The sequence below is a fragment of the Schistocerca piceifrons genome, chromosome 5, assembly GCF_021461385.2.
Source record: "Schistocerca piceifrons isolate TAMUIC-IGC-003096 chromosome 5, iqSchPice1.1, whole genome shotgun sequence".
Taxonomy (NCBI): domain Eukaryota; kingdom Metazoa; phylum Arthropoda; class Insecta; order Orthoptera; family Acrididae; genus Schistocerca; species Schistocerca piceifrons.
The window spans coordinates 388,251,100-388,323,188 of NC_060142.1; the positions used below are offsets into that span (position 1 = coordinate 388,251,100).

Here is a 72,089-nt window from a genome sequence, read left to right on the forward strand (position 1 = left end):
GTTTCTGATTTTGGTTGTTTGTTTCAAATGCAGTGAAGTACACCTCTGCTGAGAAAAGGTCTGATGTTACCCTAATTGTTATATATATTATACTTTCGAGCACTGCTACTTTGTTAATTATTTTACATGTATATATTATTTCTTTAATGTTTCTGACACATCTGATACTGTTGTGCGAAATAGTTTTTGGACCAATGAATACGTAAATAAGTATCTGAAGGTACGTATTTTCGTTCCGTCATTACAACTACTGGTACAAGAAAATGTGTGTTTTTCTCACCAGACGTGTTTCTCTTTATTCAAGAATCAAGAATTTTGTTCACCATAGATCATCATGATATTTGCCTCATCATACAGGATGTACTAGTACATACAGAGTAATAAAATAAACAAGTGTCGGTACATTATAGAATACATTTCAAGCATGGCAGTGTATCAAATTACACCAGGATAGCTTCTAAAAGTTAATGCAATAAGCTATTCTATAATCTAATATAATATAATATACTATTGTATTGTTATTGAGGTAAAGCATCAACACTGGGCTGTAATGAAAAATATTTATGTATAACTTCATTTTCTTTTAAGGTCGAAAAACAGCTCTTTAACAATTTGTTGGTTTTTCGATCTTAAAAACAAATCAAACTGTACATATCCTTGACTACATACCACTGATGACGTTTTGCCACAATGAAGCGAAACGTCCCTGGTGAAAAAAAAAAAAAAAAAAAAAAACGCATTTTCCTGTAGATGTAACGAGAGAATTAAAATATCTTCACGAACTATAAAGCACTTACGGACAATTTGGCCACACAAATAAAGAAAATAAATACGTATATATATCGTAAGCAAAATATTGGACATAAAATGTTTTTACCTGTTCGTTTTACAACATGCAAGTACAGGGTGAGTCAGGAGGAAAGGTACATCCTTTGGGGGATGATGGTATTAGTGATTCTGAACAAAAAACTTCGTACTGATATGCCCTATTTCTGATGTTTTCTGAGACAGAACAATTTAATGTCATTGTTGTAACTTTTTCTTGAATAACTGGAAAACCCCACCTTCCAGCGAAAACGTATCGCAGTACAAAATTAAACTACATCAAATTACGTAAAAAAAAGTTTTCTCTAGGACTAATATTTTGCTCGAAGAGAGCGTGATAATTTTGAAAATCTCACGCGACATGCAAGGGCTGCAGCTTAGGTAGTTTTTGTAGGCCAATTTGAGATAGTTCCACTACTTGTAATAGACCTCAAGTCTCGACTTATCTGTTCTATTGTGGTACGATGTAAGCAATGACAATGTTTGAATTACATTGGAAATAAATAATAATGTACATTAAATATATTCTATCTCGGAAACCATTCGGTATAAGACATACGTCTTTTTGTACAGAATCACTATCACCCCTCAAAGCACGTCCCTTTCCTCCTGACTCATCCTGTCTATGTTATTTAAATTTTTTATAATAAATTGGATACATATCTGCATCTGATAACGTCCTTCCTAATTTGTTTGACTTTATTGTTAGGGCTCTTACACACAATGTTCACTACGATATTTTGCGAAGCGCTTCCTTAATGTTCGTTGTGGTAGGTTCATGTAGCGGTAGTAGTAATCGATATTGTTCAAAAATTATCTTTGAAAATGAGTAAGTCCTGTATTACGAGATCTTTGATGCAATCATTGACGAAAGTGGAGAGTGGGAGAACAGGGCGAAGGTTACGTTTGGCAGTAGACGTCGATCAGTCTGAGCGGGTGTTTGTGTGTGTGCAGTGAAGGTGAGAAGGTTAAGTTAATAATTGCGAGTGTAACATCAGAAATCAACAGTCGTCAGCTATGAAGATCTGGACATCGGAACACACATTCAAGTAAGTTAAAATGTTGGTGTGGAGTGGAAACAGGTGGTAAGAGTTATGTGTACTGAGTCTTGTATTTTTAATTCCAGTCATCCGTGGGAAACTGTAGCCCAGGCAGCATGGAGGAAATATCCAAATCCAATGAACCCAGCCGTTATTGGTACAGATGTGATTGAAAGGAAAGTGGTTGATGGGATACTGCACACACATCGGCTGGTTAGCTCCAAGTGGGGGTTTCCTAAGTGGGCTCAATCGGTAAGCAATGTTCTTAAGCAGACTTTCCGTGCCTATCTGTTGCCTTTGAATAGCAGCTCGGTTACTGAATAGCGTTCGTAACTTATTACAAATGTCATTCAAAGTTACACAAACATAGTATATTTGATGGCAAACGCTGACTCTTTGGTTATACGGAGTTGCAATAAAGCGAAATTCTGGGAGAAATACTGTACATGCAGCCCAAAACATGCTGTTTGTAAACAGTAATAGCTACCATATGGTGATACGTAGAAACTAACATCCCCATAATCTTGCAGTGATTTGTGGCTCGGTGTAATTGATTCACATGATCGGTTTTTTGAAATACTGATTTTTAAAATAAAGTCGTAATATGTGTTAAACACGGTGCTGCATGTGTTAAGATTCTCACAGAAAAACAGCATCTAAATTATACTTTTGGTGTGATGCATCTGCAATCATAATTGGATCGTAGTTGTGATTAGATTAGATGTGTATTTCATAAAAAGAATTAAATGGGAGAAGTTGTCCACTGGGAAGTAAACTCTCCCATCCATTTCATGGCAGGCTGTAGCATTATGTACAGCATTGAGCAGCAAGAAGTAAATTTATTGCTTGTGATGGACTTCATTGATAACTGGTGCAGAATGTGAGTTGAGCCTCAAGAGAGAGTGAGCCACCAAAATTATCAAAAGCTTAAGTGATTGTTCAAAGTTGTAACCCAAGACATTTTATAAGAAATAGTTAGGACTCTGTGTTTCAGTTGAGAATTACTGAGGCTTTATTTCCCAAGGTCAGTCATGATCATAAATGAGCAAAGAGTGTACTTCTATTTTTTAGTAGTTTAAAGTATGACTGTTCTCTTTGGTAAAAATTCGTGCTATGGTTCATGTATTGTCGTTTTTGAGGTGGTTGCTTTTTCGCTGCTATATAGGTTCGACATGGAAATAAACATGATTTTCATCTGTATTATAATATTCATCTAATACTGCAAACAGGAGCTAACCTATTGTTTTGTACTACACATGAAGGCTTCTTCCTGATTCATCCACTGATGGAAAAATTCAAGAAAGATTTGTTTCTAATAAACTAATTGTTAGTGTAACTTCATATTCAGTTGCTGTGGAAGCAGCATGTAATGAGCTACAACTATTCAGAAATGTTATGTGTAAATAATGATACTGCAGGATGTTTAGTCTTGAGATTACTAGCTCAGCTTTTCCTCATTTGTGCAACACTTCCACCTGTCAAATACAATTGGCATTTAATGATGTTGCCTTTTGTATATTCTAGATATCCCAGCTTTAGGAATAGTATAGACTGTAAACAGAAATGTATTCTTTCAAATACTTGGATTAAAATTCCTTCATGATGGATGATGAGTGGGAAAGTTCTTTGGCAAGTGCTGCATGCTGGTTGTGTTGGTTGTTTTGTTATTGTACATGCAGTGCCTTGTGTTGTTTCTGGCTACATGCTGGCAAGACTGCCCTTTGCCACTGCATTCTGTCAGTCACAAAGTAATTTTAATCAGACTGTAAGCATACTGCTGCTTATCCATAGCTGCTCCATTTCATATTTTGAAGAAATTGTGTGGTACTTTTCATTTTTCAGTGTTCAGTACAAGTTATCAGTATGTAGATGTGATTCAAGATTTATGAAAGTCTGAATGTTAGCCCAATTTTGGGTGGATATGTCATTCCACGTTTCTAAGATTGACCAACTTGAATTCAAATGATTCATTCATGCCCTAGCATAACTGTCATAATGCTTCTCTGGCGAGTACATAAAATACAAGCATACTGTGGTTGATCGTAAAAGAAAATTTAGGTAGGTTCGTGGTCCAGTAGTTCTCCATTCTAACAAGTAATTTATTTCTAATGGCTTAGGTGCTAAATATTTATTACAATGTTTTCATTATTATCCCATGAAACCATGTGGTTTTATTGTAAGTATTATCACTACTTTTGGGGAAAGTCATTGTGCTTCATCAGTACATTAAAGATGTTGAAAATTTAAAGTGTAAACGTATTTCTATATTGCAACAAAATTGACAGAAGTCTGTGAAACACCATCAGGTGTGGATAACAATTTGTCATTATTGTAAATATCCCATACTAATTGAAAAATTGAAAACTATCTGGAATTGCAGGCATGAACTTGTTGTTGAAAGATTTGGTCGTGGGTAAGCCAGTTGTAGAGAGCTACTGCTAATTGCTTGTTGTATAAGTAGAAAAATCTCTTGCCATTTGACAGGGTTTGTTATTAGTATGCTTTTGCTCTGCCAGTATAGTTGTAACATGTTGACACTGAAAGCTGGATATAATGTGTGTTGTGAATAAGTGATTTTTAGCTTTGTACTAGCTTTGCCATATATGATTATTTTATCTGAACAAGTAGGCCTAGTAGTGTGGCTACACACTTCAAAAAATCAATTAACTAGTTGCCTCATAGACTTGACTTGAAATGGTTAACAAAACTTGAATTCAAGCTCGCTCTCTCTGTCTGTGTGTGTGTGTGTGTGTGTGTGTGTGTGTGTGTGTGTGTGTTTTTGTACCTGTGGAATTTTGGACAAAACAAGTTGTATGCATCGTAATAGTGTAGTATGTAGTTCTTCCTGCTTTTCCACTGGTGGTTCAGTAACAAAGGTTATGCAGATTGGCATCTCATTTATATAGTCATGAAATTACCGAGTAGTCCCTGTGGCATTTCTCATAGTTTATATGTGATGTATGTACATAATTTGCACCAAAATATGTACTGAGAGATTGGTCTGTTATGCATCATAGTTTCTCTGAATTTACCATGTCATTTATTTTAATGAAGAAGGTTCAAATACGGACACCACTGAGCAAAACTAGAGATTAATCTCTTGCAATCTTTACTTAATATTCGCGTTTGTTTTCTTTGCCAGATCACTCCCAAATGTCATCCTTCGCTTAACCTAGATCTTGGTCTGTTGCTGATCAGTGTGTTACCACAATCAAGATTTCAAGGGAGGGGAAGCACTGTCCCAGTCTTGCCATGCAGAAAGCTTTTGATAATTTAAAATTGGCCAGGCATTGTATGATTATTAGTGTTTACAGCATTACATTGTAATTGTTTGCATTTACAGTACCATTAAGTGAAAACTCCATGTAATCAGTCTTCAAGGTGATTAACAAGTTGTCATTAGTTCCTGTATACCACCAGCCAACAAATCTTCAAGTAACAAATAGCTCTGGCATTTTATGAAATCTGCATTGTGTGGCATGCAATTTGTATGTAATTACTTGGTATTACCATAACAAACTCTTCCTGGCCAGTATAATTTTATCCATCTCTTCTGTGATACTTGATCAAATCTTCTAATGCTCTGTGAAACTCTTAATACTGGAGCCCATATGCCTTCCATGTCAAAACCTATATCTTGTATTAAATCACCAGACAAGTTTTAGCACTCAAACTTTCAGCACTCTTTGCTATGTTTTATAGCAGAATGTTCAGTTATTTTTAATTTCATTGAAGGTCGTTTTGACTTTTCTATATGCTAAATCAATGCTTCAGAGGAATGTTTGTTTTGATTCCTGTGCATTTTTCTGCAGCCTTTTCTGTGTTTTTCTTTATTTCATTCCTAAGTGACAAATTGCTGTGTTACTTTCTTTTCCTGGACCTTTTTGTAATTCATTGCAGGTAATTTCTTTTGTTACCTAAGATTTCTTTGCATTTATCCTTCTCGAACCTATATTTTTCCTGCTTCTGTGATTGTTTTTTGTAGATGGTCATTCCTCGACTGAATTGCCTATTGTGGTACTCATTATTGCAATATTGTAAGCTCTACAGACTTTAAACACCCCCCCCCCCCACCACCACCACACACACACACACACACACACACACACACACACACACACACACACACACACACACACACACACACTTAAGTTCTGTTTGGGGATATGACTTATCTAGATCTGCCAGGAGTGCAGGGACTCAAATTGAACCAATTGACTCATTTGTGTCTTATGCAGCATGGGCTCTGTAATGTCTAGGAAGAAGATATAATGATGAAAACTAATATTTTTCTACCTTGTAGGCAAATACTGACCCAATAGTGTAACGTTTCAGTTTTTATATTTGAATATTATTTAAAACTTTCGTAATCCTTAGTGTCACCAATCTTCCTACCAGCTAAGCATCCTTGCTTGTTTTGCAGTTAGCAATAAAGAGGAGGCAGGAATGAATTCGTTCATGGGTAAAATTGGATAACAACACTTCTTTGCTGTGGTGTAAAGTATTGTTGTACTTGCCATAACAATGTTAGGCTTTTGCTGACCAATGCCATAATCTGCGCCCGTAAATCAACATTATACCTGTGGTATTATTGAACGTTAGCATTCGTTGAGAATGCTGACGAATCAGTACACTTTTCACCAGGAATGGTGCTGGCTTTAGAATTTATTATTCCTGAATTTTCGAAATTCAAAACGTATTAACGGATAAATGACAAATACAGTCGCCGAAGACACGTTCGCACGGCTGTATTGCATTGTGTGGTCGACATGAACTCGGTAAATGCTCAAGCGGGTGCGCTGATAGAGTTCTTACACAGCTTACACTGGTGCAAAGTCCATGCACTGGTCACGTGCAGCTATTCCGTAACAGGAGTACAGCGTGAGACTCCCGTGGGTCTTACGCAACATTGGCTCCGAAAAGCATCAGCTGTTTGGCTTTCTTCCAAGGCTTAATGAAGGAATGCTTACAGCACGTGTTGGACGTTGTCAAACTGCTGAAGACTTTACCCTTTCACCTTACGGTATTCTTTGCGTATGTGCTGTTTAAAATAAACTTCGATCCTCTTTTGGCAAGTTGGAATATTTTTCCTGTGTAAGTGCAAAGACACAAGGGGTGTAGGTCATTGCCCTCAGAGGACAGAAAACAAAAACTGCTCCGCCGATAGAGGTTAACACAGTTCAAATGCGCTATGTACTGAAGTATATTATTCTAAGGCCTCCCCTTTATCGCGTCGACATTTTTTACACAATCGTAATGTGACCTTCGTATCCACAATGAACTTTGAGTGTGAAGAGACATACGTTTATCAGATGGCGAAATTGAACATGCCTCTGCCTCAACCACATGAGCTGCTCAAACGAAGAGGGTGGGCTGACTCTAAGGCTTGTTCGTTGAAACCTTGTGCTTAAACCAGCCTCTAAGTCGTGAGTTCTTTTGTTAGCCATTATGCTGGAAAAAAGTTAAATCAGATTGATGATCACTAGGGAAAAGATTGAAAGAATACCCGGCAGGTGTGTGCTTTACCTGGGTGTAGCAAGTTGTGTAGATGCGTTATTGAATAATCGCATACATGAGCACCCGCAGAATATTTCAAGGAAAGTGTCTAAAATTGCTATTGTTGATAGGAATTGACCAGATTCGAGAAGTTTGATGCCAAAAGAACTAAATTTGAGGTGATAAAAAAAACTCAAAACATCCCAGTGGACTGGTTATCCATTCAATATATGAATGAAAACGCCTGTAATGTTGCAGGGGTGGGGGGTGGGGAGATGGTGCAGATCTGTCTATCGACCCCTCCAATGAGGCGGGTGGCAAATTTCGGTCCGTTTACAGTTTATTAGGGAAATGAAAATTATAGTACGAAGACATACATACAAAATTTCAAGAACCTGTGTTAAGTAATCTGGATGTACTTTCTATTTATCACCCTCACAGACACTTAAGCAGTCGTTTCATAAAGGGAAATAAAAATATCAGAAATTCTTTTCTTGTGGTGATTAAATATGCAACACCCATTTGACTCGAATTTGTTCTGAATTTCTGGCGACAGAATTTTTGAGACTGTTACTGATAGCTGTTGATGGAGCTTCCCAAAATCGAGTGACTGATTACACTACTAAAACTTGACGTCACCAGTTCTGCAAGCCAGTCGGAGGAAAAAATCAGAATGATTTCAACGATAGCAAGTGAGTAGCAACACTAAACATGAACTTCAATGTCCAAATGGAGAAACTTGAGATAAAGGAAAGAACAATTTTAAGGAAAGTCATAGGACCAAAACTCAAAGATAAGACTGTCTACATAAAAAATGAAACTCTACAAGAAAATCGAAAAACTTTCAGATGCAATTTCTCAGAATGAACTCTTAACAGATTAACCAAACAATCCTTTGACTTTTTCCGCAACCGCAAAACAAAACCCAACGGGTTGAAAAATACTAGATATCAGAAAATTACCAATTCATCGAACAGCAAAACTAATTACCAAAGATCAAAATATAAGGTTCCAAGACAAATGTGCACAAAAACCCAAATACATGATCTCGGAGGAAGAGAGGAAAAGATTAGGAAGAATGAAGAAATTATGTCCAACGTACCCCAAAGAGGGTGACACGAAGAAGATAGCACGTTAATCGACCGAAATATAAGTAAAATTATCAGCTCTGAATGAGTAGCGGTTATTTCAATTTCTGGACCTATTCATGTATAACATTAATTTAGAAATTCATAAATTACTTCCCGAGTTGTTGAATTTTATATTCTCTACACACTCCAGCTGCTTGCGCATGAAGTATCTGGGAATAGATTATGCATCCTTTCAATAGTCAGTTAATCAAAATCACGACTCAAGATGGAGCGAGACCTTTCTGTTTAAAGCTACTAAGCTATACTATTTATAGCCCTGCCTCATGACTTTTTCGTAATAGGTAGAGCCTAAATGGCAATCTTCTTCATTGGTGCTAGTTAGATACTAGAATATGCCGTGTCAAAGATGTCACGTTTTTGAAAAAGATCTCAATCTTTTTGTAGTCGTCCCCCCTTCCCGCTCTCCTCCGTCCGAAGCTGCCCAGTGAATGTTACTGACAGTCTGAAAAATATTACCTTACCGTTAGACATAATTCACTTGCGGCCTGTCTGTGTTTTTATTTACAGCTCCAGTGGCGAAAGGGAAAGTTCTTGTGAAACGAACGTGGATGCAGATATAACATTCACGTTAAAGCAAGAAACTATCTAGAAAGCCCTGGTATTGGTGGCTATGTTATAACTGAATAAAACATGCCGTAACCTCAAAACACATTTCAGTAGTTGCAGAGTACCAGTACTATACTAGTACAGCAGTTACTGGTACCATGTAGATAGAGAATTTGGTCGCCTTTATTTGGCAAGTGTCACTGCACTCAAGACGTGAGACGATTTATCATAACGTACGTCGGCAAACCTCATAAAGGGGCAGTTACAATATTGTCAGGTAGTTGTATTCGTGAAAATGTTTTTAGAACAGCGCGTACTGTTCTTTCTAGATCGCGTAACTCGACTATCATGACCTTCATTTTTGGCACGGAACTACGTCTTGTAGCCTTGGTATGCGGGTTCTCAGCTTCAGGGTCGAAACCGTGCATTTTCTCAACAGGTAACTACCCGCACAGATAGCGGCACTTTGAAGAACAGTTAATTTACACATACGTAAATTAGAGAAGAAAAATTTTTAAATGTTGTTTGACAAATTGCAGTTTGATTCCGTTTATTTCAAGGGAGTAATAACCGAATAAATAAATGATCATCCGTTAACAAATTGATGACAGACAGTGGCCTTGTGACTGCTACATGCTCTCTACAGTGGTCTCGGTTGAATCGTAATGCTCCGCCTGACTTGAGCTCAGTCATCACTAACTCTTGCGATCGGTGACACGAGAACGCATTCAGCTAAGGAGAATGGAATAAATTAACTACCTGATGGAATGATGAATGGGTGTGTCATTGCGAAGCTGATTTAAATTATATGGATTTTCCGGTAATGAAGGTACATAGATATAAGTCGTAGAAGGCAGGGCTTTGTATAATATAGCTTGGTAGCGTTACCTAAAAGTCGTTAAAAATTGTATTAGTGCGTAAGGTCGTAGCGTTTTCCATAAGATCAATAAACACAACAGATACACATAAGAGCGCAGTCAATAATTCGGGGTTTTAACGCTTTATAATAATTACTACATTAAACTTAGTTATAAATGTCAAATGAAAGAGCAACTCAGTTTTACCAAGAACCTTATAAATGTTCAGTGTGAGCACCACTTGTCATACGGCAAAAAAGTCTATAGCAGAGTTCTTCCCAAATGTTAAGTGTGTCTTCAGTGATTGTAGCAACAGCTGCTTCAATCCAGTTTCTTAATTCAGGGAGGTCTGCTGGTAGCGGAGGCTGTATTGACTCAATCACCACCCAGCCCAAACCACCTAAGGAGGGAGCCTTGAAATTCGAGGGTGTGGATCTTATGTGGTAGACCTCGTTTAGGGAGGGATTTATCGAAATTCCAAACCTAAGGGTGTGAAATAGGGATGAAGTTTTATGAAAAATGTCGGTGTTAATGGAATTTTGATGCCACACCTACGAAAATTGGTATTTGGTTTCTCAGTCAGAAATAAGTGTTTGAGAGTTCTTGGGAAATTAACCCTATTGGGGGGGGGGGGGGTGCTGAAATAGTGGGTGGGTGAAAGCTCTTTAAAAAAAATTTGGGAACTACTAAAGTATTTTTAAAGCTACATCTATTAACAATGGTATTTAACTTCTCGGTTGCAAATAAAAAAATACTTGTTTCAGACTTTTTGGAAATTCGACCGCTATGGGGAGGAACGGGGGGGATGAAAGTGTCTAATGGAAATAGTTCATTCTGCAAGCATTTTTGGAGCTGAATCTGCAAAAATTTCATATTTGGCTTCTTTGTTAGAAATAAAACGTGCGCATTTCTTTGTTGTTGGAAAATCAACCCATAAGGGGTGAAGTATGGTCAGACTGATTCACTGACTCATCATTGCCCATACAAAACGACTAAGGATAGGAACTTGACGTTTGGAGAGAGTGTGGATCTTATACTGTAGACATAGTTTATGAAGGGATTGCCCGAAATTACACTCCTGGAAGGGGAGGGTAAATATGGGATGAAAGGCTTTCTGAAAGTATGTCGCTACTAAGGGAACTTTGAAGCTAGAACTACGAAAACTGGTATTTGTTTTCTCAGTCAGAAAGTAAAAAGTTTAGCATTTTTTAAAATTCAACCTCTAAGGGGGTAAAATAGTGGGTGAAAGATTTTTGAAAATAATTACTGAATAACTATTTAGCCTGTAATCTTACGTGGCCCAGATAGGTGACCTTGTAATTGTCACATACACAGAGAATCGCGGAAGGTAGAAGTAGCGGTAAGTGAAAGATCGAACCTCGAACCCTGGGACTCAATTTGTCACTGAATCACGAAGTAACAATTACCAGAAAGCTCAAAAGGCACTGCCTCTTTCGAATGAGCGATAGGTGGCATCTACTTGGCCTGTGGTTGTTAGGCTAATGACTTAATTCTTACTGCAGTCTGACGTATAAATTTGCCGTCAACACCATTTGCCTGTAAACGACGATCTGCGTACATACGCTGTCCCGTAGCGCTAGAGTTCTTGACGCGTGTGTTGCCACGTTACCCGTACATTGGCAGATGCAAGTGGCAGTGGCTGCATTGCACTTCGGCCCCGGCGGAGTGGGACGTAACCGGGGGCGCTCGGCCGTTCATTTCATTGTCACACCGAAGGTGACGCCATACTTGAGCCATGGGCGGCGGCTGGTAGCTTTCCGCGCGGTAGGCCAGCTGCTCTCGTCATCGGTTCGCTAGTCGACGCTGACCTTCGGTCAGAATGTCTTGCGCGAAAACGGTACTGGGGGGGCCAGTTTCGCCATGGAAACAGAGGATCAGTTCATTGCACAACTCGCCGTTGAACTGTTTTCCGCCAGCTCCTTCACCTCAAGACCTGTGATATGGCGAAAGCAAGTACAGCACGTTGATTGTATGTGATCAAAAAATAACCCAGAAATGAAACTTCCTGGCAGATTAAAACTGTGTGCCCGACCGAGACTCGAACTCTGGACGTTTGCCTTTGCGGGCAAGTGCTCTACCACTTGCCCGCGAAAGGCAAAGGTCCCGAGTTCAAGTCTCGGTCGGGCACACAGTTTTAATCTGCCAGGAAGTTTCATATCAGTGCACACTCCGCTGCAGAGTGAAAATCTCATTCTGGAAACGCAGAAAGGATTTAAAGTTGGTGCTGCCTCAAACTGTGCTCTGTGGATTCCAGGATTAATGAAATAGGCACACATAGCAGACATTTGGAGAAAACATATTTCTCAGAATTAATACTGAAAGTTTAGTCCTCTCATTATACTGGAGAGCTGCTTTAGTTTCTACTTAAATTGTGTTATTTAGAGTACCTATGTACTTCAGTGCACATGGATATGTGTCGAAGTAAAATCATTACTTGCCATGTCAGTGGGCCTACATCATATTTTAAGTCATTACAGCCTTATTTCACTAACAGTGCCATGTTGCAGTGACAATTTATGTGAGTGGAAGGAACATAATATGATCATACATATTTATGTAATCATTGAGTATATAAAATTTTGTGGACACTACTGTTGTAAGCTGGAAATTGTCCTGTAACACTTAACTGCTACAGCAGATATTGAAGCAAAAGTGTAATTTACTTAAGAATGAATTTCTATTATTTACGGCAGTGACCAAAGAACCTCCTGGTCCTTACACTGCCAGTTGTCAGTGATCTTCACATATGCTGCAGATCATGGAAAAACCAAACAGGACAGTCTAGATCATAAAATAACAAAATATCCCTAATGAAAAATGACTGTCATCCACATGGAAAACATGAGATTAAAATATCACAAGGCATGCCCATTTTAAAACATGACTTAATATAAGAGCCCATAGTGGCATCATAAAAAAATACACAGGAAATTAGCTTAGGATTGTCGCACACATTTGAAACATAGTGTAAACTAAGCCATAGTGCAGTTAGAGCCATTCTGTGAACAGCACTAATCTTCATGAAAAGCTAAGGTACAGTAGTACAAAATATTTTTCTCTTGTAAGCTTATTAGATGTCACTACTGTAAGCCTACTTGTGTTCATCAATTACATGGTTGTACAAAATGCAATAAAATGAAAAAGACAGTGGGTAAAATCCACAGTGGGGCATGTAAGGTAACATACACTAAAATGAGCTTACAGCACTAAAAATAACATAAGAATGACAAATTTACTATGGAAACCAAATAGGTGAAACAAAAGACAGAAATAAGTAATCAGCACCCTCTGTTGGAGTAGCCACCAGACTGCAGCATAGGTGAGAAGTGGTTGGAGGAGCTTAACTACTAGAAGTCTTTTTGTATCCCATGACACATCATACCAAGAAAAGGGTAATACAACATTGTAATAGTATATAAGATTATATAGTCAATGAAATACATTGTATAAAGAGAGAAGGGACAATAAAAAATGAGTAATACAACCAATGTATGAAAATGAAGCAGATATGCAGTGTGCTTCATATTAGTTAATGACAAGGCAAGAAATACATATGTGAGGTGGCCAGTGATTAACATATTATTGCCAAACAAAGCAGAGTAGGTGTGGGTACAAAATTGCTTTGTCCATTGAGCACTCGTGCTTGCTCCTGTTTTTTTGCTATACAGATTTAAAGTTCTTCTAACAAATAGAGAACATGGCCCTTTTCTATCCTATGGAGAATACACATTCTGTTCTCAGTGCTCCCTATAGTATAGCAGGTTTCTGCTAATGCAATTCCAAGGCAATTTTATTACTTGGCTGTAAATGCTCCTTAAGCCATACATCAAGAGTGGCAGATTTGGCTGATAGAATACTTGTTACAATCAATTACCAATACCCCAGAGCAATAAAATTTGTTATGTGCATTTCTCAACTTCATTATAATAGAAGTTGTTGGATTATTAACTTGAAAATAATGTCTGACCTTAGATGGTCTGGAACATTTTTCGATTTGCTGGAAATTTTCCTGTGAAATTTCTTCGGAATGTTTTCATTCTTCGGAATGTTTTCATTCTTCGGAATGTTTTCATTCTTCGGAATGTTTTCATTCTTCGGAATGTTTTCATTCTTCGGAATGTTTTCATTCTTCGGAATGTTTTCATTCTTCGGAATGTTTTCATTCTTCGGAATGTTTTCATTCTTCGGAATGTTTTCATTCTTCGGAATGTTTTCATTCTTCGGAATGTTTTCATTCTTCGGAATGTTTTCATTCTTCGGAATGTTTTCATTCTTCGGAATGTTTTCATTCTTCGGAATGTTTTCATTCTTCGGAATGTTTTCATTCTTCGGAATGTTTTCATTCTTCGGAATGTTTTCATTCTTCGGAATGTTTTCATTCTTCGGAATGTTTTCATTCTTCGGAATGTTTTCATTCTTCGGAATGTTTTCATTCTTCGGAATGTTTTCATTCTTCGGAATGTTTTCATTCTTCGGAATGTTTTCATTCTTCGGAATGTTTTCATTCTTCGGAATGTTTTCATTCTTCGGAATGTTTTGATTCTTCGGAATGTTTTGATTCTTCGGAATGTTTTGATTCTTCGGAATGTTTTGATTCTTCGGAATGTTTTGATTCTTCGGAATGTTTTGATTCTTCGGAATGTTTTGATTCTTCGGAATGTTTTGATTCTTCGGAATGTTTTCATTCTTCGGAATGTTTTCATTCTTCGGAATGTTTTCATTCTTCGGAATGTTTTCATTCTTCGGAATGTTTTCATTCTTCGGAATGTTTTCATTCTTCGGAATGTTTTCATTCTTCGGAATGTTTTCATTCTTCGGAATGTTTTCATTCTTCGGAATGTTTTCATTCTTCGGAATGTTTTGATTCTTCGGAATGTTTTGATTCTTCGGAATGTTTTGATTCTTCGGAATGTTTTGATTCTTCGGAATGTTTTGATTCTTCGGAATGTTTTGATTCTTCGGAATGTTTTGATTCTTCGGAATGTTTTGATTCTTCGGAATGTTTTGATTCTTCGGAATGTTTTGATTCTTCGGAATGTTTTGATTCTTCGGAATGTTTTGATTCTTCGGAATGTTTTGATTCTTCGGAATGTTTTGATTCTTCGGAATGTTTTGATTCTTCGGAATGTTTTGATTCTTCGGAATGTTTTGATTCTTCGGAATGTTTTGATTCTTCGGAATGTTTTCATTCTTCGGAATGTTTTCATTCTTCGGAATGTTTTCATTCTTCGGAATGTTTTCATTCTTCGGAATGTTTTCATTCTTCGGAATGTTTTCATTCTTCGGAATGTTTTCATTCTTCGGAATGTTTTCATTCTTCGGAATGTTTTCATTCTTCGGAATGTTTTCATTCTTCGGAATGTTTTCATTCTTCGGAATGTTTTCATTCTTCGGAATGTTTTCATTCTTCGGAATGTTTTCATTCTTCGGAATGTTTTCATTCTTCGGAATGTTTTCATTCTTCGGAATGTTTTCATTCTTCGGAATGTTTTCATTCTTCGGAATGTTTTCATTCTTCGGAATGTTTTCATTCTTCGGAATGTTTTCATTCTTCGGAATGTTTTCATTCTTCGGAATGTTTTCATTCTTCGGAATGTTTTGATTCTTCGGAATGTTTTCATTCTTCGTTTAGTGCTGTTTTTCTGTAGGAGTGTGCATTCACCTGCTATTTATTTTCTATAATCTATAGTACAGGTATGTAAAATAATTATCAGAAAAACCATTGGCTGTTCAATTTACGTTGAAATACAGTTCTATATGTATTTCACTGTTGGTCAAAGGTAAACAAGAGCCTGAATGATTGAGGTGAATGAAAATGCTCTTTTATATCATGGTAGATGGTGTGAGCTTGCATCAGTGATACCAGTTCATGTAGGTTTTTTAAAAATCGAAAATTTGCTGTCAACTTGCTTAATAGTAAGATCTAAACAGTCCCTTCTGCATATGAAAAATGCAAGAAAGCTAGCTTTGCTGTTGATGAACTAATTGTTAGTGTAACTTCATATTTAGTTACTGTGGAAGCAGCATGTAATGGGCTGAAAATTGAGTCTCTAATTTCCAAAACGTCCTTCATCCAGTTTTTGTGGAAATTGAGTTATTGTTACTACAGCATTCATCAAATTTTTTACATCATATTAAACTATGGTTTTTGTTCAAAACATTCCTTAAAACATTACAATTTAATAATAAAACCCTGGAATATCCCTTTTTAGTTTCATTGGACATCCGTTATCCAATCCAACATGGCCAACTCATCTACTGTTACATTTTCTGACAAAATGACCTATATCCTTTGCCTATTTCTAAGCGGTGTCATTTTTTTCAAAAGTGACTCTTACACACAGTGCCATCCCAAGGCCATATTTTTTTTGTTCTAACAATTTCGATAGTGTCATTTATCATGAACTTACTGTAAAGGTTTCTGACATACAGGGACCTTTGTGTCTGTGTATTTGGTATATGTATGTCCTTGATTGCAAGCTCAAAACTGCTTTTAATCCTCTAGTAGGTAACATACTGATAAATTCTTATCTGTTGTATGCATGTAAGTGTTAGTAAGGCTGTGCTTACTACTGAGCTTCCTATAGTTGTTGCAGTTGCATTAATAAACTTTTTTTAGAAGAGATGGCACTGGTTGTTGGCACTTCATAATATGTTAAAGCCTTACTTGGAATGTGTTGACATGATTGTTACTTACATTGTCTTTGGATTGTCTGGAGTTATGCTTGAACATAGTTTAAATGAGGAATTGTGCAGCAGTTAAATGTGATACTGATGTGTAACCTTAGCACTTGAAAAAAGGTGTAAATCTTTTTTTTACACATTTTTAAATAGTCCACATTGGACAAATTTATTAGTGCCCATGGAACTGTTCCAACCCAGGTCACTTAAACAGATCCAAATAACATTTTTGTTAAACTACCAGCTTCAGTTTCCTAGTTAAATTTACCATGTTGAGGTTGAAGTGTCAAAGCAATTTGAAAGTGGGTGTGTCCTGTTTTTGACATCAGCAAATTTAAGTATACAACATAATTAGCTTCTTTTTGTCTAAAATCTGTGAGATTGTCGACGCCATGTTTGTATCGGTAAGTGTTCGTAATAAGTGCCTTATCTCTATGCTCACGAGTTGTTTAAAATTATAAAGAAAACTACTTCTGCCCTTGGTGATCTCAGACTTTCTTGGTATGATATGCTTCTGGATGTTCTACAAAGCTGTTTTTTCCATGTGCAAAACAAACAGCTTGGCAGAACTGAAAGCATACCATTATTGGTGCCCTTACATCATCGCATAAAGTGTGTTCCACTTTAAAATGTAAAGATGCTGTTAAGGAAATCAGAGTGCAAGTCATTGTTTTAAACAAGTCTGAGCACAGCTCTAGTGATTAGTGCCTCAACCAGCCAGAACTAATGCTTCTATTCTCGATTTTTGAGTGTTTAAGCGCATATGTTGTGATAGGTGTTAACACAACAAAATTCTGCAGGAAAGCAAAACACTTCCATATTTTTCAAGATGGAAGATTTGAGAACTTCTCTCATTCTCATATCTGCACCACAAATTGCTGTCACTTCATTGTTTCAATTTATTATGCACTGCCATATCACCATTCTCTGGATGAACTCAATAAAGAACTTTCTGTATGTTACCAAAGTTTGTTTTTATTACAGATATTTGGGAATCCAAATGTGTGTTATGCCAGTGAATATTCTCAAGTTAATCCAAGTGCAAGACATATGACACTGAAATCAAGAAATGTAAGTATATTTGCATTCAGTTTTTAAGAGGGAAACAGTCAAATATTTTTCAATATGTTTAAGCAACAATGTTGTTTGAGTGGTTGTGTGTTTAAGAGCAGTAGAAGGATGTACACAGAAGTGCTTATCCACTGCTACTTCACAACAGAAAGAAAGAGTGATGTAGCTAGAAAATAGGAACTGCTAATTTGTCAAGCAAAACATCTCTTGTAAGACCTATGGACAACTATTTAGTGTATATTTCATATGTTGGTTGGATGAAAAATTATACAAATTGCCAACACACTTAAACTCTACACAGTAACTTTAAAGCAACAACTTTTCCTCTTCACTTACAGAAAGTGTTCGTCTCTAGTCTGAACACTCACTCATTGTGATGTTGTAGAGGTTTCAAAATTAGTCTGTGAAGTTTAATGCAAACTTAGTTTAAAAATACTAATGCATTAAATTCCTCTCTAGTGTCAATAAATGTGGCCCAAGAGTATCCATAACTATCTATATGCTCATTAGGTAAAAGTGTGTTAGTTATATGATTAAAAGAGACAAGTTGTATGTACTCTTTCTAACCATTGATCTTCTGTAAAGGATCATTTGGGTCAACACAGATATTGTCAACATGGATATTGGATTTTTGTATATATGTGAAATACTAATAATTGGAATATACTTGCTTTGTATCTTCGGTGAATGTTTTGTACATTACACTTCACATTTATATATACAAAACAAAACATTATGGCCTTACTGTGACAAATTTGTGTTATAGATAATAAAAGATTACAGAAAATATGTACATAAGGTGAAGCTCTGAAGTCTTGTTGGTGGGCAGTTTTCTGTATGTAGCTGATATATATGGCACTGGTTGAATACAAAATGTGAACAGGGTATTCATTATTTCTGGCTATCAGCCTTCACTGCATTTTGATTTACTGCTTTTGGCTCTCTCTATTCCCTTCAGAAAGATGTTGTCTAACATGCACATTTATCATGAAATTAAGTGATGCCATTAAACACAATGTATTGGAAACATTTGTAACACTCTGTGTGTTGTCCCAGTATATGGTGTTGGAAAATGTCTATTGGATTTATTTATTTATTTATTTTTTTTTGGATCTGCCTTTTGAATGTCATGATCACACCTGTTGCCCTTTACTGTCAGGGTGCTGATTAGTTGCAACTGTTTTCTCGTGTAGCTTACAGAATTTGCCACTAGATGGTGTTGGTGTGCAGATTAATGCTCACTGCTTCAGTCTTTGTATAGGTTGATGGCTGTTGAGATATGAGCGTCGTATCGTGAAATATTGGTGATAGATTATTCTGCTACTGCTTTGTTTGTTGGCATGCTTTGCGATACCCTTGTTTACATTCTGTATTTGCATTCTGTGTTCTAGTTTTTGTACAGTACTGTTACTTAATGTTCTTTGTATTATTTCAAATTAATGTTTACAGTTTATTTTTTTCACATCCTTATTTTTTTTGTCAAGAAGACATCCTATACTGGCCCAAAGTAGGTCACTTAATGGCAATAAAATTTGTGAACTTTTGGAATGTGCTAGTGATCCATTGTTTTAACAAAGGAAGCAGTGTTTCAGAAAGTGGTAGTGATGCTCTTTGTGATATTGTTAATGAAAGTGAAGACAAAGTGGAAGATACGCAGTATACTAAAGTAATATGCTAAAGTAATTGCATCTAGAACTATACAGCCATTACCACATTTATTTCATGAGCTGCTTGAACCAAAGTATATAATGCCAGTAGGATCTTCAGTGATTATTTCAATTTATTTTTCAATGCAACATTCTGCAGCTTACTCTAACTGAAACAAATGGCTCAGCTAGGCAGTTTACGGACATATCTAAATATGCTGCTACTTTTTCCAGCCCTTATAAAAATCGAAGAATGAGTCAATAAGAGCTAAGAAGTTTTTATAGCTTGTGTATTAAATATGGGACTCAAACAGAAGGCTTACAATGCTCCCATAATGGAGCGCAAAATAATCTTCGGCATTTCCGTGGTTTGGTAAAATGCTTTCCGCTTGCCATTTTAAGCATATAATGAAGTTCTTTCATCTTGTTGGTAGTGAGAAGTCTAGCAACTCGCCATCCTAATTGACCTGTGTATCAGATACCAGTCATTCATTGATCATGACAATAATATATTTATTCATCATTGCACACGTCAAGAACAGCTTATGGTTGATGAAATTCTATTGGGTACTAAATATCATACTGCCGTATTAAGAGTATTTGCCAAACATCACCACTGATGAAAAATTAAATGAAGGATGATTTGTGACTCCCTAACTTACTATTGTCTTTGGTTTCGTACTTAGAGGTGCCAAAAGTGAAGAAGATAAGAATGAGATTGCAAGATGTGGCTTAGGTTACTGTGTTGTTCAGAAGTTGTTGTGTTGAGGCAATTATTTGAAAAAGGGTTATTGTAACTGTGTGGACAACTTCTTTTTCAGCACCACTTGTAGAAATCCTTTACAATAGATACATACATTACTAGCACTGTAAGAAAAACAGAAAATATTGATCAGACCAATTTAAAAAGAAATACGGAAAATCTGGGAAAACATGTCAGTTCTGATACTAGCATGTGCATACCGAGAGAGGAAGAAATCACAGTGGACCCTGTTCTTTCTGTTAAGTAAAGTTAGTGCTGGTGACATTGAATTCAGAAATGAAATTTGGTAAAAAGCAAGAAACACCAGTACAGCCAGTACATCATGTATAGAATACACACATCTGACATTGTGGTTTTTTTAAGAGGTGGAGCCCCTCCATGCCCACACCGGCATGATGGCCAACTCAAACGGTCTACTGCCATCTCTGCATAAGGGTTAGTTATCACTAAAGTGAGGTGTCGCAGGATGTGGGTACTGCGATGTTTGTGTACTTCTGGTTAAGGTTAAACATTAATACGCGCTCATCTGGAGATAGATTGGGTTGAAAGTCCAATGAAGGGTGGTGGTTTGAATGGCAGAGGAAAAAAAAGTGCCAAAGCCCTGTCAGCTGAATGGTTACAGAAGAAATTGAAAATTATGGTCTGAATACTTCTCCAGTTGTGAGGACTTCAGAGAAGAAAGTAAAGATGCTGTGTGTGTACTAGTGAAAGAAGAAAAAGCTAACGAACTGTATGCACTAGATGTAACATAGGGTTGCATGGTAAATGTTTTCGTAAACACTAATTTTAAGTGACACGGTATACATTGGAATACTGTAATGTTCTCTTCAAATAAATACACATCATCTTTATAAATAAAATAAATTTCATTTTCCTTATGTCTTTTTACTCAAAAAGTGTGTGTGTGTGTGTGTGTGTGTGTGTGTGTGTGTGTGTGTGTGTGTGTGAAGCACTTTTCATTCGGTCTCATAATCAAATTAATGTGAAAAAGGGTGATTTATGTAAGCCATAATACAGTACATACATTTGTGGGTGGTACACAGTGTGTTTGGTAGGAAGGACAGGGCAATAGAAGATTTAAACATTGTTTTGTGAATGTTCTCCCTATTTTAACAGAATTCAGTTAAATTAAATTTATTAAACATCTATTGAAGAAAAAAAACACCTCCAGTTGCACTGACTGCTAAGAAGCAGAATAACTTTAACTGTAAAGCTGTATCACATTGACCAATAGCAAATGAAGTAAAGGTAATAATAAAAGCTGTAGCAATACAATAAAAGCAAGTATGCTCCGTGAAAACGGCACAATATGGAAAAAAATATTTACTGCTGGATACCAGAGGTGTGCAAGACATGCAGAAGAAATAACTAGACAAAATTGGTGTCAAATATTCTGTCCTGAATGGCAAAAATACTCAGAAACTTCATGAATGAAGAGATCTTAAATCCTTTAGTCGTTGGCCACTTCAAAACCGACAGTGAATACGAGGAGTAAGATTAATAACCATGCAGTTGGGTGAGCCACACTTGTATAAATGCATTTAAGTAAATAAATCTAGTACTTACTCAGTTGGGCAATTGGCCAGTTAACACTTAAACAATTTTGATGAGCTAGAAGTAAAAAAAAAACTAGTAGGCACGCAGTGATTAAGGCACAAATAAATACATCAACATTGTACAACCACGTGTTGGCAAGGGGTAGTGGGCTTCGAAAGGTTAAGTGGTGTAGGCTGTTTTGTTGGGTGTGGATTTGGCTCTGCTTTCGGACACTGTGCTGGCTCTAGCAACTGGCAGATTTCACCCAAGTCCCACCAAAAGAAAAATGGCAGCCTCGCTGCAAGGTTCCAGCTTGGCTGCTTCGCCCTGAGTGAACTGTTTCACCTTACCGGTCTCGCTGTCACTGCCCTTGTGGTTCTGATCTGTGTGAACCATGTCTTCCTACGGCAAAGATGTTCTGTTAGAGACCATGGTGCGACCTATCGATTGCGCAGTGATTCAGTGGCTAAGTAGTATTGTCTCACATTTTTAAAGTGAATATAGCATGATATATGGCAATTTAAATACAGAGGGGCCCAAAAAAATCTATGGACTGTTTAAAAGTCCATAACAGGCAAACTAATTGACAGAGTTGTCTCTTCTTTGGTGAAAGTGTAGCTTAAAGTGCAGCTTAAAGATATCACTGTAGGTGTTCGAAATGGTCACCATTAACATCCACACACAAACGATACTGCTGAACTGCAGCACGAACTACTGACTGCAACGTATTCACTTGAATATTTGTACATGAATGTGCAATGTATTCTCGAAGTTCATCCATTGTGTGTGGCTTTTTTCGATAAACAACGTCCTTTAGTGTTCCCCATAGGTAAAAGTCCAGAGGAGTTAGGTCTGTGGAACGTGGTGGATACTCCACAGCACCTCTATGGCCTATCCATCTTCTTGGTAGTTTTTTGTAGAGATACGCCCTAACACGATTTTGGTAGTGGGCTGGGGCACCATCTTGTTGAAAGTAAACTCTTCCGTCTCCATACAAGTCTTGGATGGCAGGTAAAATGGATGTCTGAAGCTTTCGAAGGTTCACCTCACCGGTAACTGTGCCTTCAAAGAAGAATGGCCCAATCAAGCCCCGGTAAGACAACCCACACCACACATTTACTCCTGGCAAATTCACGGCTTTGTCTACGTGGACGTTCGAATTTTCAGCGGCCCAGTAGATGCAATTATGGTGATTTACTGTACCATTGACTTTGAACTGTGGCTCATCAGAGCATACAATCATCTCTGTAAACTCTTCATCGTTGCGCACCATATTAGTAAACCACTCGCAGTACTCCATTCTATGATCTGGGTTGTCCTCATTCATTATATGTAGCAATCGTGGGATGTAGCACTTCCACTTCGCTGTCTTCAAAATTCGCCGAACACTTGAGCGACTCGCTCCAGTTTCACGGGCACAATGTCTCGCAGGCTTCTGTGGTGAGCAAGTGAATTGTTGTAACACATGACGAGAATTAGCTGGACTTGTTACTGTTACAGGTCGTGCAGATAATTGTTTGTGTACATCTTTAACACAGCCTTCTGCTTCAAATTTGTCTCGAATGCGACGAATTGTTAAATGTGTTGGTGGCTCTGTTTGATACTCATTTTGCCATTGCCGTTGAACCTCATTAATGTCTTCATACTTAAAATACCACTTCAAAACTGACTTCATTTCATCGAATGTAAGCCTTGCGCCAGCCGTGTTTATTCGAGTAACTAGGTGCAACTAAGAACAAAACACTGGCGACTGTCATCTGACAAAACAAAACAACGCAATACAATGCCTGTGTGGCGATTGCCGGAACTACAAACTATTACACTACCAAAGGTTGAGACAACTCTGTCAATTAGTTTGCCAGTTATGGACTTTTAAACAGTGGATACATTTTTTGGACCCCTCTGTAGAACACTGCCTAACAGCATGAATACACACATTTTTAACAGACCTCCCCATAATGGTGAATTAAACAATTTTCTGCCATTAATCTGTCTGCCAGGCCCCCACCTGGTTCTTGGCTGATCACGCCCTCCCTGCTGTCCTGGATTTTCTTGTGATACCTTTTTGGGTACTTTGGCATCACTTATCTGTACTACATGTACAACCCACCTTAGTCTGGATGATTTCATTAGTGTTCTGATAGGTCAGTCTTACAACACAATTGTCTTTTTCCTCCATATTCCATTTTGACAAATTAGGCCAATGATTCCTCAAAGCTGCTTTCTTTCAAATGTATCCATTTCAGGGTCTGTTGCTGTTAGAATCTGTTTTGGAACCATGTGTCAGCACTGCTGTAATAAGTGTTTTGTATGTGAGTAACTTGGTGGTGCCAGTGAGGAGCCTCGATAAGTCTCATTAGAGCAAAATAGACTTTGGCTACCATTAATCTGTTGGATTTCATAGGAATTGTCTAGTAGGTGACTGTTGAATCCACATACTTAAACTCCTAAACTCCCTCAAAGGTATATTTTCCCGCTGTTACTGAGGCTGGCATGTTCTCCTTGGGTGCCTTTCCTGCAGCCATGTATTTTTTCTACCAGTTGGCATTTAATCCTACATTCATGCTAGTCTCTTCAAGGGTGTTAAATGTCTCCCTTGCCTTTAAAGTTCATGACACTCATTATGGAAGATCATCCCCCACTACCTTCTCCAGGGCAGCATTATAAATGAGGCAGATGAGTGCGTCTCTTTGCCATACCCCATTTTCAGTGTTTAATGTGTCGGACTCATTCTCCCCATTCTTATACTACTTTGTGACTCACCTTACCTGTTTTTTATGGATTCCCAGTACAGTCAGCTCATGACATAATTATTCTACCTCAGCTATCACATGCCGCTTTTGTCGACAAAAAGGTGATGCATGTGAATCTCAAATTGTCATCTTATCTGGGATTCACCTTGGAGCATAGATCTGATTGTGGGAATGAACTTCATTATGTGTTCAAAATACAGCTTGATGATACCAAATGAATTGCAATTAATATGCTTAAGAATATTGAATGACTGAATTTGTAGTCAGGTGAATGTTTGTCAGCTTTATTGCTTGTCTCTTCTTTACTGTGAGTTTGATCTAAAGTTAAGAATTTACAGTGTTTATGTTGAAATTCCCCTTCACAATCATTTTTCATAAAAGTTAAAATGAATTCCAATTTGGATATTTTTGCAGCTCACATTCTGCCGTCATATAGCTGTGGATGAGACTGTGATGTATGTACCACATCCACAAGATCCAAATAAAACATTACTGAAACATGAAGCTGTTGTCACTGTGCAAGGAGTTCCACTTAATTCCTATGTGGAAGATGTTTTAACGAGCAGAATCTCCCTTAATGCTGGGAAGGTAAGTGTCTTTTACAATAATGTTATGACAAAAGTGTCAAGGTGTAGTATCTTCGAATAGTAAGCAAAATGTCCTGACTGCTGTGTTTGAATTTTGCCACGTGTGTGTGTGTGTGTGTGTGTGTGTGTGTGTGTGTGTGTGTGTGTGTGTGATATTCAGGCATGTGTTTGTACAATATATGTGGCATACACATATGTGGGTAAAGATTTTGGGACAAGGATAATTGAAAACAAAAATCATCAGTGATGGCAGCTGAAGACTTCAGGTACAGTCTCAATCAACCAGTGGCTTTGTCAGAGATGGCAGAAGAGCAGACAGTTCCAAAGCAACTGTTTTATTATAGTCAGTCCAACTGATTTCCATTAGGTTTCTAGCCTTCTCACTTTTGCTATTATTGATTTCCTGGCTAGAAGGCATTCTTTACTCTGTAACTGTCATTGTCTGTAAATGGCAAACATGGGTCTCACGTCAGTGGGGTTTCTCTCACCACAGGTGAGCCCTGGGAGGCCCCTTTTGTGCTCTGAGTATAACACGGCCTGACTCATGTACTTTTACATCTATTTAAGGTATCTCACAGCTCTGACAACAGTATTGCTTTCAATGCCTTGATTCGTCACACCTTCCGTAACATGATCAAGTTTCTGGCAGGTGCTATTAACTGCCGATGAACAACTGTCTTCACAAAGAAACTGATAACCTTGTTGTTCAATCCCTTATCGCCCAAGTAACCAACCATCCATATTACCCTTTGTGTGGAAAATCACCCCTAAGAGTTGAAGAATCAGCAGAGATCAATAGCATGAGGATGCAAAAGGCAAAGGAAACTGCCGTGTTTTAAGATATGTGCTATTTACCCATAGAATAATTGACCTGTAACTGGAAAAGATCTTGATGATATCTCCATTGCCAAAAGATTCTAGATTAGTCCCCCATTCAGAGCCCTGTGATCGTGCAACCAAGGAGGTGGTAACCATGAGAAAAAGGTAGAGTAACCAACAAAATGTAACATTCCAAGAGTTAAAATATGGAATGTCAGAAAACTGAATGTGGCAAGGAAGCTAGGAAATCAGAAAAGGGAAATGCAAAGGCTGTTTTGGCCTTGTGGAGATCAGTGAAGCAAAATGAGAAAAGTTTCTAGCCACACAAATATAGGGTAATATCAATAGCACCAGAAAATCGTATAACAGGAGTAGAATTTACGGACAGCAAGGCAGGATGGGTAGTGTTTCTGTGAACAGTTCACTGATGGGGTGTCTTCATCAGAATTGACCGGAAACTTAACACTCACAACAATAGTTCAAATATACATGCCAATGTCACAAGCAGAAGATGAAGGGTTAGAGAAAGTATACAAGGATGTTGAAGGGATAATTCAGATCTGAAGGATAATGATGATCTAATAAGCACAGGTAATAGGAATGCAGTTATATGGGACAGAATAGAATAGACTTATAGGAGAATATGGGCCCAGTAGTAGGAATGAGATAAGGACAAAGTGTGAATACAGTATTCAAAAATCATCAGTGGTGATGGTATAATTGGTAAAATCCTAGAGAAACAGGAAGTGAAAGCTGGATTACATTGTGTTCTGACTGATTCTCAAATCAGCTGTGCAATTGTAAGGTGTACTCTGGGCAGATATAGGCATGTGGATCACAGCTAAATAACAATGAACAGTAGACTGGAGTTTAAGAAGACTCACTGTGGAAAGAAGTGTTTGATGTCCTCAATGACTGTATATGCAATAATGAATAGCACAGTAGTCATATCAGTTGAAGAGGAATGGACATTCTAAAAGTGGTAATCAGAAGTTGGACAGATAGAAATTAGTACAAAAGTCTTCAGTAAAAGACAGGAATATAGCAGTATGTCACCTAGAATGAAATAAGTAGGAAGTAGAGGAAAGTAAAGGTGAAATAGATGCAGGATAAATGTGAGAAACCGAAAAATAGTTGTCAGAAAGACTAATTCTATATGTGGGAAAGTCAGAACGACCTTTGGTGAAATTTAAAGCAAGGACTTAACATTTAAGAGTGCAATGTCAATAGCAGTTTTGTGGGAAGAGTACACTGGAGGTCTCTGTGGGAGTGGACTTGCCTGATGATGTGATAGTAGAAGTAGAAGAAGAAATGGGAGTTGATGGGGAAAATGTAGGGGGTTCCAGTATTAGTCAGTGAAAGACCGTTTTTGAATCCTTAAAATTGGATAGGGCAGAGGGGATAGGTAATATTCAGTTGGAATCCATAAAACCATTGAGGAAGTGACTACCAAACAACTGTTCATGTTGGTGTGTAGAATCAGACTGGAGACGTAGTGTCCGACTTTCGGAAAAATGTCATCCACACAATTTTGAAGATAGCACAGGCAGATAAGTGTGAGAACTTTCCTATAATCAGCTTAAGGTCTCATACATCAAAGTTGCTGACAGGAATAATATACGGAATTATGGAAAAGTGGAGATGCTATATAACAGTTTGGTTTCTGAAAAGGTAGAGGCTGTTCTGATGTTATGGTTGATATGAAAGCAAGATTTATGAAAAACAGAGACCTGCATTGGATTTGCCAACCTAGATAGTGTTAAAGTGGTTAAAGTTTTTAGGAATTCTGAAAGAAATAAGATTAAATTATGTAGAAAACCCAAGATGGGAAAGTAAGAAAGAAATAAAAACTAAGAATTAAATTCAGATTAAAAAGGGTGTCAGACAAGGATGCAGTCATTTGCCCAAACTGTCCATTCTAAACACTGAAGAAGCAATGGTGGAAATAAAGTTACAGGAATGGGATTAAAATTCAGGGTGGAAGGATATCAGTGGTATGATTGATAACATTGCTATCCTCAGTGAAAGTGAGGAATTTGGATATGTTCAATGGAATGAAGTCTGAGTATAGAATATTGATTGAGAGTAAACCGAAGGAGGACCAAAATAATGAGTGGCAAAATGAGATTAATAATAAAGTTAACATCTACATTGGTGGCCACAAAATGAATGATGCGAAGGAATTCTGTAACTTCGAAGTAAAATAACATGATGGCTAAATCGAAGAGGATCTGAAAAGCAGACTAATATACATTCAACACTCCTGGCCAAAAGAGGTGTACTAGTATCTAATAAAGGCCATAATGTGAAGATCAAATTTATGAAAAAGTTTGTGTGCAGCACAGCATTGTATGGTAGATTCATGAGCTGTGGAAGCACTGGAAAAGAAAATTGCAACATTTGAAATGTCATTGAAGATTGTTGACAATTAAATGGACTGATCAGGTATGAAATGGTTATCCTGGAGCCTGAGTGTAATTAAACTCATTAAGGATGATGTTGGCTCTTAAGGAAGCCATTTTTCAAAATAGTGTGTAACAATACCAGTAAATTCAGGATGTGGATTGCAAATAAGAATAAAAATCTTGAAGATTATCTTCAGGGGATGTCAGGTCAGCAGCCATGCAAATGGGGTTATTAACAAAATAGTTGGGATCTAGGTGACTTGGTCACTGTTAAGATGGCACCAGTACAGTGAAGATAGTATAATGAATATAGAAAGTAGACAGTACTCCTCTGGCAGTTTCATTAACAGTAGTCGAAACAAGGCCCCCGGAGTAGACAACATTCCATTGGAACTACTGACGGCCTTGGGAGAGCCAGTCCTGACAAAACTCTGCCATCTGGTGAGCAAGATGTATGAAACAGGTGAAATACCCTCAGACTTCAAGAAGAATATAATAATTCCAATCCCAAAGAAAGCAGGTGTTGACAGATATTAAATTGATAGTTCGGTAATTTTCATAAGTCACGCCTGCAAAATACTAACACGGACTCTTTACAGACGAATGGAAAAACTGGTAAAGCCGACCTCAGGGAAGATCAGTTCGGATTCCGTAGAAATGTTGGAACACGTGAGGCAATACTGACCCTACAACGTTTCTTAGAAGCTAGATTAAGAAAAGGCAAACCTACTTTTCTAGCATTTGTAGACTTAGAGAAAGCTTTTGACAATGTTGACTGGAATACTCTTTCAAATTATAAGGGTGGCAGGGGTAAAATACAGGGAGCGAAAGGCGATTTACAATTTGTACAGAAACCAGATGGCAGTTACGAGTCGAGGGACATGAAAGGGAAGCAGTGGTTGGGAAGGGAGTAAGACAGGGTTGTAGCCTCTGCCCGATGTTGTTCAATCTGTATATTGAGCAAGCAGTAAAGGAAACAAAAGAAAAATTAGGAGTAGGCATTAAAATTCATGGAGAAGAAATAAAAACTTTGAGGTTCGACGATGACATTGTAATTGTCAGAGACAGCAAAGGACTTGGAAGAGCAGTTGAATGGAATGGACAGTGTCTTGAAAGGAGGATATAAGATGAACATCAACAAAAGCAAAACAAGGATAATGGAATGTAGTCAAATTAAATCGGGTGATGCTGAGGGAATTAGATTAGGAAATGAGGCACTTAAAGTAGTAAAGGAGTTTTGCTATTTGGGGAGCAAAATAACTGATGATGGTCGAAGAAGAGAGGGTATAAAATGTAGGCTGGCAATGGCAAGGAAAGCGTTTCTGAAGAAGAGAAATTTGTTAACATCGAGTATAGATTTAAGTGTCAGGAAGTCATTTCTGAAAGTATTCGTATGGAGTGTAGCCATGTATGGAAGTGAAACATGGACGATAACCAGTTTGGACAAGAAGAGAATAGAAGCTTTCGAAATGTGGTGCTACAGAAGAATGCTGAAGATTAGATGGGTAGATCACATAACTAATGAGGAGGTACTGAATAGGATTGGGGAGAAGAGGAGTTTGTGGCACAACTTGACCAGAAGAAGGGATCGGTTGGTAGGACATGTTCTGAGGCATCAAGGGATCACCAATTTAGTATTGGAGGGCAGCGTGGAGGGTAAAAATCATAGAGGGAGACCAAGAGATGAATACACTAAGCAGATTCAGAAGGATATAGGTTGCAGTAGGTACTGGGAGATGAAAAAGCTTGCACAGGATAGAGTAGCATGGAGAGCTGCATCAAACCAGTCTCAGGACTGAAGACCACAACAACAACAGTCGGGAATAACTCTGGAAGAAGTAAGTTGTATTAATAAAACATTGGTCAAAACTCTGATTGTTGCCAGCATCATATTTAAAGTACCAGGGAAGCAGGTTGCTAGCCTTACTTATCCCGAGTCCCATTGGGTTTTACCCCTAACGGTTGAGGGACTAACCGGTGGATTTGGTAGTCTTTGCCGTATGAGCACAAAGGTGACCATGACTCAGAATATGTGACATGCCCAGCCTTATTCAAAAGTAACTGGTATCCCGACTGTTGGGACCACTTACTTGGCCACTCATACGGAACCAGATCTGTCATTGACTATATAATAACAGATCAGGAATTCAGGAAGGCTGTGAGGGACACACGTGTATTCAGGGGATTCTTTGATGACACTGATCATTATTTAATGTGCAGTGAAATTGGGATTGTGAGGCCGAAAGTGCAGGAGGTCAGGTCCATATGTAGGAGGATAAGAGTGGAGAAACTTCAGGATAAGGAAATCAGGCACAGGTACATAACAGTGATCTCAGAAAGGTACCAGTTAGTTGAATGTAGTCAATTACAGTCATTGGAAAAGGAACGGACAAGGTACAGGGACACAGTACTAGAAGTGGCTAAAGAATGTCTTGGAACAGTAGCGTGTAAAAGTAGGATGATGCAAACAGCTTGGTGGAATGACACAGTCAAGGCAGCCTGTAAACGGAAAAAGAAGGTGTATCAAAAATGGCTACATACTAGAACTCAGGTAGACAGAGAAAGTTATGTTGAAGAAAGAAACAAAGCCAAACAGATAATTGCAGCATCCAAGAAGAAATCTTGGGAAGACTTTGGAAACAGGTTGGAGACTATGGGTCAAGCTGCTGGAAAACCATTCTGGAGTGTAATTAGCTGTCTTCGAAAGGGAGGTAAGAAGGAAATGACAAGTATTTTGGACAGGTCAGGAAAACTGCTGGTGAATCCTGTGGATGCCTTGGGCAGATGGAATATTTTGAAGAGTTGCTCAATGTAGGTGAAAATACGATCAGTAATGTTTCAGATTTAGAGGTTGAATGGGATAAGAATGATGAGGGAAGTAGGATCACATTTGAGAAAGTGGAGAAAATGGTCAATAGATTGCAGTGCAATAAAGCAGCTGGGGTGGATGAAATTAAGTCGGAACTCATCAAATACAGTGGAATGTCAGGTCTTAAATGGCCACACAGGATAATTGAAATGGCCTGGGAGTCGGGACAGGTTCCATCAGACTGAACAAAAGCAGTAATCACACCAATCTTTAAATATGGAAACAGAAAAGATTGTAACAACTACAGAGGTATCTCTTTAATCAGCGTTGTGGGTAAAATCTTCTCAGGTATTGTTGAAAAGAAAGTGCGAGTATTAGTTGAGGACCAATTGGGTGAAAATCAGTGTGGGTTTAGGCCTCTTAGAGGTTGTCAGGACCAGATCTTTAGCTTAACGGCAAATAATGGAGAAGTGTTAAGAGTGGAACAGGGAATTGTGTCTATGCTTTATAGATCTAGAAGAGGCATATGACTGGGTTCCTAGGAGGAAGTTATTGTCTGTTCTACGAGATTATGGAATAGGAGGCAAACTTTTGCAATCAATTAAAGGTCTTTACATGGATAGTCAGGCAGCATTTAGAGTTGATGGTAAATTGAGTTCATGGTTCAGAGTAGTTTCAGGAGTAAGACAAGGCTGCAACCTGTCTCCACTGTTGTTCATATTATTTATGGATCATATGTTGAAAACAATACTCGCTGGGTGAGATTAAGATATGTGAACACAAAATAAGCAGTCTTGCATATGCGGATGACTTAGTTGTGATGGCAGATTCGATTGAAAGTTTGCAAAGTAATATTTCAGAGCTAGATCAGAAATGTAAGGACTATGGTATGAAGATTAGCATCTCCAAAACGAAAGTAATGTCAGTGGGAAAGAAATATAAACGGATTGAGCGCCAAATAGGAGGAACAAAGTTAGAACAGGTGGATGGTTTCAAGTACTTAAGATGCATATTCTCACAGGATGGCAACATAGTGAAAGAACTGGAAGTGAGGTGTAGCAAAGCTAATGCAGTGAGCGCTCAGCTACGATCTACTCTCTTCTGCAAGAAGGAAGTCAGTACCAAGACTGAGTTGTCTGTGCACCGTTCAATCTTTCGACCAACTTTGTTGTATGGGAGCGAAAGCTGGGTGGATTGAAGTTACCTTATCAACAAGGTTGAGGTTAGGGATATAAAAGTAGCTAGGATGATTGCAGGTACCAGTAGATGGCAACAATGGCAGGAGGGTGTCCACAATTAGGAAGTCAAAGAAAAACTGGGAATGAACTCTATAGATGTAGCAGTCAGGGCGAACAGGCTTAGATGGTGGGGTCATGTTACAGGCATGGGAGAAGCAAGGTTACCCAAGAGACTCATGGGTTCAGTAGTAGAGGGTAGAAGGAGTCGGGGGAGACCAAGGAGAAGGTACCTGGATTCGGTTAAGAATGATTTTGAAGTAATAGGTTTAACATCAGAAGAGGCACCAATGTTAGCACTGAATAGGGGATCATGGAGGAATTTTATAAGGGGGCTATGCTCCTGACTGAACACTGAAAGGCATAATCAGTCTTAAACGATGATGACGACGACGACGACAGTTAAATGCAAGAGATTGAAAAACATAAATTTTGGTCTCCAAGTTTTCCCTTATGCAACCAACTAATGGAGTTCAGAGTGGGGATCCCGTTGTCATTGAAATATTAACTTTGTACTGCAGTTACTACTGTCTCACAGAAATAACTCTAGTACCACAAATAATTTGAAACTTGGTGCCTACTAGTTATAAACAGACTTACAAATTAAGCAGAGATTATTGTATAGGAGTCAGTGTTGTACATAAAGCAATACATACCTAATACATAAGAATATCAGGTGTTCAGCAATAATGGAAGTTCATGGATGGAACAACACATAAAGACAACCACCAACTTGTGGTGCACACGCACACCAATGATACTGCAGTTGTAGTGAGTGGTCACCTTTCCCTTATTTTACAGAATGTAAAGTGTTTATATTGTTGTTCAGTGTCACAACTTAAGTGGAAGACTTGGTCTTGAATTGTAAATGTATGGCTCTGTTAGTTTAAAAGGAGAGAAAAATTTTAAAAGCTGGTTTTAGAAGTAGAATCCACTTATTAATGTCCATAGTATCTTCAATGCTATTAGGACTCTTCTTGTTGGGAGAAGCCAAGTGGCTTTCCTATCCATGAAGTACACTGAAGCACCAAAGAAACTGGTATAGGCATGTGTATTCAAATACAGAAATATTGAAATAGGCACAATACGATTCTGCGGTCGGCAACACCTATATAAGAGAAAAAGGGTCTGGTGCAGTTGTTAGATTCGTTCCTGCTGCTACAATGGCAGGTTGTCCAGGGTTGTCCAGATTGAAGTGAGTTTGAACATGGTGTTATATGAGTGATGGGACGTGGCGTCTCCGAGGTAGCGATTAAGTGGGTATTTTCCCACAAGACCATTTCACGAGTGGACTGTCAATATCAGGAATCCAATGAAACATCAAATCTTAAACATTGCTGCAGCCAGAAAAAGTTCCTGCAAGAAAGGGACCAATGGCGACTGAAGACAATTGTTCAGTGTGACGGAAGTGCAATTCTTCCACAAATTTCTGCAGATTTCCATGCTTGGCCGTCAGTGTCAGCATGAAAACCATTCAATGAAACATCAGTATGGCCTTTCGGATACAAAGGCCCACTCATGTACCCTTGGTGACTGCACAAACACAAAGCTTTACACCTCACCTGGGTCCATCAAAACGGACATTGGACTGTTGATGACTGGAAACATGTTGCCTCGTCGGACATGTACAGGTGTAGTGGCAACCTACTGAATCCATGAACCCTGCATGTCAGCTGGGGACTGTTCAATCTTATGGAATGTGTGCATTTGGTTTGATGTGGGATGGGACCCCTGATACGTCAAGATAAAACTGACAGGAGACACATATGTAAGCATCCTGTCTGACCACGTGCAGCTATTTATGTCCATTGAGCATTCTTATGGACTTGGGAAATTCTAACAGGACAATGTGACACCCCACACATCCAGAATTGCTACATAGTGGTTCCAGACACACTCTTCTGAGTTTAGACACGTTTGCTGGCCACCAAACTCTCCAGACAGGAACATCATTGAGCATATTTGGGATGCCTTGTAATGTGCTGTTAAGAAGAGACCTCCAACCCCCTTGTACTCATATGGATTTATGGGCAGCCCTGCAGGATTCATGGTGTCAGTTCCCTCCAGCACTGCTTCAGACATTAGTAGAGTCCACGCCACGTTGTGTTGTACAAGTTCTGCGTACTCATGACAGCCCTACATGATATTAGGCCTGTGTACCAGTTTCTCTGGCTCTTCAGTGTAGTAACTCATTGCTTGTTTCCTAATTTAATTTATTTTTATAGGCATTTCCCTAAAGTCAAAAATAGTAGTCCCCCACCACCTTCTGTCCGTCTGTCTGTCCGTCCATCCCTTGTTTCTAGTGCACCCCTTGGTCCAGCATTTCCAATTTAGTTAATACCTGCTTTGTCTTTTGTATTTAGTGTAGTACTAACTGTACAGGACTTTGTAGACATAAATATTTTCATTTGATGTCCCACAAAGCTGTGGTTTGTAACAGCTTACATAGGTTAGAAACTGACAATCTGATGTGTGCCGAGTCATATTTTGGACAGACTTGTAGATGGTTGCCCATGAATAAAAACATAAATGCACCCAGCATAGTGTGTAGATTTATGTTTTTTGTTTGTTGGAGAGAACTCCTAGCAATTACAAAATTAACAATATTGTTGTTTTTAATGTTGGTGTTAATTTTCACTTATCTGGGGATTTTATTTTTTTAGGGGAGACAAGCAATTGAATGGGTTATTGGTAAAATTGATGCAGAAGTAAAGGAAATAGCTTCAAATGCTGTGAAGAGCACAGATGACTTGCTGGCACAGACTAAAAAGTCATTTGATGAAATTACAAGCTCTGCACGAAAATCCATGGATGATATTTCATCTGTTGCTAAGAAATCACTAGATGATCTACACAACTTAACAAGTGCACCTAATCGAACAAATCAAAATCTACCAAAGTTGTAGCATTGATATTAAAATTTAGTTCATTTAACAACTTTGTGTAGTGATCTTTTGTAATTCAAATCAGATGATGCAAGTCTGTTACCTATATTGTAAAGTGTAGTAATTTTTATTAAACCGTGTAAAATTGTCGGACCCTCCAAAGTATTTTTAGGATATTGTCTTTCTTGTGTAACTTAATGAATGAATTGTGGTAAATAGATGTTTCTTGTAGTGAGAGATTTGTGTGAATGTTATTGTTGCTTGATTAATTTGTGTTTTAACTTATGCTGACAGACTGATTTAACTGGCTGGTCCAGTTTTTTTTATAAGTTAGTTGTAGTCTGATAAAGAGAAATGACATTATCAAAAGAATTACTCTTAAAATTCGTGGACATATATTTTGCCATAGTTTATTTACAATGGATTATTAACAACCATTACATACAGTTAATCATTGATTGTGTAATGGAGTGGAGTAATATGTTGCACTGATCACTGTGTGATCTGACTGCATACTAAGCTTATTGTGATGTCTTGCTGTGATTCACTCAAAATTTTTACGAACAGTGGTATTGCACCTTCCTGTCTGCTGTTAAGTTTAAATAGTGAGCAACTTTTCTGTGCAGAGAGATGATACAGCAGAGGTATGCTCTGTTCATCGCAGGAATTTACTGGTGTTAAGTTGCTATTACAGCTGACATGCACAGAAAAGTAAATATGCACTGCAGTTAAAATGTAAAATTTTCTTACAGCACACGTTTTGTGTGTTTGCTTGTTGCATCATTAAGAAATATGGTGTACTTGGTGCAGTAGAGACATCATAACAGGCCTTTATGAAGGGAAAAAGTGTACTTTTACACTTTTGATAGTCCTAAATATTGCTATGGTTCTTTGTAAGTTAAAGTATTCATGTATTGTGATAAATATCAGCAATGAAGCATTATGAGATGTGATTACTTACCTTGTTGCTGTATTTTCTTCACATTAATTGGCTGAATGTTCTCATGTGTGCAAATCTAAGTAATTAGTCTGGTTATAGTTCATTGTAATACTCACTAAAAAGCAACTAGAGTGCAGGGTCCCTAATCACAAAAAATCTACAAATTGTAATTGAGATATAATGGAATAATGATTGTGGTAATTCGTAATTATAGTTTCACAGAACTATTTTGAGGGTAAAAGAAAGTTTATAAGTGATTCATAGAAAAGTGTTCACTTTGTGAACACCAGTCCGGCCTTTCATTGTTCTAATGTGAAAGGTAATGGTTTTTGGTTTGAGTAATTTTCTTGTGGTTATGTTGCTTATAAGTATTTTATCAGTTGAGGTTAATAAATGAATGTCCAAATTATTTCATCTATGTTGTAGGCCTTACTGCCATAAACTGTTGAGTACTTTCTGAAAAAGCATTTGTCAAATTCTAATCAGCTTTTATCAGTTTGTATGAAATATTTTTAGTGTATATTATGAATCTTCCAGATGTTTGTGATTTAATGTTTGTTACCTTTATGATTAGAAACAGCAGCAGGTAACATTTCTTTTTAAGCAATTGTTTCCATGCTATGTGAAAATCTTACTTAGCGTTGTGTGCGTGCGTGCGTGTGTGTGCGCGGTCCGTTCGTACGACTAAAATAATTGTGATGTAAAGAGCTTTGTGTGTTGCAGACTGAAATGTTTGCCAGAAACAGTGTGAGGATTATTTTATGTTTGTATTTGGTAATGTGTGCTTTCAGTTTCTTTTTACCTTTACGTCAGTCTCGCCTACCCACAACTTGCCTCTAAGATATAGTCAGTAGCACCACCATTCATAGTAGATGAAATATTTGGAAACTGTGGTATTTTTTAAAAGTACAGGTCAGTCAGTATTATTGTTGCATATATTTGTACTGATTGTCGCTGTGATTTTGTGTATTGTCCATGGTTTTGTAGGTGTTAACCATTCCACAGCCATCACAGCACATATGATCATCTGGCTTATTAATAAGTTTTGTTGTTAAAGAAAACAGCATTAAAAGTAGGTAATAAAAGTACTAAGGTGATTTAATATGCTTTTCGTAATTCTGATTATGGCAACTTTTCTCCAGAAATGACAGCCCTGTAGTTGTGCTGTATACACTCTAGGTGCTTCTGACTGAACAAAAGTGCATTATTGGATCAGTTTTACTCATAATTTGCATCTTTCTTAGTAGGTACCTCAGTATTCAGTTAATAAGTGTATGTAATATTTCAGCTAATGGACATCAAAAAATTAAGCTCCTGAAATGCTTTTAATGAATTTAAAGTAATCTACATAGTCTTAAGTTTTTATTTTGACAAGCTGTTTAATGAGCACATTTGGTAAAACAGCAGCCAAAGACATGTTGCAATCAAATTGAAAAATTGTGGGGTATATTTTGAAGAAATACGTAGTGATTAGTTTTCAGATCAACTGCTTTCACAGGTTATTAAATATTTGTTTCAGATCTTATGAGAAAGTTGAATTTAATAACATATGAGTGCAAAACTGAATGCCCTTGATTTAAAAGAATATCGTTAGATGTATGCAAAAATTCTGAAGTGTGTTGTGTTTTAAGAATGTCCTTCAACCGCAGAGGAATGCAGAGAGGAGTGTAATAGTGTATGACATTTTATGCCCTATCTTCTGCATTTAAAGCTTTCTAGTGTTCAGCAATTATGTATTTTGTAGCATTTAGAATTGACAGCTGTGTGTTCTTTTACAATTTCACTTCAGTCTGATAGTAACTGATGACATTGTTATGGAATATATTTGTGATGAATTTGTTACATATCTTTCATGCCAACATATTTTTGTAAATAAATACTACATACCTAAAACTGTTTTAGTTTTCCACCATATTATTGCACCTGGTACTGAGGGCAATTTGGTCTGCTTATCATGAGTCAATGTGTAATCCTGTTGATGGTATGTGCACAATTGAAAGCATTGACAGTGTGATGCATTTTCCTTATTCGCAGATGTACTTTTTTGCTGTAATGTCACCATGTTTCCAATAAAGGCCAATTGCAGTAATATCGTGGTTAAGTAGTACAATGCCAAATATTTGTTCCAAGCAGTGTGATTGGAATCTACAGGAAAATGTAGTGATGCAAACATATGGATGCGAACTAAAAGAACTGTGGTGAAATACCTTTAGATATTTCAGTCTGTGAGTTGTGAAATTTTTCTAAATGTAGGCACTATGTAAAAGAGAGAGTATTAACATAGGCTGTAAGATGCAAGGTGTTATATATGTATCCATTTGAAGAAAAATACTGAAATTCTGGGATTTTATAAAGTTTTTGGCACCATTTGTTGTTAGAGCCTTGTTTATCCACTGTAATAAAAGGGAAATCAGAAATGTCATCACTTTGCATGTGTTCAAAGTGTAATCACTTCAGCTTGGTTTAATGAATATTCTCCTTTTATCTTGGTTTGGTATTTCAGAATATTCCATAGACGTCAGTGGGTTGACTAAGGTCCCTTAAGAACTCAGCATCGTGTCTTGTAATTCTTTTTGAACATACACTGAACGTAAGAGATCCCATAATCCATAGACTTATTTTGTATTTTCAGATTTTAAAGTCATTGTAGAGAATCTTTGATGTCATTGTTCACATATTTACATCTTTTTCCTGAAGTTCTTCAAGTAGGGATAAGAAATTTCAGTTCATGTCTTGAACTTGTGAATACATTTCTTGTCAAGTATGCCTTGTTACTTTTAGGAATGTAAGCACGCTTATGATCTCAATAGTTTGACACTCTGAGAAAATCGGAGTGCAACATGCTTGGACTCTAGTGGAGAGTGCTAAGAATGTTGTGTGTGCTAACAGGGTGAACAGTAATCTTGTGATGTGGTAGTTTTGCAATGCTAGACAAGAGGAAAATCCATTTTCTCTCATTTCAGGTGCATCATTCTTTTGTATAGGAAAGAGTTGTAATGTACATGTTACAGTGCATAATGTGGCTACAAACAAGAAATAATGGGCATGAGAATATTGTGGATGTCCCAGTAAACAGTGTAATGTTGTCTTTGTTTCAGGTACATCAGTTTCAGAAGCTCAAATACAGGGGTCTTGATTCATTACTTGAACTGTGAAATATTTAGACAGTTGAGCATAAAATTGTACCTCTTTCCCTTTGTAAGTTACTAGTACAGGTACAGCTAATACCACTTATTTTCTAAGGTTGAAGGTTTTTATATGTGGGTTGGGGGTAAAGCATTTTTATCCCCATAAGTGTGGTATATGTATTAGACTGGTCTTCTTTGTACTTGTATTATACAACTTCCTTAGTTCTCTGTTCCATCTGTCCATGCATTGCCTGACAAGAGTGAAGTGCCCAGAAGACATAGTTAGATGTCAATGTAATTTTGTACATCGACGCACCATTGGGAGGTATGTAAATGACCAGAGTTAAAATACTCTGTAACAGAACAGCCACCTGGTAAGGTCTGAGGAATGAAAATGTCAGATATTGAATGATCACATTAAAGGACATGGAGATGCTGCATACTTCTGTGAAACAGCATTGTCAGCACCAGACTTTGTATGAAAGGATCCTCATTGTGGGTGTCTGACAGACTAATTGTGCGATATCCAGAATTATAGGACAGTCAGCTGCCACAGTGGTGCAATTTTGGACTGAATTGGAATGCAAGACTAATATACTTGTCAAAGTTCTGGCAGACTACATCAGAGCACAAGAAGAGAGGATCACTGTATGAAATATTTGGAAACCTAGCATATTCTAATCTCTTCAATTCTGCACATGCAGTCTGAGAACAAGTAATGGACTTCCTGGAACATTGTGTCATCCTGCGTCATTGGTCAGACTAGCAGCAGCCAGACTAGGGAATTACCATCCCGTGCTTAGCCTGCTGGTAACACAACACAACACTTGGAGTGGTGCCATGACCAGAAAGCATGGACTGCTGATGAAAGGCATCATAATACGTTGAGCGACGAATTGCAGTGCTCTGTCATGGATGACATTTGGCGAGTATAGTTGACATGGGGAGAGTTCCCATTCTCTTAATGTTTCGGAGGAACACAGTGGTGTTACTAATAGTTTCACAGTGAGAGTAGCCATCAGATAGGCTGCAGCTCAGGGCTGGTGGAGAGAGGCAAGTCTGACAGACATCCTGCTTCTTGTTACCCCCATGCACCAATATTGTGGTGCTGGTTTTCAACAGGACGATGCTCATCCAAACATGGTGAGTCTCCATGAATTTCTCTGTGTGATTAGGTACTTAAGTGGTAAGCAAGATCCCCAGATCTATCCCCTAAAGAACATGAGGGAACCAGCTAGGATGTAAACATTCCAGTGCCAGTATCCAGAAATCAAGGGCCAATTAAAACAGTTGAGACAGTTTCTCAGAAGATACAATGACTTTGACATTCAGATCAATGCAAGCATCCAGGTCAGAGATAGAGCAGTGTCATACCAATAAGTGGGCTTGTGTTGCCAAGCTCTTTGAAAATTTGACTTACTTCAGTGGTTACAAAATCACAACATATCACCTCAAACTGTGAAGATTCATCTCCTCACATTGTGTGTGTTTCATTTTGTCAGGCAGTGTACAGACCCAAAGTATAAGGAACATGGGTAACAGTTGCTCATAATATAAACATTGATGGTTGAAAACATTATGACCAGATACTTACTAGCATGTTGTCCACCTTTGGAATGCAATACAGCAGTTACTTTCTATGGCATAGATTTCAGAAGCCCTTGGTAGGTTTCTGGAGGTATGTGGAATCTGATGTCTATGCACAGGTCATGCAGTTACCATAAATTATAGGCCACTAGTTCGTTGGTGAGGGGCTGGTCAGTTTGTTTCCCAGATACGTTCCACTGGTTTCAGATTATACAAACTTGGGGGCAAAAACATTGTGAATTCACAATTGTGTTCATAAAACTATTATAGTATGATGGTGACCTTATGGCATACAGTTGTTGTCCTGTGACAGAAGACAGCAACAATGATGGTATTAACCCAGATAGTCCTGAATTATTTGTTTTTCAAAATTGATTTATATCTTATCTACAGTGATTCACAAGGTTGTAAGGAAGAAAGTAAAAACAATTTTGAGTATTTATTTTTATTTAGTATTTCCAAAAATGTGCGTCCTTCCAGAAGGACGTCTGGACAATAAGGGAACATGTTTTTAAAGTATATGACACTGCACAATTAACTTGTTTTGGTTTTTATACTTTCAAATAAACATAAATAAATTTGAATTATGGGCTAAAACAGCTAATAAATACAAAAACAAAGAAAATAACGTATACACATATTTTTTGCACTAGTATGATAAAACAAAAAGCAACAAACATGAAGTGGTTCGTCACATTTTACACACATAGTAGTTTTTTTTTTTGTGTCAACTACAACATTTCAGCTGCTTCTTCTTTCTTGTTATCTCATCTGTTGGTAATTCAGCAACCTAATGTTCTCTTCCATCAAATCTAGAATCTAGTTTTGCCCTCTTACTAGGACGTCCTCTGCTGGTAGTGACTCTCCTGTTACTTTCAAGAATTGCAGTGACAATTAGACGATGAAATGTCAGATGATGTATGGGTTCTTCGTTGTGAGTGTAAAGATCCCAGGCATTTTGCTCTGCAATGACTATAAAATGTGCAATGATCGGGAAATACCACTTTTCCCTCTTACAGAGCATCTATATAGGGATACATTTTGGTCAGCTCGATCTATGCCTCCCATATGAGTATTTTAGGAGTGTAATAAGTTAGGTTGAGGCACGCTAATCCTTTTCTTTTGTTCCCTGGAAAATCTTGCTACAGAGCGTAGTGGTTGCACTCTGTCAAAGTTGGTGGCTACAGTAACAACATTGTTCTCATTCCAACGTACAATGGAAATTCTGGATGCTGAGTCAGAACAAACTTTATATGATCCTTTATTTTCTTTTATCATTTTATCTACAGATGATAGAGTACAATTCTTAGCTATTTCCTTTTATTGTTCCTGTTGCTTCCACGCCCCTTTTTTTAGGTCATGTAGTAGTTCAACGCTGCTAAAGAGGTTATCAAAGTATATTCGATATGGAACATGTGGAGGTAACTGGTCAACATTAGTCATTACCACACTGTACCCCATACATTTCATTTCATAATCCTTACTACACGTGCCAGCGTTAGGTATTTCCTCATCTTTTGATTCTAACATGTCCAAAAGTTCCATCAGTGTACATTATTTTCTGTGAATACAAAATGACAACATATTACCCTGACTTCCTTCTGGAAGAATGGTTGAAAACATTACTGAATTACAACTAACGAAAACTTTCAATCGTTATATGAACCCGTAAATAATATAGGTTAATTCTTGAAGATATTATATGACAAGTTTCAGAATTATGGGTGCAATATGAAAGAAAATATACATACACTTTGATGACAAGGTCGGTCAGTTCGTCCATGGTAAAATAGGCCCTATTTTCAAGACAGTTTCTCAATCACTATGAATGACAGCGTCAAACTGACAGTCGCAGCGTGCAACTGACTCGACCTACTTCATATAACAATGCATCAGTCCGTTGCAACAGTGCATTATTCGCAAAAATAAAAAATTTCAACAGTGACGCCGTCCTTCCAGAAGGACGTCAGGGTTATCTGGGTTAAGATGGGCAGTAGCATTGTTCATAGTTCACAGCTACCATTATTCCATTGTTATCATAGCTCCCTGGGAATCTGGGTGAATGTCCCCTGTAGTGTATTATTGCTCTCGTGCATGAAGAAGAGCATGTTTCTAGCAACCATTTGCCTGGATGATGGCATATGTGGACATGAAAATAACAAGAATCGTGATTCATACTACCAGGTGGTGTTTCCATTCATACAGAGTCTAATATTGACTGTGCCCACTGCAGTCATAACTGATGTTATTGGGTTTACATGGGAAAACAGAAGTGTCCATCTGCAGAGCCCCACATTCAACAGTGTGTGCTGAATGGTTTACTCCAAAACACTTGAGCCCTAACCAGTATCGTGCTGTGTTGTAAGACTGGAACAACTCATTGCCCATCCTGCTTTAGAATGTGTTGTCTTAAAGTATAAGTAAGTCTGAAAGCTTTGACATGTGTGTAAAGGTCACAAATAATGCTATCCACCACTTGAAGTTTCTGTATTCATTTCATTTTCTAGTCAGATGGAGAGCAACAGCAGTCAATAAAGCTAGTTTGTATTGCCTTTCTTCATCCAACAGGACTTCCAAAGGCTTGTTATCTCATTCAGAAATATTTGTCTGTTCTTAAAGGAAAGGAGGTGGACAGAATATTAAAATTTAACCATCTTACTGCTGTATGGTAGGAGAAACCTTGTGGCAAAGAATGTCTCCTAGGAAAGACTTCAATTGATTGAATGAAATTGTCAGACAAAATTAGTTTTCATCATGTAGGACATCCACCAACTTAGCACAAAGTGCTTTATGATGAACAACAGTATATTGTTAAGGGATTGGTAACATAACTGACTTACATTTTGAGTTTGGTCTTCAAATGAAACCTGCATAATTCCTACACATACAGGTGGAGGACAAAAATGTGGAAACACCAAAAAAAAAAAGTTACCACACCTGATACAGTGTAGGAAAACTATTGGCACTTGGAACAGTTTCCAGTCATCTTGGAAGTGATCAATGCAGATCTTGTGTAATTTTCAAGGGAAATTCTTCCATTCTTCCTGTAAAATAGTAAGAAGTGTAAGTAATGATCACAGAGCTGGGTAGTGATCATGCATCCTTCTCTCCAAAATAGAACACAGACTAAATAATATTTAGATCCAATGGCTTTGGTGGCAAGGGAAATGTGACAATCCTTATGCTTACTAAACCAGTCTTAGACAATGCAAGCTTTATGTATTGGGAAGCAGCATCACCATTGGAGAACAAAAATTGGAACATGGTATGGAACTGATCAGCCAAAACTGTCACTTGATTCTTGGCAGTGATGAGTCCTTGAACAATCATGGAGCCGAAGGAATAGCATGATATGGCTGCCCAAATCATCGAGCCCCCACCATATTTCATTCTTGCGATATAAATTTGGGCAGAAGTTAGAAACTGTGTGACGAGACTTGTCTGACAAAATGACTTTCTCACTTTGCTCCATACTCTAGGTTTTATGGCTTCGGAAACATGTTTTCATGTTATGGGTGGTGTTTTGAAATTCCAGGTCACACTTAAATTGCCAGCTTATTGAGCTCAAATCGTGTTGTGGTGGTGCTGACATGATTATTTTCCGATTTCCCTGTATGTGGTATAAATCATTGATACAGTGCCTCATGAAACACCAAAAGCTTTGGCTATCTTGTTTATGCAAGCACCCACAATATGAGCAAAAATTTGCCACTGTTCTAATTCACTTAGTTTTGACATAATGCACTCGTAACACAGAATACTGTCCAGACAAATTACATATTGAGTTCACTGCACAGATGCTATTCATATTCAAATACAACAGCACAACTTCTAGGCCTGGCTACTATTTCCATTTATGCTCACACTCACATTTCTTGCATTTATTTCCATATTTTTGTCCAACCCCTGTATATTTTCCCCCATCTGCACCCTGGAAGGAAATCAGATTTGCTAGTTTTTCAGAAGGTTGTGTTACTGTTACTACTAGAAAACAATGTGATCTGAGCAATATTGGAGATTTCTGTAGATTCATCCATAGCTATTGAGTACCAGTCAAACCTAAATGCCTTTCCTTATAACTGTTCTAAAAGAGTAACTGCTTTCCATTGTTCACTTTTGTCAGGAATCAGTTGAAGTATAGTTAAAATGCACATCTTTATCAAACTGACCTCCATGTGTTTTTTCATGGTGGTGATGAGTATTTTATTTCTTAAGAATAGCAATAACTTTATTACAGATATCATATGAGGTGTAGTAAAAAATAAATGGGGATTTTAGTTTTTCTTAAAGTATCTTTATTTATTCTTCAACGACAACTTCGTCCCCTTCAAAGTAATCTCCCCCTCAGGTATAATATACTTGTGCCAGTGCTTTTTCCAGTCTTGGAAGCTCTTTTGGAACTTACTTTTCGTTATGGTGTTTAGCTTCCTCTGCGATTATGTTTTTACCTCATAAATGGTACCAAGAGGACATCCGTTCATTGTTACCTTGAGCCTCGGGAATAGGAAGAAGTCACAGGAGGCCATGTCCAGCAAATTTGATGGCTGAGACACCATAAGGTTCCTTTTTTGCCAAAAAATCATGAATAGACCTTGAGGTGCAAGTGGGAGCATTATCATGATGCAATTTCCTGTCGTGGTTTTTTCCACAATTGTGGTAGATTTCTTCAGACTGCTTCATGCAAATGGCACACAACTTCCAGGTAATATTCCTCACTGACTGTATGACCACAAGGAAGGAACTCGTGATACTGTCCCATTGTAGTTGAAGAAAGCAATGAGAGGAACATTCACATGTTATTGAACTCATCAATTTTTTTTTTTTTTCGATCTTCGGTCTTAAAGGTGTTTCCATTTGGAAGATTTGGGCCTTGGTTTTGCCATCACACTCGTATACCCACTTTTCATTATCTGTTACAACCTTCTTTAGAAGTTCTGAATCATTTTCAACTTCATTCTACCAACTTTGCTGCCACATGTTTCATACATAAAGGAGAAGGAAAAAAAAAGGCATGGCTTCAGCCAAAGGGTATGTCGACATCATCAGCAACCTCTCAGATGGTGATTCGGTGATTTTACAGAACCATTTCGTCTACTTCTTCCACGTAGTAGTCAGTAATCGATGTTCTAGGCTGGCCAGAGTGGCCATCATCTTTGTCATCTCGAGCCACTTTGACACTTTCACACCACTCGTAAACCGTGGTCTTACTCTTAGAAGATTCGCCAAAAGCCACAGTCAACATTTTAAATGTGGTGGTGCTCTTTATTCCATTTTTCAAGCAAAATTAAATGCAAATTCTTTGATCCATCTTTTTCGTAAATAAAAATTCATCAAACATTTGAAAAAACGTATGGTATAATCTTATCGACTGTCAACAATAGACTGAATATTCAAACCAGCCGAAAGTTAGATGTATAAAGCCACAAAATAAAAAATTTCCTGTTACTTTTTGATCACACCTCGTATATTGGTTTGTTTTCTCTCTGGTTGATTTCTCTCTCTCTCTCTCTCTCTCTCTCTCTCTCTCTCTCTCTCTCTCTCTCTCTCACACACACACACACACACACACACACACACACACACACACTCACTCACTTCTTAATGATCAATCTTGTGTTGAAAGTACGAGACTCACTATCCACTTTTCTCTTTTTAGTTTGAACTGACATTTCACAAGTAAACAAAATACATAAAACTTGAAATATCAATAGGGATAAATGAGCACGAAGAATCACATGCAATTTTAAAAAATTTTCATTCAAACGCAGGGTGGACTAAATTCCTTTGTGGGCCGTATTGTAGAGAAGCCTTGTGTACATTATAAACAGCCACTCGAAAATGAAAGGCTGGTTTGTATTTCTTGCATCAGACAGGCTTGGCAGTAGGAATCGATATTCATGAGGTGTGAAATGCTTTGATGAGACTGTGATAGTGGTTGTGGGTTGTTTGGGATACAATTTTAATGCATAAGTGTGATATTTCTTAGAATGCTGGCAGTTTCAAATAGAATGTTAAGAATTGTAATTGTCTACTATCCTCCTACATGTGCTGTCGAGTAATGATGCAGCATTAGAACTTTTTTTAAAAAAAGGTACTAATTAGTGTATTCATGTTTGTAAGCAATAGATACTTCAACAAAAATCTATGTGTACTTTATAGTTTGCAAAGGATGAATATTAAACTATCTTGTCATCTCCAAAACTGAATATGTTTTGTGACATTTTTGGGGTGAAAGTTTGTGAGCCATTGTTCTATGCTGATTCAAGTCAAACTGGAATTTTTAATCCTGATATGCTCTTTCTTGAATTGCAACATGAATCATAGAACAGTTAAGCAGTAAGACATTTTGGTTCATGCTTTGGTAACTTTATACAGTCACAAGTAATTGTCTTCAGTTGCTTGATAGGCTTCAATGGTCTTATCCACAACCACTCACAAATACATCTGAACTCCTGCAAAGGGAACTGATGCGGCTGTCACATGACTTACTTGAAACATCCTTATAGGAAGAGCTCACATTGCACACATTTGGGACGAACTGCTTTGATATGCTTTGTAAATTCATCTATTGTTTTTCAGTGTTAGTCAAAATTAATAAGTATTACAGTAAAACTTTGATGTTCTTTTTTAAACAACTTTCGTATCACAGAAGCTGTCGAACTACCACTGTGTTGTTCATTTAAATTAAAACCTACAGAGTAAGTGTTTAAGTGTGCAGCCACTTGGATACTGTAATGAAACTTCATGACGGGTTAAAAAAGTGTGCCAGCCTGGTACCTGAAACCATACTTACCTTTCATTGGCAGTGTTCATACTGATTAAGATATTCACGTCCATCAGTAACCTTGCAAAGGTGGTGGTCCTGCAACTTCAGTAAATGTAGTTGTCAGTTATGTCAACAGATGTAGTAGTGAGTGTCAGTACCAGGTGCACACAGTGAAAGTTAGGACAAGAGATCTTATGACCTTGGTTTCCACAGCTAGATAGACAATACTGCCCAACAGTTGTCAGTTCAGTAACGATTGCTGACAGTAGCGGAGCACCTGTAGACAACAGAAGCCATCATCCAGCACTAGTACTGCAGCTCACGGTACACCAAAGGACAGGAAGAGTAGGGTGGTTGTTAGCAGCATCATCAGGCAGCTGGTATAACGTCCCTACACCCACTGAAAACAAGGGGCCAATGATGCCCAAATGAAAGAAGAAGTAAAAAAAAAAAAAACCCTCGGGAAAACTTAAAATAGAAACGATCTGAAACGATATATATTCTTTCCCTTACACATGCAATAATTCAGAACAGAGAATCACAGTACTACCTAGAAGAACTATTTAAATGGATGGAAAACAGCAATTAATAATTTTTATTGAATGGAGAAGCCATACTTAGTTTTTGTGAGTTATATAAGAAACAGCATTGGGAGAGCCAGTCCTGATAAAACTCTACCATCTGGTGAGCAAGATGTATGAGACAGGCAAAATACCCGCAGACTTCAAGAAGAATATAATAATTCCAATCCCAAAGAAAGCAGGTGTTGACAGATGTGAAAATTACTGTCCTATAAGTTTAATAAGTTATGGCTGTAAAATATTAATGCAAATTCTTTACAGACGAATGGAAAAACTGGTAGAAGCTGACCTCAGGGAAGATCAGTTTGGATTCTGTAGAAATATTGGAACACATGAGACAATACTGACCCTATGACTTATCTTAGAAAATAGATTAAGGAAAGGCAAACCTATGTTTCTAGCATTTCAAATTCTGAAGGTGGCAGGGGTAAAATACAGGGAGCAAAAGGCTATTTACAATTTGTACAGAAACCAGATGTCAGGAAACGGAAGCAGTGGTTGGTAAGGGGTGAGACAGGGTTGTAGCCTCTCCCCGATGTTATTCAGTCTGTATATTGAGCACGCAGTAAAGGAAACAAAAGAAAAATTTGGAGTAGGTATTAAAATCCATGGAGAAGAAATAAAAACTTTGAGGTTCGCTGATGACATTGTAATTCTGTCAGAGATAGCAAAGTCCTTGGAAGAGCAGTTGAACGGGATGGACAGTGTCTTGCAAGGATGATATAAGATGAACATCAAGAAAAGCAAAACGAGGATAATGGAATGTAGTCGAATTGAGTCAAGTGACGCTGACGGAATTAGATTAGGAAATGAGACACTTAAAGTAGTAAAGGAGTTTTGCTATTTGGGGAGCAAAATAACTGATGATGGTTGAAAGAGAGAGAATATAAAATGTAGACTGGCAATGGCAAGGAAAGCGTTTCTGAAGAAGAGAAATTTGTTAACATGGAGTGTAGATTTAAGGGTCAGGAAGTCGTTTCTGAAAGTATTTGTATGGAGTGTAGCCATGTATGGAAGTGAAACATGGACGATAAATAGTTTGGACAAGAAGAGAATAGAAGCTTTCGAAATGTAGTGCTACAGAAGAATGCTGAAGATTAGATGGATAGATCACATAATTAATAAGGAGGTATTGAATAGAATTGGGGAGAACAGGAGTTTGTGGCGCAACTTGACTAGAAGAAGGGATCAGTTGGTAGAACATGTTCTGAGGCATCAAGGGATCACCAATTTAGTATTGGAGAACAGTGTGGAGGGTAAAAATCATAGAGGGAGACCAAGAGATGAATACACTAAGCAGATTCAGAAGGATGTAGGTTGCAGTAGGTACTGGGAGATGAAGAAGCTTGCACAAGATGGAGTAGCATGGAGAGCTGCATCAAACCAGTCTCAGGACTGAAGACCACAACAACAACATATCAGAAATGAAATGATCCATGTGCAACACATCCAGGTAAAGATAAACTACAATCTGCAAATTTTGCACAACTATATTCCTCAACAATGAAGTTTGGAACCAACAAACGAGACACAGAATAGAAATAGTTCTACCTTCATGTTTACATAGATCATCTTCGTAATGAATAACATGTACAATGAACATGAAAAGGCAGCAGATAGTGTGAAATAAGTTTATAATGGGTACTTATAGCTGCTCAGTGAGTAAGAACAATTGACGTACACACACGAGTAGAAATGTGTGTATTACAAATGATAAAACACTAGGCAAGAAAAATATTCAAAATGATGGCTCCAAAAGATACATGGGAAATGTAGGGTCAGTTGAGTCTGGAAATACATAACGAATTGAGTTGCTAGGTGCAAGATTGAGCCACCATTTGAAACGTCCCTTACCTAAGAGTAACTGATGACCCTTGATAGCTAGATGTCTAATGTCCATTGTCTGACTGTAATATTGTTTCATAAAAAAATTAAATAATTGGTGCAACATTTAGTTACTTTGATTGGTTTTAACATTTATTCTCACTCATGCCAGTGCAATGACCAGCTTGTCTACAAGATTTCATATAGGTCATTAACACTGGTAAACCCTATCACTAAACTGTTACATTGCTTTTCAGTGCACTTTAACAAAAGAGTTCTGAATATATAAAAACTGGTTTTTATTTAGTAGTCTCTGGACACATTTGATGTTTAAATAACTGATGGCAATACACACATATTCATGTTATTGAATGCTACCTGTGAGCTTTTACATTAAGAACTTGACACACTGGCAAACTTTGCCACTGAGATATGAACTGGATGATGGCTGGGGGCAGATTCAAAATAAGCTCATAAAATTTTACTAAACGCAAAGTACTGTATGATATTGTATTGAATGCAACATGAAGACTTCGAAATTGAGGTGTTAACTGGTTGATAGCGAGACACAGACTACTGACTTAGTGGCTATGGTGTGAGGGGGTTTACTGGATGTTTAAATGATAGTAAATCTTGTAGTATCTTCCCTATGTTCCTTATTATTGGTATTCTTTTCAGTACACTTGAAATGATTATCCACTGGATTAAATAATAGTGTAGATTTATTACAAGGGCTTGCAGAACATACTCCATATGTGGATAACAGGAAGTCCAGGTTGCAATACCAACAATTATAATCTCTGGTCACTTCTCCCAGACTGGCCATCTGATTACTCTTATATGACACAGGTTTAGAAAACTTCGCACTTCTGACATTTAAAAGAAAAAATTCTGTACCCTCATAAAGGTTGTCTCATATAAATGTGTAAGCATGTTACTGTTTCATAAGAATTGTAACCTGAACATGCACATGTGGTACAACCACAAACGGATTTCCTTAAATGACCTATTTACTTAAACTTTCTTGTTAATTGTATTACCTTCTTAAAAGCTACAAGTTTCAGTTACATAAGGTAAGTATATACATTTACTTTTCTATCATCATTTCTTTATTATTATTAATCATTATATTCATTTTTCTGTTCAAAAATCACAAAACAATATAGGTTTCAATAAAAGAGTTTGTTAACTGAATTAGTTTGGTTAATGTAGTAATATTTCTAGACAGTGAAATAATTTGTTGTAATACCATGTTATATATCCAACTAATTGATACTATGATGGTTTCATCATTAAACCTTAAAGAATACTTTTGTAACACACTTATATTATAGCAATCTTTTACGAATTACTGGTACTGTTAAAGTGCAGAAGTGCAGTGAGAAATGTGTATGAAGTGGCTGTGCACAGAATTGAAGTCGGAGGAGGCCCTGGTGTGAAGTTCGTATTTGAACTGAGTAAAAAAGTTTTTGGTTTAACACATACCAGGGGCCATATGTACACCCATCCTAACACATGTCTTACTGTAGCTGTGTTACATTGTATTAAGAAAGGTTCAAACAATGAATCAGAGCTGTCTCCCAGGCAAATTGCAAAAGATTTTAATTGGGCTGAAATCAATTCTCAGCTGATGGCACCATTTGTATGTGCAACATTTGGATTTTACATTCAAAAACATTCACCCTTAAATAACTCCAGATGGTAGTGGACTGATGATTCAGGTTTGGTCCATTGGTGTGTTGGACCTCGAACTAAGGTAAGTTTTAACTGCTTGAAAAAAATCTTATTTAGTGTGAATTTAACGAACAAAACCCCCATTTTTCTTGTGTGTTCCAAACAAGTCGGGATCAATTCAAATTTTGTACAAAGGTAGACAAATACAAGCAATTAATCACCATCCCGTTGTTTTGTGAACTGCACATGCTGACACTGAAAGGCTGTAGATATTTTGAGGCTTCAGTTCTGAAATCTCGCGAATTTATCATGCTAAAATTTCTGCTCCTTTGATGATGTATATGAATACGTAAACATGTAGAGTTATAGCATTGTTTCTAGTATTGAGTTGTGTTATATGATGTTAGTATGTGAACTTATGTTTCACTTATGAAGTTAGATATTTGTCTGTGTTTGGTTTTGTCCACATTCTGTTTGAGGTATATGTTAAGCTACAGGTGGTGTTGGGGTGCAGCAGCTATTGTTGTGATTCAGAACAATTGCAGAGACACTGCATCACCAACTGCAGCTCCAAGGAACACACCAGATGGAAGATCCTTTGAACCATAACAAACAATGCTGAAGAAGAGAACATCGAGCTTGGATATATACTTGAAGCAGTCTCTTGTCTGAAGTCTCTGGATAGAGCTCTCTTATGATAGCATCGCAAGAGACATGATGTGACAAAGCAAGCTGGGATATTTTTACTTCCCCTCTTGTTTTGCTATCTGCCTCCTTAAAATTCATTTTTTTACTTTTGAACTAATTACCATTAACATACGTGAGTATAAACTGTAGTTTCATAAAAGAGAAAGGCTGGCCCTCAGTTTTAAGGAATATACCACCAGATCTAATTTTGTGCTTAGTTTTATGTGTGTAATTGATTTTCTAATTTATTTCGACTATTCCTAGTTAGTATCTTTCATTATACGGCGAAATCAGTAATGGTTTCATAACTTAAATTCTATTGTTGACATATAAACAAATATAAATTCTGTACTAATTGTAAACATTTGGAGGAATGACTAATAGTATTCTTAAAGGATCTATTTGGCTTTATTCGAAAACATGTTAGCAAAGTCGGCTCTTAATTAATTCCAGAGTAATTAATAGTTGTGTCCAAAGTATTCTTTGCGTACTTCTATTAGTTAAATTCAGGATTTAACCAAATAATTCAGCCTAATTCTTGTAGTAGGAGAAACTGTTAAAAAGAACCAATTTTTCGATGTATTCAGTAGTTTAATGAGTTCAGTTTTAATTGTACTTTCAGTAAATTGAACTTCAAACAATGTGTAGTTTCGGCACTTATTATTATGAGGATATATAAGGGCCTGAATTTTGGACTCAAGACAGTCAGTCCATGGCCAAGTTTCAGACGAGAAACCTGTGTTGGATACAACAACAATGCTTCAACTTAACTGTGAAATAAGTGTTATACAATTAGGCCATGTGTTAAAACAATGGCAGAATCTGCTCCATACATATATTTCTATTCTTCAGGAACTGTGAACTTTGTGGTTAGGTTCTTACTGCTTGTAGATGTTCAATAGTAAACTATTGTAGCAGTATGTGGAGATTTGCCTGCAAACTATTAATGAGGCTTATCGAAAGTTAAACAATAGTGCACTGGCCATGTAACTGTGTTATTATGGGGAGGGGGGGGGGGGGGTTAACAGTGAAATTAACGTACTGTGAAACACAACTGTGCACCTGTCGGCTACATTATTTACAGTAGGCAGTGTCGGAATTACAAACACCATTTTTCAGCCAATGTAGCAATGCAGTACATTGACACCGAGGACAATCAATGAAGATATAAAGAAGGCAAACTGTCACATTTTGTGCCCTGGGTGAGGAATATTGTACGTAGCTACAATAAACAAGGACTCGCTAACTCTGAACAGTGAAATCAACAGTGCTTTACAGTGCAGTGGTGCAACAGCCAATCAGCACATGAGTATCATGACCGCAGTTAACAGCAGCCAATCAGCGAGCAGGTTCTATGGAACCAGCAATTGAATACAGGAGCAGCCAAGCAGCATGCAGGTGGACACAGCTGATCAAGATAAACAAGACACCTCACCAAGAGAATTACAATTCGCAGCAGACTAAAAATAGAGATGACAACTGCAGCAGCAATCAGCAGACAGAGTGATTAACAAACAAGGTAATTTCATAGCAAAAGCTGTTTTGTATTAAGTGATACATAACAAGTTGCCTTAACAAACAAGACAGTGTGACTGAGGACAAAGCTGTAGAGGTTAACTTGTTAAATGAACAGAAAGACATAAGTGCGACTGGTTCTACAGATGATGGTAGTTATAAATAAGACATGAATGTAACTTTGAAATATGGGGATGAATGTAACTTTGAAAGATGGGGACAAAAGTCCTATTGTAAAGAGCGAAAAGGACAAACACAGTATTGAAGTGGATGAGTTCATTAAGGTTGAGGAGGAGGAATCCAGTAGCGAAAGTCAGCAAGACTTTATGGCAGACAGAAATTTGGAAGCGATGTTAAGGCAAATTATTTGTAGTTTGAGTAATATGAGTACGAAAAAAGACATTAGTAGTATGAAAAATGACATTAGCAGGGTGGAAAAGAAAACTGATAGCATTAGAACAGACGTGGTTAACTTAAAGGATGAACCGAAGAAAGAAATAAAAATGAAGATTAAGGTAGTCAGATCTAATCCTCTAGAATTAAATAAGAAGTTTAATGTGGTAGTTAAAGATTGTGCTAATAGTAATGAGAAATTAACACTGAGTCATAAATGTGTGGAAGAGCGAAAGAAGGTATGTGATGACAGTAGTAGGTAGGTGAAGTTTTCCAAGAAACAATGCGCAGAAAATAGGGCTAGACTTGAGAACGAAATTATTTAGAAACTGAGGTAGAAACCAAGTGTGCAGTAGTGGAAGAGGAAAAACTGGTAAAAGTAAATGAAAATGTAGATCCAAAATTGACTGAAATGGAGAAAAAGGTGGAAGACGTACAAAATCTAAGGCATAGAGAAAGTGACAGTGGTTCTGATGATCATCTTGGTAAGCAGGATGGCAGTTTTTCCTAGGAAAGTATTAATGAGGATGTGTTGTATGAAGAAGATCACATGATAAGTAAAAAGGAAGTGTGTCAACCTGTAGTAACAGCAAGTGTGGAAAGTATACATGTTAAGTGTTTACTGGCCAGTGGTAGTGATTTGAATAGCATTTCACAGGCATTTTTTGAATTCATTAAGAACACAGAGGGTATAGTAATGATGCACGTTTCTGGAATAAAAATTATTGGTGCTACTGGGAAGATATCAAAGAGGGTGAAACAAGAGATACTTTTGACTGAGGAACTTGCAGGACAGCTGTTGGAATGCAGTTTCTTGGTAAGTAAAAATCTCAGCATTGATGTAATATTTGGGAATAATTTCTTGAGCAATAAGCAAATAGGGGGTTTAACATTTTATGTTGGTTTCATTATGTGGTGATAATGCTTACCCCAGCTGTCTGTCTCAGTTTTCATGTTTCCTGAGGCAGTCAAACTCTTCTCCTATTCTATCTGTAGTTTATAAGTGAATCAGAATTATCCTTCTTCGACTTTCATGTGATTTTGTGCTATGGGATACTTTAGTATAGGAATATTTTAGAAAAGGTTTCTCCAGTGTTTCTAAGTGTGTATATAGATATAGTACACTGTGTTAGTGATAGTGATTGTGATTTTTATTGGCCCATAAATTACCTTTTGTATAGATATGTACTTGTAACACAGGACAGGTCATTAGGCTTACAATCTAGATAATATGAAATATAAAAGTATATAAAATAGCTTACACATTAAATATACATAGGAGCTTTCACAGTATATATATAATATTACATCATGCATAATGACTTATGATACAGTATATTCATAATATTACACAGTACAAAATGACTTATGATACATACAAAAAAAAAAAATAATAATTTTGTGATATATAATTAGCTTATATTATACATCAGTGCTTTCTAATTGTAGTTAATTTCTTTAACATTGATTTCTGTTGCTAGTTCTGTTTATGATGTGTGAGATTTATCAGCTTGAAACATGCAGCATGCCACGGCCACAGGATGGTGGGAGTGGTATTCTGCTATTGGAGAGATTCACCTGCACTTACATGGGACCTGTCGTAGTAATCTAAGACATGCTGGCGGTTGTGAACCACCTGTAGCCCTTCATGGTTGATGTCTTCCCCGATGGCAATATCATCCTTCAGTAGTATAGTTGTCCATGTCTCGGAGCCAGAACCATGCTACAACGGTTTGAAGAGCATGCCATTGTCTCAGTGAGCAAATTTACCTGATGTAAATCCTATGGAACCCATCTGGGTCATTATTGGGCACCATAATCGTGAACACAGATCAGTGGCATGTAACGTACGCGAATTATGTGACCTGTGTGTAGACATCTAATGCCACATACCTCCACATACATACCAACAAACTGTTGGAACCCTGATATGCAGAATCAGTGATGTATTTTGTTCCAAAGGTGGACAAACAAGCTATTAAGCAGGTGGTCATAATGTTTTGGTTAATGAGTACATACTTCAAGATTAATATGACTGCAAAGAAATAAAATATAAGAGAATATTTAATAAGAAAAATCGGCAGTCATAACTTTGTGTTTGTGTTCCAGTGACAACATTTGCAACCCAAGTGCAACAACTGCAAAATGTTAAAACATCAAGAGACACTGCGTATACATAAAGGAAAAAGAGATAAACGAATTTTTGATATTTTCAGTTTACTTGAAACTTAAATCGAGAGGAAATTTTGCATAGCAACAAATAAACAAAACATTGCTAAGCAAATATACACAGAGACCGTCACAAAGTACAAACATTTTATGACGATTTATGGATAGAAGTTAGACATAAAAACAGAACTGGGACCATTATATTCTAACCAGAGTGGCTCAAACAAAAGTATGTGGGGAAATAACAAAGTGCTTTACAGAGGAGCTTATGCTACATTAGTAACACTACACACAAGCATAATGTAGATCATCACTACAACGCAACACAGCTTGAATTACAAATAACCTAGCACAAGCTGGTAACCAACTGCATTGAGGTGATGCTTCCAATACGCAATGACAAGAGCCACAACCGGTCATAGGTCTAGGGGCAGCAAATCTTGGTGCCGATCGGATGTGTAAGGCTGGTGTCTGGTCTGCAACTTGGAGTGCTTTATGGTGGCAGACAGCGAAAGCCTACAGTAGTCTTACGTGTATGTATATGTACTGTGTGCGTTTCTCTATGTTACTGCAGGTATCACTTGAAAAATGGAAAATATGTAGTTGCAATTTGTGTACGGCAAGGTATGGCAGTAATAAAAGCTTATAATGCTATATTGTTCAAGGTAGTGGCATGATAATCAAAATTTACGTAAAACTTAAAAATTCTTATAGCCATAATTTTTTTTCTTTGTTTGAGGATAGTGAAAATTAGGTGAGAAACTAAGGAATCCAGCTTTGTAGTTTACCTGCAAATCCTTACAATTGCTTACATTTTAAGATCATTTGTCTTGACTTTTAATCTAGAATGTTGTAAACCTTGCTATGCCAGAAAATTATGGAAAAAAAAAAAACCACTTTAGCTTCGACGCTCTTCTAATTTCATACTAAATATTGGGCTTCTCATATGTGTAATTTATACCATATTTCATCAAAATCGAAACTAATAAAACAAAAAATGTGTTTATTTGAACAGTCACGTATAGAATCTCTTATTTGTTGTATTTGCAATCTAAACAGCTCATTTCTGAGGTGTTCACAAGTTTACAACTTGCATATAAGCAACATACTGTCACCTATTTTGTCATGGTTCTCACCATACAAAATGTGCTTTGATAGTTTGCTTTACTTTCACATTTTCATTAGCAGTGACAATTTGCATTTGCTTTTTATTTATCAATAAATAATGTAATCAGTCAGCACAAGCAGTTTTTATTCTAAACTCACACCACTGTACCCCTACTAAAGTACTCTTAATGATCAATAATCCTGAATTACTGCTACACACTTTGCACCTTCCTTACAACTTCTTCATCTGAAAGTTCTTTGGCAAGAAAATTTCCTAGGACACTACTGCTAGCCATCATGGTGCCATTAGAGCAACTATGATTACAAAAGTTAATAAAACAGTCAAGAAAGTTAGCAGAGTATTTCGGCTAGATAAAGCAGATAAGCAGTTAGTTGTTAGCATCTCATTCAGACATCACTTAGTTCCAGTAAGACGGATGCAGAGGAATTATGGGCAAAGTTTAACCAGACTGTAAATCGTGATCTGAAGGAAGTAGATAAAGGATGGAAAAGATCCACCACAGCTTAACGATGAAATTCGGAAGTTGCTGAGGAAACAGAGGCTTTTGCATTCTCAGCTCAAAAGACAAGGCACGTATGACAAATGAAGGTTAGTAGAGATTCGTGCATCCATGAAAAGATCTATGCGTGAAGCATACAACAGCTACCACCATCACACCTTAGCAAAAGATCTGGCAGAGAACCTGAGAAAATTCTGTTCTTACATAAAACCGCTATGCTAGTCCAAGGGCTTCAGTCCCTTGTCGACCAGTCTGGTGTGGCAGTCGAAGACAGCAAAATGAAAGCTGAAGTTTTAAATTTCACATTCAGGAAATCGCAGGAGAATTATACAAACATACTATCATTTGGCCATCGGACCAACTTCCGTATGGACAACATAGTAATACCCAGGCTTAGAGAAACAACTGAAAGATTTGAAAACAAGTAAGTCACCAGGTCCGTATGGAACCCCAGTTTGGTTTTACAAAGAATGTTCTATGCCATTGGCCCCTTACCTAACCTGCATTTATCATGAATCTCTTGCCCAGTACAAAGTCTCAAGTGACTGGAAAGAAGAGCAGTGACACCAGTAGAGGGTAAAAAACAGCCCCTCAAAAATAAAGACCAATATCCCTAACTCTGGTTGCTGCAGAATTCTTGAACATATTCTCAGTTTGAATACATTAAACTTTCTTGAGACTGAGAATCTTATGTCCACAAATCTGCATGGTTTTAGAAAGCATTGCTCATATGAAACACAGCTTGCCCTTTTCTCACATGATATCCTGCGAACTATGGATGAAGGGAAACAGGCAGATTCCATATTTGGCATCACTGAAAGTACAAACATTTGGAATAAGTTTACAGTTAAGTGAGTGGCTGGAAGACTTCTTGAGTAATAGAACCCTGTATGTTGTCCTTGGTGGCAAGTGTTCATCAGAGACAAGGATATCGTCAGGAGTGCCCCAGGGAAGTGTGGTAGGACCACTGTTGTTCTATAAACACACAAATGATTTTGCAGACAGGATGAGTAGCAATCTGCAGTTGTTTGTTGATGATGCTATGGTGTATGGCAAGATGTCAAACATGAGTGACTGTAGGAAGATACAAGACAACTTAGACAAAATTCTAGTTGCTGTGATGAATGGCAGCTAGCTACATAGAAAAATGCAAACTAATGCAGGTGAGTAGGAAGAACAAACTTGTAATGTTCAGATATAGCATTAGAAGTGCCCTGCTTGACACAGTCAAGTCATTTAAATATCTAAATGTAACACTGCAAAGTGATATGAAATGGAATGAGCATATGAAAACTATGGTGGGGAAGGTGGATGGTCGACTTTGAAGTATTGGAAGAATTTTAGGAAAGGTGGTTCACCTGTAAAGGAGATCGCATATAAGACGCTGTTGTGACCTATTCTTGAGTACTACTCAAATGTTTGGGATCCACCAGGTCAGACTGAAGGAAGATATCGAAGTAATTCAGAGGCAGGCTGCTAGATTTGTTGCCAGTAGGTATGAACAACATGTAAGTGTTACGGAGATGCTTTGGGAACTCAAATGGGAATCTCTTGATGGAAAGTGATGTTTTTATTGAGAAACACTGTTGAGAAAATTTAGAGAACTGGCATTTGAAGGTGACGCCAAATGATTCTACTGCTGCAAACAAATATTGCGCGTATGGACCATGAAGATAAGAACTGAGAAGTTAGGGCTCATACGGAGGCATATAAACTCGTTTTCCCTCACTCTATTTGCAAATGGAACAGAAAAGGAAATGACTAGTTGTGGCAGAGGGTACCCTCCACCACACACCGTATGGTGGCTTGCAGAGTATCTACGTAGATGTAGAGATTATGCACTGTAAAATAGCTCACCAAATTTTTAAAATATGGTATTTCATACACTAACAAAAAGTACATTAACACTGCAATTGTTTGGATATAGTTCTAATAATAGATTCATTGGTCTAACAAACTTATGTCACGAAGTCTGTTGGCTCTTTCCGATTGTCTTCTCTAGTGCAATCCATTAATAAATACTTCTGCACTTCCAGAATTGTGGACTATATTTACATCTCTGGCACATCCAATCCGCTGAAAGGAACAATATATAAAAATACAAAGCTACTCAGAAACACCGAGCGAGGTGGCACAGTGGTTAGCACACTGGACTTGCATTCGGGAGGACGACGGTTCAATCTCATGTCCAGCCATCCTGATTTAGGTTTTCCACGATTTCCCTAAATCCCTTATGGTAAATGCCAGGACGGTTCCTTTGAAAGGTCACGGCCGACTTCCTTCCCTAATCCGATGAGACCGATGACCTCGCAGTTTGGTCTTCTTCCCAAAATCAACCCAACCCTACTCAGAAACTGCTGTAGTTGGATTCGATCCTTTCGAGAGAACTACATAAAGTTGCACTCATTAAAGATCAAATTTGACTTCAGTTTAATCAAGGGAACCAATGGCCATGACATTTGTGCAGCCACTGGCAATAAACAAGGCATTCAGGCCAACTTATCTGTGCAGTCAGAAACATGTGGTATTAGTCACTTAAGATAATAAGTACTGGAATACTTTCCTCATGAAAAAATTGCCCATAGTTTGGGGAGAAGTTACCAACGTTTTTACCTGTGGGATATATTTTCGAGGAATATTTTGTTAATTCCTTCATTACTGTAAAATGTAGGTCCTAAAAACCGCATAAGTAGCCTGAGCACTTGGACATATTGTGATGTGAAGACTGTGACAATGTACCTGAGATTAAAAACTTCAGCAATTAACATAAAGTTTTGAATTTTACATGCAACAAATCAAATGGCTCCTTGACCTAAGGGCAAATGTAAGGTTTCACTATCTGCCACCAGGAAATGCAGTGAGCTGCAGACCCGAGGCTAGCCGAGCGCAAGCGACCACCTCACCTGATCTGCACAAAGATTTTTTATCCCTTGACACAACACACAAAAAGCGCCACCTCTACAAAGCAACATCCACCAATAGCAGTAAAGTATCTGGTGGTGCAAACAAAATTTTATGCTACAAAGTGAAGTATTGTGATTTTATAATCATGGGCCTACAGACATTCATGCATGAGATTGAAATTTATTACGATGAAGTCATTCACAGTGGTTTAACATCAACACATACAGTAATTGGCAGATAGGTATAAGATATATAGCCTATATGTAGAATGACATACACTGATGGAAAAAAATTGCAACACAAAGATGGAGCTGTGTGACCAACGAGTTAAAATTTCATAGAGTGGCTGAGATACTAGTTACAGCGCTCCTAGCGGCAACCAACGCTAACTCGGCCGCCATGTTCTCCTTAGTCAAAACATTAGGGAAGCGTTACTGTTGTTTGTGTTGGAAGTGTGTCAGCTGTTGTGATATTACTTCAATATTTAACTTTTCTAGTTGACTTTTTTGTTACAAAATATAAAGTCAACATGCCTTCAGTGTGTTCACCGTTCAACTGCACAAATCGCAGCGATAAAACAACAAATATTTCATATTATAAGTAAGTATATTAGTACCGAAATACGACACACGTTTTTTAATGTTTATTAAAGAGTCATTTGCATTGGAACTGTAATTATGCTTAAGACAAATGCAGGAAAGTAATTTATTTATCGTTGATTACAGATTTCCTTTAAAAGATAAGGAAATTACAAAAAGATGGGTTATAAATATGAAGCGAGAAAACTGGTTTCCTACTACAGCCAGTTGCCTCTGTTCAGCTCATTTTGAAGAGAAATATATGTACCACACAAATATCCAGAGGCGCCTTTTGTCAAAAGCAGGACGTACTATCTTTAACTTTCCACCACATTTACAAAAGCAAGATAAAGTATTAGGACCACAACCCAGAGAGCGATCTTTCGACAATTTGCAAGATGTTACAGTGACATCATTAGCACAAAGTAAGCAAATAATTTAATTTTACTCCGTGTTATTATTACTTTGAATTACATACTTTCTATTATAATCTTATGGTGTAACTCTGTTATAAACGTATGATGTAACTGCATTCTTTCAGTGCCTGTCGGACCCACATCTGTTTCTGCTGACCACAATTACTGTCTACCAAGCCCTAAGAAGTTGAAAACACAATATAACAGAGTACAAGCAGAGAATGTGCGACTAAAGAAGCGGATAAAGCAAATGAAGCAACTTAGTGTACGACACAAAAGAAGAATAGTGCAGTTACAGACTTTAGTTGCTGGTTTGAGAAGAAGCCTATGTAGTTCAGTTTCTGATATGTTAAACAGTGAACGTGTAGTTGGTTTGTTGAAGGAGCTATTGGAACTTCAGTGCAGTGCTAAAGTATGCCATTATTCTCAGCAAATAAGGAAATTTGCCCTGACCCTACACTTTTATTCTGCCAAGGCATAGCGACAAAAATATCGCATTTCTGCGCCCGTTACTGTTTCTAATAGTTAACCACAGCATGTTTAAAAGTTTCACCGTAATATTCTGGTGGTACCTGCTCTAATTGCATTAATTTATGGGCAACAAGTAACGTTATAGTGGATGGACAGACTTATTTGAGTTGTCTTGTAGTGTTATCTACATCGAAAAGTTTAGCCACATTTCGACAAAAACATCCCTTTTTGCTGTCAGTGTACACTGAAATCACTGCTGTCTATTGCTTGTTTTAGAAAAAATAAAGCTAGTATGGGCTATTTCAAGTAAGTCAAACGCAGTTACAAGGGGGTGGGACACAGTAGACGATTGCCTTCACTAAAGAAAACATGGCGGCCAGAACTTCAATTTGCTTCAAACATGGCGGACCTATAGCCACTCTATGAAATTTTAACTCGTTGTGTGTGACATAAACTAAAGGCGTGTTTCTACATCTGAGAGTACCATAAGGGTGGCGCTAGTAGCGCCACTATGAGGATGCAAATCAGGTTTGCTTTAAACACACGCTATAACGATCGTGAGCGTTAGTTACCTTGGTGGTTGGGTATGGTTAGATGATGTTAGGCAAGAAAGCCTGTAAATCAACAAAGACGCCATTGTCAACTCCTCACTGTGTTTGAAGACGCCATTAGCAACATCTCACTGTGTTTGAACAAGGTCATGCAATATGGCTACCAGAAGCTGGATGTTCCTACTGCAATATTGCAGTAGGACGTGACAGGAATGTAATCACTGTAGGCAAGAATGTAGTCACTGTACATGACTGCTGGCAACAGTAGTCATGGAAATGTACGGTCGTAAGAAGACCTTGCTCCAGACAGCCATTTGACACTACCAAGAGGGAAGACCATGGTGTTCAGTGTATGGCTGTGATCCATCATACTGCATCTGCAGCAGAAATTTGAGCAGCAGTTGGTACCACAGTGACACAATTAACTGTTACAATTCAGTCACTTCAGGGACAGATCTGAGCCAGATGCTCTGTAGTGTGCGTTCCCCTGACCCAAACCACCACCATTCGTGACTTCAGTGGCGCCAAGAGACATTTCATTGGTCTGTTGTGTTTTCTGATTAAATCTGGTTCTGCCTCAGTGCCAGTGATGGCCATGTGTTGGTTAGAAGGTGGCTATTCGAGGGCCTGCAACCAATCTTTCTGTGAGCTAGCTGCACTGGACCTACACCCTGGAGCTAAGCTAAGGTTGGGGGTATGATTTAGTGTGACAGCAGGAGCATCTCATGGTTATCCCATGCACCCTGACTAAAAATTTGTACTTCAGTCTGTGATTCGACCTGGTGTGTTGCCATTCATGATCGGCATTCCAGGGGGTGTCTTGCAACAGGATAACACTCATCCACATACTGCTGTTGTAACCCAACATGCTCTACAGATTGTCGACATGTTGCCTTGCCCTGCTGACACCAGGTACCTGTGTAACATAGTGCAAACTCATCAGCATGCTTGTATTCAACATTCTGATGCTTACACCAGTTATTTACATACCAGCATTTCACATTTGCAATGGCTTAACTTGGACTTACATTAACCGATGATCTTGCCATGTTACTCACTTAACACAAGAACCATGGCTGGGTCACTTGTGACCCACTTGATAATTCTTTTGTTTGTCATTCTTTTGTATTATTGCCTAGAGTGTTACATTTCTGTGACTTTTTATGAAATAAGGTAATTAGTGATTATACTTCATTTCACATTTTATGCCGAAAACATAAAAGAGAAATATGAAGATTCACCTAGAACTGCAGAAGGGTCAGTTCTTACCCGCCCGGCACAGTCGCGATAAAAATCGCATTTTTTATGTAGCTTCATGCCTATTGTTAGTGTGTGTTTGGTTAACAATCGCAAAACTCGTTTTTACTTCACTTCCGGCTGACGTTCCAGTTTTCAACAGGGGACGAGAGGGACAGAGGTTCAAACAAGTCTGACCTCGTATGCAGATATTGCGCACCCAGAGTTTTGTACCACGAAACCAGGTTTAGTAGTGCATTCTGTCTGTGTAGATAGTACTTGTAACTTACGAATATATTATGACCAAATTTCTACGCACAGAAGAGGACATTATAAATGGGCTAAATGAGATTTTAGATAATGAATCTGAGGGTGAACCACTGGAGTCTTTATCTGAGGAAGAATTTCCATCGCCAATAGTTCCGGATTCTTCATCAGAAGACGATGTTATTCCTGCGAAGGTTCTACTGAATGCTGATGAGAAAGGTATGCTTGTTTATGTGTTTGTTTTATAATAATTTTTGTCTATGTGTATGTTGCGTAGACCCTAATTTCAATTGCAACACTTATGTTTATACTTTCTTTCGTGTTGAATTTTTACAAGTTATATATTACATTCATTAAGGTGTTTTTTGTTCTAATATTACACAGTATATTTAATATTAAATCGCGTTCTAATATGTATAACTACTATTACAGGAACAGCTGCCACAAAGACTAATTCAAGTGGAAGAAGTGGACCTCCTGAAGGTCGACGTGGACAACAAAATGCCCAGGGTTCTGGACTACTTCAGTTTCCTTCAGGAAGCGATATTGTAGCACCCGATGGAACAACCTGGAACGTTGGAGTAATAGGTGACTGTTCAGCTGGAAGATATGGACAGCAGAATGTTTTCAAAGATAGGACAGGACCATCTCTGCATGCAAAACGAAACGTGAATGAGACCTGTTACAGCACATGGCATCTAATGATAATGGACAAAATTTTGAAACATATTGTAAAATGTACAGAAACTGATGCACGTCGTGTCCTGAGTTCAGATGAGTGGAGTATAAAAATTGAAGAACTGGAAGCTTTTATAGCTATATTGTACGTCCGTGATGTTATTGGAGCTCAGTGGTCAGTGAAGTGGGGAAATAATTTTGTGAAATCAACAATGGCTCATGACAGATTCAGAGAGATACTGTGTTATCTCAGATTTGACATTAGATCCACAAGATCAGAACGACTAAGAGAAGACAAGTTTGCTTTGGTATCAGAAATCTGGAATGAGTTTATTGCGAATGCACAATCTAGTAGCTACGTACCAGGTCCATATATAACAATCGATGAACAGCTTTTTCCTTCAAAGTGCCATTGCAGATTCACACAGTTTATGGCCTCAAAACCAGACAAATACGGGCAAAAGTATTCGATGGCGGTAGATAAAGACTCAAAATATATTGTGAATGCTATCCCTTATCTAGGAAAGGATGACACTAGGCGGAGTGATGAGCGTCTTGATGACTTTGTTGTAAAAAAAATTGATGCAACCTTACCTCAACAAAGGAATAAATGTCACATGTGACAATTTTTTCACCTCTTTAGCGCTCTCTGAGACACTGAAAGCTAATTCTACGAGTCTTTTGGGCACAATAAATCGATCTCACAGGGAAATACCAGTCTGTATCAAGAAGGCAAGAGAACAGTTATACAGCACAGTATTGTTGAAAAAGGATGATACCACACTGACTGTTTATCAGGGTAAGAGCAACAAGAATGGCCTGATTCTGAGCACTATGCATCCTTATGTGACGATTGAGGATGGTATAAAAAAGAAGCCAGATACAGACAGTTACGTTTTATAACTGCTCTAAATATGGAGTGGACGTGGTCGACCAAATGGCTCGCAAATACTCTGTCAAAGCATCATAGAGACATTGGCCTGTTCACACATTTTACAACTTGCTGGATTTGGCTGGGATAAATACGTGGGTATTGTTCAATTCTCTAAATGATAAAAAACTGAAACGCAGGGATTTCATCCTGCAGCTAGGGGAGGAGCTTGCTGAGAAGTACGCAGTGACCATAAAGACTAGCGTCCCTGTCAGACCTGAAGATATTCCTGACACACAAAAAAAGCGAACACGTTCCCTTGTAAAGTCTAACTGTGAAGGAAACAAATCATTTGTAAGGTGTCACATCTGCAAGAAAACTGTGAGCAACAAATGTACATCAAAAGACTATTATTTCTGTTCATTATGTAATGGTAGCCAGTAAAAACACTCAGCAAATACATGTAAGTTTTAAAATATAAAATTATAATTTGTATAAACCTTGTTTATTTTTGTTAATTTCATTCTAAATTTCCTGGTGCTTCTAACAATAGATTCATTGGCAGTAACAATAACCCATTGACATAGGGGAAATAAAGGAAAAGATCGCGGGTCATTAGTGACCCAGCCGCGGTTCTAGGTGTGTCCAAATATCAGCAGTTCTAGTGTTAAGGGGAGTACGTATGGCGCTATTGGTCAAAAAGTGACATTTCCGTATTATTATCTCTTCTTAATATTTGATCTCTCCTGAATAATTTGATGCATTATTTGTCGAAAAATTCCAATTTGAAGTGTAGTTTTTACCATTTCAAAGTTAATAGTGCGTGTGTAAAATTATCCGGTTGTTCTGCACTGACTTGCCTAAGTATCTCTAACTCTTGAACTATTCAGTCTAGAAGGCTGTGGTTTTCAGCTATTTATTCCTTGAAATCATGTTAATGTTCGTGTTAAGGGGTTGGATGCACTGTGTAAACAGAAATGGCGGTATAGCGCATGCATCTTGTTTATTTACTTTGTGGTTGTCGTGTTTCATAAGTTTTGAACTGGAAATATAGTGGTTTGGTGTGTTATTATACGCTCTTATACCTCTTTTCAACATGATGAAAAGAAAGGGTGTTTTAAGAAGCGACGTTTCCATGGAAATCAGCATATCACAAAATCTGAATCCAGTGTTGATCCTGAAATAGATTTTTCACAGACCCGTGATAAGGACACGCCTACTAGTGCTTCTAAGAGGTAACTTGGAGACCATGAGAATTTATTTATTGGCAAAGATCAAAATAGTTTAGATTATGTTCGTTTGGATTTGGGTGTGTTAGGACAAGTTTTGCAAGATGCTGTGTCATGTAAGGTTTGTGTTGGGCAAATTAGCATCTTCGAGGACTCATCTGCAAGGACTGGACTGGCTAACAAACTTGATATTCAAGCTCTTGTCATCCTTTTAGACTTCTGAAAAGTGCAAGAATGACTTGTTTGAGAGCAATGTTAGATTCCTGTATGGAATGAGGTGCATTAGGAAGGGATTGACTGCAGCTGAAGTATTATGTGCAACACTGAACTTGCCAAACCCACCAACCAGATCAAGTAAGTACACAGAAGTAATTGGCGAATGTGTCAAATCTGTTGCTGTTGCTTCTATGAAAGCTGCTGCTAAAGAAGCAGTTGAATTAAATAACACAACAGACTTATCTGTGGAAGTTGATGGCACATGCCAGAAGAGAGATCACATATAAAAAAATGCAGTTGCAACTGTCACTAGTGTTGACACAGGTAAAGTTTTAGACATTGAAGCGCTAACTAAATACTGTCATCAGCGTAAATCAGTTGATGAAACAAGTGAAAGCCATAAAACAAATTGTGCTAAGAATTATGAGAAAACTAGTAGGGGTATGGAGGCTACTGCAGTTGTTTCTATGTTCAGACGTTCACAACCGGAGAGAGGTGTGTGTTACACTGAGTACTTGGGGGATGGTGATTCAAAAACTTACAAATCAGTAGTGGAAAGCCAACCTAATGCTAATAAGCAGATTGTTAAGATTGAATGTGTGAGCCACGTTCAAAAACGGATGGGAACACGTCTCCAAAAATTGAAGCAGACAAAAGGAAAAGATAAGTTACCAGATGGAAAGACTCTAAATGGTAAAGGAAGACTTACAGACAAAAACATTGATGAACTCCAGCATTATTATGGGATGGCAATAAGAAACAATACACATGACTTACAAGGGATGAAACGAGCAGTGTGGGCTACATTCTTCCACAAATCTTCAACTGATGATACACCTATACATGGTCTTTGTCCATCTGGTGCTGATTCATGGTGCAATTACCGCAAAGCTCAGGCAGCGGGTAGTGAGGAACAATTTAGGCACAAAAATAGCATACCATCTGCAGTGACAGAAGCTATTAAACGAACATATAGAGAATTAGCTCATCCTGAGCTTCTTTCCAAATGTCTCCATGGTCGAACACAAAACCTGAATGAGTCTTTCAATACTGTAATTTGGACCCGCATACCAAAAAATGTCTTTGTAAGAAGGAAAACTCTATGCTTGGGTGTTTTTGATGCTGTGATAACGTTTAATGATGGTATAAAGGGAAGAATTGGGGTACTAGAGGAGCTTGGTATCGCTCCAGGTGCCAACACACCGCAAGCCTTTCAGCGAATGGATCGACTTAGGATCATGAAAGCCCAGCGTGCAGCAGAGGAAATCACTAAAGAAACAAGAGGCAGGAAAAGAAGGAAGCTTCTAGGTTTGCAGGATAGTCAAGAACAGGATCCAGATAATGCTGATTATGGGTCTGGCTGTTTCTAGAAGCTGGCATGCCTCCAAGTGTAAGTTAATATCAAATAAAATGTTTGAACTTGATTTGCCAGAACTGACGTTTTAAAAATTATTTGACCCATTATCTCAGGAACTATTACAGATACGTATCTCTAATTTTACACTATGTTACTACTGCAGCTAGTGAAGCTCCCAAAATATCTCTACCTCTAACGGTTTTTTACTTACGGAAGAAAAAGTGGACTTTTAAAAGAAAATATTGAACATCTTAAAAAAATCATAACTGACTAATTATTTCTCCGTACATTTTGAATCTGGTTCAGTAATCAGAAAAGAAGTGATAGATCCCAAAAATTTCAGATCTCTATCTGTCACAGGTTCTGAGATAATGGGTAATCGATACTTCAAATTTAACACTGTGAGTATAGGACGTACGTACTCCCCTTGAATATGTTACCTAGACAAATATATTCTCGAAATTTAGCTGCTCTACATATTAAGATTTAAACAGGTACACGAATCATTGAAACTTTAACAAAGATACACCAGATATAAATGTTGGAAATTTAAACTATATTAGTTCTGTGAAAGGTACTCTAGTGAGTAAAGATCAGTTATTAAAAACAGAATTAATAAAAAGAGAAAGAATGTCAGAACAAGCTACGATTAAGGATGTAGAATGAAATGAAACCACAACTGGAGAAAGCAGAAACTATTGTTGAACCCTCTTTCAGTGGTGGAACTAATTGTAATAAATATTTATTACATAATATGTTAATATCTTTATTATTATTTCAAATTTCCTGCCATTTGTAAGTACTGATATGTTACTAATGTTTACTACTACTATTCAGGTGTATATATTTTATGTAAGGTAGTACCAGAAGCTGTTTGGATTCTGTGACTGTGAACCAAGCTGATCACAGTGTGGAGGGCGCAGAGGAATGACATGCATTCTTGTAGCGATCAAATGCTGGTCTAAGCTATTAACATTATATTCAATGAATAAAGCTACCACCTGTTTGGAAGAAGATAAAAGAAAAAGGAGATGGGAAATACAGACACCCGTGCAATTCAATGTAGGAGACCTAGTGTTGCTAAGAAGATAACGAAATTCACACAATCACATCTGAAGCCAAACACTCGAAGCAGAACAACATGGATTGTGGTACAAAAAGCGCAGATGCATTTAAATCATCGAATAAAAACCACAGCAAAAAATCTTGCAGCAACTCAGATTTGATTGTGCCTGTTTTGAAATGGAATGAAACAAACAATGTATCAAATGCAACAAATAAAGAACAAGATGGAACACAACGTCAAGAAATACTAAGAGAAAAAACAACTCACATAAGAATCTACGCTGATGGGTTTGGAAGAGAGATGGCTACAAAAATGAAGATCCTGACAACTCAAAAACTAAAAAAAAAAAACTAAAATTGAAGGCATAGTGAAACCTGGAGCAAGATTCAACCCAATCCTCATCAACACTGAAGATTGCAGTAATTTGTCAAGGTGTGACTTGGCAGTTCTTAGAGGTGGTTCCAATGATATATACCTAATGAAACAGCTGCAACAACAACAGCTCTGAAGACAACAATGGCCAAGTTAACAAATACAGATGTTATTTAAAATACCTCATCATTACGATTTAATTGAAACATCATGTTTAAACAGAGAAATAACCAAAGCTAACAAGTATTTTGAAAGAATTTGGAAACAGTTTAAAAATGTAATGCTTTTAGATATTAAGGAATGTGTCAGTTGTAACCATGAACCTGCTGACAATTGTAACTGATTGAGAACTGGTCACACAAGACATGGTCAAGGCCGAAATGGAATAGGAAAGACACTACTGGCCCAAAAAATACTTAGTATGGTAGATAACAAATTATCCTGTATCAGCAATTTGGAACATATTTCTCAAAACTCAGAACCAGTTCAGGGAACATATAAGGCTGACCAAGCCTGAAATGTGTAAGCATTGCTCAAAACCTGGAGGGGACACTAAGGTGAGCTGCACCAAATCTAGGTGGTTTGAATTTACTGTATCAGAATGTACAAGGACTGGGCAACAAAAGGTGTGAGCTGGGAGTAATTTTAAACTGTAATCTTAAGGATGTTTCTGTCCTGTGTGGCAATGACAGCTGACTTCGGGACACTCAAATTTGTGCAGCAAATATATGTGGAGGTGTATACATCTAAGTTAGAAGTAATGTCAAATCTAAAGAGGTAAAACTTAGAAAGGCGAATTGTGCAGAAAAAGATTTTGAATGTTGTATTTGTGAACTTACAGACTGTCAAACTATCATTGCTTGCATCTATAGGTCCTCATCGGGTGACTTTACCCAATTCTTATATTATATAGATGATCTTTTAAATGTATTGAGTGACAGATCAAAATGCACAATAGTTCTTGGTGGCTTTAACATCAATTTAAACAAAAGTAATAAGAGCAAGGTCCAATTATTAAATTTGTTTAACTCATACAACATGCAACCTACTGTACAGGAAATTACCAGATGTGGGGATGGGTCTGAAACAACACTTGATCAGATATTTACCAACAAAGCTGTGAGTACAGTATTGAAGTAACAGATACAGACTTTTCTGACCATATGGCTTTAAAAATGATGATAAGAAATGAGAACAATAAGAAACACACAATCGCTGAAAAATATGTACAAAGAAGACTTATTAATGCAGACAAATAAGGTTTTTTAATGGTATGCTAAAAAGGGTGCAGTGGAGCATAGAACAAACTGATGATGTGGACAAAAAGTGTGACAATTTTCTTAGTTACTATAAACATTGCTATGATGTAGTGTTCTCATTAAAAGGAATTAAAGTCAGTGGGAAGACAAATACATGGGTACTGCAAGGGATTAAAAAATCAGCAATCACCCTTAGAAACCTAAACAAACATGCTAAAATAAGTACAACTATAAAACCATACTATAGGTAGTATGGAAGGGTCTATAGGAAAGTTGTACAGGCAATAAAAAGGCTAAGCAATGATTCATACATTAACAACAATGGAAGCAATAAATCAAAATCGATTTGGCAGGTTGTGAAAATAGCATAGGATAATGTAAAACCAAGACTCGTAATTTCAAAATTAAAAGTGAGGGTAAAAAGCTAGAAGATGCTCAACAGGTAGCCAATATATTCAGTGAACATAGCACCTAACCTAATTAAAAGTCTGTGCAATTCAAACGCCGGCAGTGGTGGGCGAGCAGTCCAGAACCGCGCGACTGCTACGGTCGCAGGTTCGAATCCTGCATCGGGCATGGATGTGTGTGATGTCCTTAGGT

The 72,089-nt window shown here is 37.6% G+C and overlaps 1 protein-coding gene across 1 annotated transcript; it reads left to right on the plus strand.

The window, feature by feature from the left end:
- The first annotated feature begins 1,706 nt into the window (after window positions 1-1,706).
- On the plus strand, window positions 1,707-38,488 carry LOC124798269 (protein slowmo). The gene is made up of 5 exons (XM_047261593.1): window positions 1,707-1,874; window positions 1,952-2,117; window positions 17,602-17,688; window positions 24,801-24,974; window positions 34,905-38,488. Exons 1-5 carry the CDS (start codon window positions 1,843-1,845, stop codon window positions 35,145-35,147), a joined length of 702 nt encoding a protein of 233 aa, XP_047117549.1. The 5' UTR covers window positions 1,707-1,842; the 3' UTR covers window positions 35,148-38,488.
- Window positions 38,489-72,089: the final 33,601 nt, after the last annotated feature.

Bases quoted from the DNA above. Each gene is read 5' to 3' on its own strand.
- LOC124798269 (XM_047261593.1), top strand. From the start codon at position 1,843: ATGAAGATCTGGACATCGGAACACACATTCAA. The intron at 2,118-17,601 runs GTAAGCAATGTT...TTTTTATTACAG, and splicing joins TTCCTAAGTGGGCTCAATCG to ATATTTGGGAATCCAAATGT. The intron at 17,689-24,800 runs GTAAGTATATTT...ATATTTTTGCAG, and splicing joins TGACACTGAAATCAAGAAAT to CTCACATTCTGCCGTCATAT.